Source organism: Mastigoproctus giganteus, chromosome 6 (assembly GCF_048544385.1).
Source record: "Mastigoproctus giganteus isolate SK-2022 chromosome 6, ASM4854438v1, whole genome shotgun sequence".
In the NCBI taxonomy this organism is placed as follows: Eukaryota; Metazoa; Arthropoda; class Arachnida; order Uropygi; family Thelyphonidae; genus Mastigoproctus; species Mastigoproctus giganteus.
This window is the reverse complement of record NC_143580.1, coordinates 173,123,455-173,195,543: the sequence shown is the minus strand read 5'-3', so window position 1 is coordinate 173,195,543 and position 72,089 is coordinate 173,123,455. Positions and strand designations below refer to the sequence as shown.

At 38.1% G+C, this 72,089-nt stretch overlaps 1 protein-coding gene across 2 annotated transcripts; it reads right to left on the bottom strand.

Moving 5' to 3' along the window:
* Nucleotides 1–49,721: 49,721 nt before the first annotated feature.
* On the bottom strand, nt 49,722–71,864 carry Grx5 (Glutaredoxin 5). Of its 2 annotated transcripts, XR_016547115.1 has the most exons (3): nt 71,435–71,864; nt 63,461–63,975; nt 49,835–49,944 (listed from the first exon to the last, which is right to left on the bottom strand). XR_016547115.1 is itself a non-coding variant. In XM_090376593.1 (2 exons), the coding sequence occupies exons 1-2, from the start codon at nt 71,709–71,711 to the stop codon at nt 49,751–49,753; spliced, it is 471 nt and encodes a 156-aa protein (XP_090232719.1). In that variant the 5' UTR covers nt 71,712–71,864; the 3' UTR covers nt 49,722–49,750. The 2 variants fall into 2 exon arrangements, 1 of the variants encoding a protein (XP_090232719.1); XM_090376593.1 differs by lacking the exon at nt 63,461–63,975 and having other exon boundaries at nt 49,722–49,944.
* Between the last annotated feature and the right edge of the window lie 225 nt (nt 71,865–72,089).

The following is a 72,089-nucleotide window of genomic DNA, read 5'->3' as shown; positions in this document are numbered from 1 at the left end:
TGGCCATTTAGCCGCTGGACCCTGTTGGGATCCAACGTTGCCCCACTTACGCCCCGTGGAGGCAGGCCAGCAACTCCGTAGACTTAGTTTACTCTGGCAGGTCCTGCCACTTAGTTTCCTGAGATTTCGGCGGCTAGGACCCAAAAAAAAAAACTTTGGGTGGCATATTCCAATGGTCATCAAGAAAATAAAATAAAGTGATTTTTATTATTTGCATTGACGTGGGGATATTATCGCTTTAATTTTTTAGGCCGAATGCTGGGCGTATGGCGATTTTGATGTATTAATTTTGATGTGTGGGACTTTCGCTAGCGTGAAGATAGAGGGGAGGGAGGCAGAAGACTGGGGGAAAAGGCAGAAGTATATGGAGACAATAGAGAAGGCAGCCCCAGTTTCAGTGGGGCATGCCCATGCTCCACCAGAGAGGAAACGGGGGATGGCGAAAAGGGGGGACTGTGTGGCCGTCCCCTCCTCCCGGGGAGTTAGGAATTATAGGTGAAGGGGGCTAGAGTGCCCTCTTCAGGTCTCCAATATGGCCTTTGTCTCACGTCTGTTTCTCTTCATTGTCACTCATGGGGCAAGCTGCATCCTTGTGTTCTTCTTTCTTTGGTTCAGCATCCTTCTCTGATTGTGTGATAGCTTTTTTTACTTCCCTATCAGGTGGGTTCTGTTATCTTAAATGGGTGGCGTTCCGTTCTCAACTTTGGGTGGCATATTCCAATGGTCATCAATCATTGGTTGATATTCCCGTCCTTAGTTTCTCGTATTCCTTGGTGTCCATATTTGGTTTCATTACTCCTGTTGGCCTTGGTGGATGGCTATTTGTAGTTTTCTTCTGGAGAAGACATTCTGGGCAAAGTGACTAAAGGCCACAAATTCTTCTGGTGTGTCCAGGAGATGGTGTTCCTGGGTGTTAGGGATGTATTTAATTCTCGTGATCATTTGACATCTGATGTCTTCGTATATTTCACACTGATGCATAATGTGATGCCATGTTTCTAGTTCGCCGCAGAGATAGTGTGATTCTTCGATTATGCCCATGGCATTTAATTTGGCCTTGAAAGGCCCGTGGCCTATGAGTAGAAAAGTAGTGTTTAGGCCTAAGTACAGCCATGCGGGAGCCTTGGGATACAGCTTGGTTACTTGGGGAATAAATTTTTTTGTTATCGCTCCTTTTCCCACATCGGTCCATCTTCTCTGCCTGCGCCTCCGTAGCCAGGTGGGAAGGAGCAGCAGTGCGTAGCACACGCTTCTTGATTAGACCGGGGTTCGAGCCCGTCACCACCAAATACGGATGTGGAAAGGTAGGGAATGACCACCGCATATCCCGGAGCAATATGGCTTTAGTTGCTAATGCTCCTAAAAACCAAATAACAAACAAACAAACAAACAATCTTCTCTGCCAAATTTGTACAAGGTAGTCCACTATTTTTGTTTCTTGTTTTTCCTGTTATTGGTGATGTCAATGGTAAGACCATTGTAGGTGGTTTGGGTTCCTTTGGCTAGTAGATACCTAAGTCCACAGCGGGTTACCTCTAAATCCAAGGGTAAGGTCCCTGCAAGGACCTGTAGGGCACTTGTACTAACCGTGTTACATGCTCTTGTTATTGTTAATAATATGTTGTGTTGGATTGTGTCCAGTATCCTTTTATTCACTGCTGTTCCTGCTTTCTTGTACCATATGGGAGATCCATATGTTATTATCAGGATGAAGATGGCTTTGTAATACAGGGACAGGGTTCTCCTGTTTAGCCCCCAGTCCCTGCATGTAACTCTGGCAATGAGTGCTGTGTATTTCTGCAGTTTCTCTTTTAGATAGATTAGGTGCGGTTTAAATGATAAGTTCTGATCGATGATCAGTCCCAGATATTTAATTTGCGTTGACAGTTTGAATGATTGTTTGTCCTGCGAGCTTGATTAGTGGTGGTCTTCTAAGGTTTAACCTCCCTCTCAGTAGTACTGAGTCCATCTTCGTTGGCGAGATTGTTGAGGTGTGTAGTTTTGCCCAACGCTTGTTGATGACAGCGGTCAGAGGAGGATGGCTAGGATTGTGCAAGCAAACAGACTAGCCACAATCTCACACATCACGTCAGAATACAACCTTGGTGTGCAGAACAAAATATCGCAACAGACCACTACTCACACTTTGTCGCAAATGGGCTACAACAGCCAATGGCCACATCGTATACCTTTGTTATCAATGAAGAACAAAAGAGCACACCTCCTGTGGGCACAGCAACACCAGCACTGGACTATCAAGAATTGGAAAACAGTTGCTTGGTCAGATGAGTCGAAATTCCTGGTGCATCATGTTGATGGAAGGCTCAATATTTGGCGAAAACAACATGAATCTATGGCCCCGTCATGTCTGACAACTACTGTGCAAGGTGGTGAGGGCAGTATTATGGTGTGGGGAATGTTTTCTTGGCATACGTTGGGTCCATTGATACCTACCCATAGATTCACGTCTGAATGCCACATTGTACCTAAACATCGTTGCTGACCAAGTGCATCCGTTCATGTTGACAGTTTATCCTCAGTCAGATGGTTGCTTCCAGCAGGATAATGCACCAGTGCACAAAGCCCAAATCACTATGGAATGGTTCCGGGAACATGACAATGACTTTTCTTTGCTGCAGTGGCCCGCTCAGTTCCAGGATCTCAATCCTATTAAACATCTTTGGGATGAGCTGAAAAGGGCTATTCACTGCAGGCCTACACCTCCGTCAAATCTGAAAGAACTGCGTAACACACTCATGTCTGTATGGTACTCCATTCCCGCACAACGTTTTTAGCATCTTGTTCAATCCATGCCTAGATGAATTCAGGCTGTTTAGAAGGCTAAAGGAGGCTCAGAACGCTACTAGGTAGGTGTACCTAATAAAGTGGCAGCACAGTGTAGCAAGTTTTCTGTTCCTAGAAGTCTCTCAATTTCGTAATACATTTCTTCAACCTCTTCATCATCATGGCTCAATGTTGGTGCATATATCATTATAATCTTTAGTTTGTACGTCTTAGAAATCCTGAGTAGTAATCTTGACACCCTTGGTTATTTACTTTTCAATTACAAAATGTTGTTTTTTATATCTTTATGGACTAAAAAGCCAATTCCACCTTCACTCTTTTCACTGTTTCCATTGGTGTATAGCAGATTTCCACTTGACAATCTTATAAGTGATTCATTTCTTCTTGTTTTAGCCAAGCTGATGATATTTCAATTCATATTTTCTAATTTCTTTTCCAGCTCTAATATCCTCTCTTCACCAATGAGCAATCTTACACTGTAACAGGCCAAGTTCAGTTTCAGTGCATGGCAGCCTGGTCGTACCCAGAGATTCTTAGCACCCTCTGCTTCCACTTTGATCCTCTCGCTGCAGTAAGAGGGAGAGTGAAAGCCACTGGGGACTTAGGGACATTTTTTTGTTGTGTTGTCATAAAGTACCGGAGGCTTTAGTCTTTTTCCTCTTCACTGTGACCTTGAAGAGAACCACTCTACACGTTCGTTGCCACCAAAGTGACATAACATGACTTACCAACGTGAAGACGTGCATGAGTGGATTTTAGGGAGGCAGGCCAACTGGACTTCTCCTAAATCTTCTAAAATAGAAAGATATTGGATCCAGTGTAAGGGTAACTAAGAGTAAGAAGAGATGCATGTACACCAAAGCCAGGAGTATAGTAAATAAATTTGATGAATTTGAAGTGCTGGTGAGGACATCAAAAGTGGATATTATTGGGAAATCAAGATATGGTATCACAGATGCAAGGAATACAGAATTTGAATTTGGGAAAATGTTTACGGAAAGGACAGACAGGATAGGAAGGGGAGAGGGGTTATGCTGTTAGTTAAGCAACACATAAAATCTAAGGTAGTGAATCCAATTGACACGGATCGAAAGTGCAATGTTGTCAGTTGGGTGTGACATAAATACTGGGTAAGCAAAAATTAGGGTAAGATTGTGTTATAAGCCTAATGACTCTGATCAGTACAACAAACTGTACAGAGAAATAGTGAGCCAGCAATTCAGAATGTCTTAAAATGGGAGATTTTAACTTCCTAGATATTAACTGGAATTTGTAGGTTAGTCACTGTACACTACCAAGGCTTTGTGGATTTATTGGAGGATTGTTTTCTACAGCAACATGTTCGAGGGGCAACCAGAGGGAGTAATACTCTTTATCAGCAGTGATTATTCATGCATTAAGAATCTGCAGATAAAGGAACCACTAGACAACACTGATCACAATGTACTGATATGGAATTTACATATTCCATACCATTACCCCAATGGAAACGTAACTACCATCGGGGTAAAGGGAAGGGTTTTTTCTTTCGTAAAGGTGATTACAGTAGTCAAAGACAGTTTTTAAATTCTATACAGTGGGACCAACTGATGATGTTACCAACAGCAAATTCTAAATGGGAAGCATTCAAGGAATTAATCTAGGAAGCTATTAGGCCTTTCACACCAACTAAAAAACACTGTTTAGGCCTAAATGGATGTCAGATGAACTAACGAGACTCATGACATAGAAAATAAAAATGCATGGGATGAATATAAAGTATCAGGTGACACAGAGGACTATGGTAGTTGTAAGCTAGCCTGTAATCGTCACAAACGAGGTTAGACGAGCGAAGGCAGACTACGAGAAATCTTTGACAAAGGATGCAAAGAAAAACAACACAGACATCTTTATCTATGTAAACACTAGAAGGAGGGGGATGAATCAGATTGGTCCACTTGATATTGATGTTGATGATCCTGCTCATGTAGCTGAATGCGTATTTTGCATCTACATTCACACAAGAGAAGTTATTTAGGGAGGGGGATGCCAAAAGTTTATCAAACTCTAACAAGGAGCTGAAGGATTTTGTAATAACATAAGAAAGGCCGCTGTGGTGGATGGAATCCATCTAATTATATTAAAGAAAGTAGCAAAAGAAGTAAGCAAATCCTTAGCAATAATTATGAGAGTACCCTTGGAATCAACGAGGCCCCCAATCAGGAGATCATTCATTGACAAGACACCATGGGCTTTCCTCGCTGCCTGTTTACACTGCTCAGAAGCCTTCAAAATGTCTGACCATTTTGATTGCTTACTATGATGTGGTCACAAAGGAACTGAATGCCAAAAATAATTTTGATATCATCATAATTTTGATAAAATTTTGATAAAACCAAAAAACAACAACAACAGCATTATTAATCATTACTTCTAAGATTTTCACTACAACTGAAGTCAGATTAATCAGTCTGTAGTTACCAACTTGGCTCTTAGAACTGCCTTTATATATATTGGTAATACGTTGGTGCTTCTCCAATCCAAAGGATGCCCTCATAACTTCAATACATTATCTGGTAGCCTCCCTGAAAATTATTCAATTCATCTGCAACATTTAGCCGGGTTGTCTAACACTTCCCCACATCCAGTGCACAAGGGTCTAGTCTGATTCTCTTTCTTCTTCTTCTTTGTATTCACTTACTTGAAAAGTTCCTTGTCTCCATTCTTTGCTGTCTTAGCCAGTGCTTTTTCATACTCAGCCTTGTCCTCTCTAACCTTATCTGTGGTAATATTACAAATCAACTTTTAGCTATTGTAGGCTTCAGTACTTTTCATTGCACTGTAACTGTCCCATGCTATCTTTTTCTGCTCTATTTGACTGGCCAGCTTTGCATTCATCCATTTCGGCATCCTTCTCCTGTAATATTTTCTTAATGATGTATATGCATTCGTGGCATCTGCTTTAAAGGTATTTCAGAATTAAAGTGTATTCACAATCATTCTACAATCTGTCCAATTAATAGATGCCATATAGTACCTTAAACTGTCAAAGTTCCCTCTTCTGAAATTAAAACCTGTGTCTTTACCTTTAACTACTGCAACATCTTTCTTAATCTTATATAAAATGCAAAATACATAAAATGTTTACAATAGGTATTATAGATAATGTTAGGCATTAATAACATTAATCCGAAGTAGATAATGCTCCCACTCGGCTATTGCTTTATCCATAGCAGTAATTTGCCCTTAATTCCACACTGTTCCAATTTGTATGGCAGTCGTTTATGTGCAACAATATCAAAAGCTTTTCTGAAATCTATGTACAGCAGACTCTCTCTTATCCTGTCTCGCTTTAACCAGCCATATTTTCGTCTTTAGACTTTTCTGTGAATCAGATTTCTGATGTGATGGGCCCAGCAGGAAAACAAAATTAAAAGATTCTGGGAACGAGTAAAGTGCACTGGAATGATCCTATAACTTTTTTCACTTCAGTTAGTCTTTGCTATATGTGCCGTTTGGATTGCAGTCACTCTGTGTATACATATTTTCGTCGTTAATTTTTGTTTTTTAAATTATGTTAACTTGAAATGATAGGCCCGAACATGTGTAAACTGAATGCGTTAACTACTGAAACAAAACTAAAAGTGTTGGAACGTATTGATAATGGAGAACTTGTAAAATGGATATGTAATGAACTGGGTGTAGGAAAAAGTACGGTGAATGATTGGCGGAGAAACCGTAAATCCTTTCAAGACTTCAGTATGTAAATAGAATCAGAAAAAGTGCTCTCAGACAGGTGCACTATGAAGAAGCTAAAAAATGAAGTCATTGACGATGCATGATGGAAAAAGAGCCATGGAATTCATTATCTAGGTGTTTGCGGCGAGAAATTTGTCAGCAGATCAAAATGCTGCAAGTGAATTTCCCAAAAATTTTTAGACATTATACAGAAGGAAAATCTTACTCCTGAACAAGTCTACGATTTGGATGAAATAGGCATAAATTTTAAGCTTCTTTTGACGAAAATGCTAGCAGCACCACAAGAAACATTCGCTACTGGTTTCAAAATGAATAAACAGAGAATCACTGTGGCCCTTTGTACAAATGCTGCTGGAACTCACAAACTGCCCCTTTTCATTGTAGGAAAGTCAGCCAAACCAAGAGCATTTAAAAATGTAAATTTCAATGCTCTACCAGCTTACTACAAAGCCCAAAGGTTAGCTTGGATGGAGTCTTTTCTATTTGAAGAATGGTTTTCAACTGAATTCATTCTAAAAGTTAAGGCACTTTTGACACCTTTTAAATTACCACTAAAGGCTGTTCTTGTCCTTGACGATGCTCCAGCGCATCCCATCGACCTATCTTCTGATGACATCAAGGTGGTGTTTTTACCACCTGGCATTACATCTTTGGTGCAACCTATGGATCAAGGTGTGATAGTTATTCTGAAAAGGCATTACAGAAGAAAACTTCTTTCAGAAATTCTTGAGGACATTGCCAGTGAAGAAACGGAACTCACTAAGGCCCTTAAAAAAATTAACATCAAGGATGTGATTTACATGTCAGCATCTGCTTTTGAGGAAATGTTGTCATCAACGTTTGTGAGGTCAAGGAGAAAACTATGGTCTGATGTCAAAAAATTAACTGCAAACTCCAAGCCGGACAAAGAACCGTGCGCTGAGGATCTGACAGACCACGACAACATTGCTCTGCTTAACGATTTGGAACAATTATCACAGTTCCAAGACCTGGAAGAAAGAGACATCAATAAATGACTTGTAGGTGATAACATTCTAGAGAATGAAATGTTAACAGAGGATAAAATTATCGAAGCAGTTAGTCAAGGAGAAATAGCAGAAGATCAAGAACCAGAGAGCCCAGAAGCTATGAGTGGAGATAAAAAATAACAAAAGAATAAGTCGTTCGGAAGGAAAGAAAGCACTTGGAACTGCAATAAAATATATCGAACAGAAAGGTAATTCATCTGCCATTGATATAATTCTTATGAAAAAGTGGCATGATTTTGCTTCAAAAAATGAATTTAAATCAAAAAGACAAATGAATATTACTGATTTTTTATCTAAGTAAATGTTTAATAAACATTTATATAGAACATACTGTATACAGTATATATTTTTTTATTTAATTTACAATCTATAAATGGTATTTTACATGTGTTTTCGGATTAACCGGCCATCCGTTTATCAGGCCTGAGGTCTGGTCCCATAGGGGCCGGTTAATCGGGAGTCTACTGTATATGAATTAAAGTCATTTTTTGCATCCAATTCCTATGTTATTTTACCATAATGGGGCAATTGTTAAGGTGCAGTGAGATCCCCTTAACAATTCCATGCTGTGACTGCAGTATAACTGCATTCCTGTCCAGATAGTCCTGTGTTACTTCTTTAACCACAGGTGCCATTATTTTCCCTGGAACAGAAGTTAAGCTAAGAGGCTATAATTTCTGATGTCACCTTTTTATCCCCCTTTGTAAACTAGAGGTACATTTGCACACCTCCAGTCCACAAGGATCTCCCCTGAATCCGAGGATGTTCTCCTTATTACGGTTAAAGACTTGCTTACCTGTTTTGCTGCCTCCTTTAATATAATTGGATTGATTCCATACACCCCATATGCCATTTTTACATTTAGCTTCAACAATTCTTCTTCCACTTTCTCTCAGTTCTCACAAAATCATTTAGCTGCCACTTATAACTCTCTGTACTTCTGGCATCCTCATCCCTAAAAAATTTGTGTAGATATAGATGCAAAATATCCACATATTCAGTTTGTCAACAATGTGAGAAGGATGATCAACAGTTAAACTAAAATATATATAGCGTTATAACTGTGTTGGGATACAAGTTTAGGGTTATAATTTTGTACTGAAATTCAATTGAAATCATGACTCAGACCAGAGCAGCAAAGCAAAAGGCTCAGGCTAATGGGAATGCTGTGGCTCAGAGGAGAACTGAGGGGGGGGGGGGGCAGTTGCCCTCTGAATCACAGCCTTTTAAAATGCACTGATTGCATGATGTTTGTGGAGCAATCGGATACGGGACATGACATTGCCATGGGGGATGTCTTTGGGTGTGCGCGATGCAAAGAGTGTAACGAAATCAGGCAACAACTCAGCGTTGTTATGAGCCTATATGAGAGCTTGAAGGACAGGGTGGATGCCCTCGAAGGATCTAAATTGAGGGGCCCATCAAGCTCTCAGCTGCCCACATCAACGCCAGAGCTTGCACTTGGTCATCACGCAACACAGCAGCAACCCCCCAAGGCACAATGCGCTGGTCCCACAGGAACTAGTAGTTGTTGGTGACTCTATTGTCAGGGAAACAGGGAACATGCTTTGTAAAAAGGACAGGTGGAACAGGACCAGGGTATGTCTGCCAGGGGCAAAGGTTGATGATGTTGTAGAGCAGATATCATCTTTTAAGGGCAGAAAAGGTGATATAGTTGTACACGTTGGAACTAATAATATTAAGAGTAGGAGACTGCAGAATTACTTAACAAGTACAGGTCACTGTTGAAAAAAAAGTGGTGAATTAGGGTTGAATTTGAAAGTGTCTGCAATTCTGTCCAGACACGATAGGAGGGAGTATATATGATGAGAGCCTTGTCGATCAATTCGGCCCTGGAAAGATTGTGCAAGGCTCAAGGGGTAGAATTTTTTTCAGCCTGGTCTGTACTTGTTAGCAGGAGAGAGTACTTCTACAGGGATGGGATACACTTAAATAGAAAGGGTGCAAGAATATTTGCTGATACTATCGAGGCAGTGGGTCTGAACACTGTTAGCTTGAGGGGATACAAGGACTAATAGATTAACAGTAGCCACTGGCAGAGGTGAAAATGATTCTTGCACTGCTTCTATTGGAATGAACAGAAGCCTGGAAAACAAGATGCAGGATATTTCAGAGACTGCCGGGAGTCATTGGGGTACAAGTAAACACATGGGTTGTGTTAGGGTAGCTAAGAAAAAGAACAGGTGCATGTATACTTGCGTGTACACCAATGCTAGGAGTTTGGTAAATAAATTTGATGAATTTGCGGTATTGCTCAAAGCATCAAAGGCGGATACTGTTGGGATATCAGAGACGTGGTGTCACACAGATATAAGGAATGCAGAACTGGAATTTGGGGAGTACAACATCTACAGAAAGGATAGGAAGGGAGGAGGGGTTATGCTATTAGTTAAGAAACACATAAAATCCAAGGAAGTGAAGCCAGTCGACATTGCTGGACAGTGCAGTGTCGAGTCAGTTTGGTGTGACATAAGCATTGGGAGATGAAAATTGAGAGTAGGAGTGTGCTATAGGCCTAATTACTCTGATGAGTATAATAAGAAATTGTACAGGGAAATAGAGTGGGTCAGTAAATCAGAGAGTCTTATAATGGGGGATTTTAATTTCCCAGATATTGACTGGAATTTGTGGGTTGGTCAATCACACACTAGCAAGGATTTATTGGATGATTGTTTTCTACATCAGCATGTTCGGGAGGCAACTAGAGGGAGTAATACTCTTGATTTGATTATCAGTAGTGATTCTTCATTTCATGCATTAAGAATCTGCAGATAAAGGAACCACTAGGTGGCAGTGATCACAGTGTGCTGAAGTGGGATTTACTCAAAGAGGTAACTACCATCAGGGGAGGCGCGATATGGCCAAAGTAGCTCTTGCGCCAAAAAAACCCAACAACAACAACCATCAGGGGTAAAGGGAAGGGTTATTGCTTTCTTAAAGGTGACTATGATGGTCTGAGACAGTATTTAAATTCTATACAGTGGGACCAACTGATGATGTTACCAACAGCAAATTCAAAATGGGAAGCATTCAAAGAACTTGTCTTGGAAGCTACTAGGCTTTACATACCAACTAAGAAATATTGTTCAAGGTTTAGGCCTAAATGGATGTCAGATGAACTAATGAGACATATGGCAGAGAAGAAAAATGCATGGGATACATATAAATTAACACGTGACACTGAAGCCTATGATAGATATAAGTTAATCTGTAATCAAGTTACAAAGGAAGTTAGGCAGGCAAAGGCAGAATACGAAAAATCTTTGGCAAGGGATGCAAAGAAAAACAGCAAAGAGTTCTTTACTTATGTAAACTCTAGAAGGAAGGGAATGAATCAGATTGGTCCACTTGATATCGATGGTTCAACTGTTGATGATCCTGCTCAGGTAGCTAACAAACTAAATGAATATTTTGCATCAACATTCACACATGAGGAGTTATTCAGCAAGGGGAATGCCAGAGGTGTATTCAACTCTGGCAATAAGGTAGATAATCTTGTAATAACTGAGAGTAAAGTGGAGGAGAAATTGTTGAAGATAAACACAAGAAAGGCACCTGGGGTGGATGGGATCTATCCAGTTATATTAAAGAAGGCAGCAAAGGAAGTAAGCAAACCCTTAGCCATAATTATGAGAGCTTTCTTGGACTCGGGGGAGGTACCCATAGATAGGAGATATGCAAATGTGACCCCAATTCACAAAGGAGGAGGATCAAAGGCTGACACAAGTAATTATAGACCTGTGAGTTTAACTTCTGTTCCAGGAAAATTAATGGAAGCACTAGTTAAAGAAGCACTGCAGGATCATTTAGACAAGACTTCAGTTATAGCTCGGACACAGCATGGTTTTGTTAAGGGGAAGTCTTGCCTGACCAATCTGATTGGATACTATGATGCAGTCACAAAGGAACTGGATGCAGGGAATAACTTTGATATTATATACTTGGATCTTAGAAAGGCTTTTGATACTGTTGCACATGGAAGACTGCTGCACAAATTGGAGCAGTGTGACATTGGAGGCAAATTGCTGCTGTGGATAAAGGGGTGGCTGAGGGGGAGAAGACAGAGAGTGGTAATCAATGGACACTGCTCGTCGTGGACTAATGTTATTAGTGGAGTCCGTCAGGGTTCATTGTTGGGTCCATTATTGTTTTCTGTATTTATAAATAATATTGATGATGTTATATCAAGCTTAATGTCCAAGTTTGCAGACAATACAAAGGTTGGCAGGGTTGTTCAGGACACTACTGATGCTATGCTGCTGCAACAGGATCTGGAAAGGTTGAGAAGATGGGCTGAGAGGTGGCAAATGAAGTTTAACATTGACAAATGTAAAGTACTACAAATGGGAAACAGCAACCCCAGAGCAACATATCAACTCTGTGGTACTACACTGACAGTGGTAAGAATGAAAAGGACCTGGGGGTAATTGTGCAGGCAGATATGAAGTTCTCTGAGCAGTGCAGACGGGCTGCAAGAGTAGCTCATGGTGTCTTGTCAATGATATACAGGAATTTTTCTAGCAGGGATAAGGAGGTGATTATTCCATTGTATAAGGCAATGGTCAGGCCACACCTTGAATACTGTATACAGGTCTAGAGGCCTCATTTCAAGAAGGATGTAGAGCTGCTGGAACGAATACAGAGAAGTGCAACAAGATTAGTGAATGGAACAAAGGATTGCTGTTACAAAGAAAGGCTTAAGTTTTGCAAATTACAGTGTCTGGAGACTAGGCACCGGCGAGGTGAGGTGATAGAGGTGTATAAAGCCTTGAATGGTTTGAGCATGCTCAATGCTGATGGGATTCTTCCCCTTGCTCAGAATAATCACCTGAGAGTGCATAAATTCAAATTGAGGAAAGATAGATGTGCGGAAATTTGCCTTTAGCCAGTAGGTAGTTGGTTGGTGGAACAGACTTCCATCCCTTGTTGTGGAAGTTGATAGCCTAAATAAATTCAAGGCTCAGCTGCACAGGTATTTTGAACGAACGGAGGAGTGAAGTGGAAGGGTTTTTTTTTTTTTTTTTTTGGCTGATGCTGCATAAGCTTGCTTTCTTGCATCATATGCCTCTGCTAATATATGGTGTACCAGACATTAGCATTAGTAGATTTTTTGTATACAGTAAACCCCCGCTATTCGCGGTATCTGTATCCACGGTTGCTGATTTAATATAAAATGAAACCTAAAAAATGTGAATTTTAAAGTGCAGTGAACATTTTCCGCCATAAAAATACATGGCGGTGGCTAAAATTATCTTTCACGGTCAAAACGCAATCAGTGGGTGGGGTGAGAGGGGTGACAAAATCGCGAGCGTGGATGTTTCTCGCTAATCCTTGTTCATTATGTGTTATGCGCTTGTCACGGAAGGTTTCGTCATTTGCTTTTAATTTATATGCTTATAAATTGAATAAATTTATCAATTTATAAATTGATATGCGTACAAAAGTGATAAATCTACCGTTTTGCAGTGTAAAACAGACTTTTTTCGAGTGTGTTAACGGAAGAAAGTGACTTTATTGGACAAGTTCTTTCTAACCCGTACAAAAATATGGCTACGAATAACAAGGGAAATGTGTAAAGTTCAAAGAAGGTGATAACATTAACGAATAAAATTGAGTTATTAGACAAAATGTCTAATGGTGAAAGCGTCTCCTCAGTGGCAAAACATTATAAAATCAATGAATCAACGGTACGATCAATCAAGAAATCGGAAGAAAAAATGTGCCATAGTGTCCGAGAAAACGCGCTACTTGCTTCAAAAATTTGCTCTGTATCTTGTGAAGTTAAATTAGAAAAAATGGAAAAAGCTTTAAATCTGTGGATAGAAGACCGAACTCAAAATAAAATTCCGTTAGGTTCAGTCATCATTCGTGAAAAGGCAAAACTCCTTTATCAACACTTTCGCGAAACTCGTGATAGCATTGGCGGGATAAGTTTTTTAGCTAGCAAAGACGCTGGTTTGAAAGATTTGTTTGAAATTTCTAATAAATATTACATTTAATATTAAATTGTTTCTTATTTTCATTTCGATGCCATATGCTTGCATTTCACTATATACTGTCTATGTACATAGTCATATTATGAAGGTACATATAATACATACATAGACAAAATTTTAGACTAGTTTTTCTTATATATTTCATACTTTGGAAAGGAACCCCTTTATTACTATGGGAGCCATAACTCAGTTCCCATTTCTCAGGAATGTAACCCCCGCTATTCGCGGGGGTTTACTGTACTTTGTCAGAGACTTCATAATTTGCCTTAGCTTGCCAAACCTCCTTTCTCGCTTGATTTCAGACTAGTTTATATCACCTGATAATTTATATGCATCCCATGCATTTTTCATCTCTGCCACAGGGTATGGTCAGCAGGTACATTGTACCCCCTGATGCCAAAATCTGGTATTGTGCCGCTTTTTAGCATTAGGCACCTTTTTTTTTTGTGAATGTACCTGCTGACAAAAATCTTGGCTATGCTACTGCTCCTATGATTATTTTCCTGAATCCTACCTGTATAGAATTTGCAGTTGCTAATATCAACAGTTGGTCCCACTGAATAGAATTTAAAAATTGGCTACAGCCACTGTAGTTGCTTTTACAAAAGCAAAATCCCTTCCCTTTATCCCAACAGTAGTTACACCTTGGAGCAGCTCCCACATCAATATATTATGATCACAGTCACCTGGTTCCTTTATTCACTGCTGACATTCAAATCAAGAATACTGCTTTCTTTCATTGCCTGTCTAACATGCTGGTGTAAAGAACAGTCATCTAATAAATGTGCTGAAATCTTGCTACTGTGTGAGCATGTTCCAGTCTACATCTGGAAAGTTAAAATCCTCCATTACAAGACATTAAGACAATCTGAGTTTCTGTCTCATTGTTTTTTGTGTACAGTTGTTTGTTATACTCATCAGGCCTGTAACACATTCCTACTCTCATATTTGTTTTCCTAGTGCGTGCTTTTGTCACATGTTGACTCAACATTGGCCTGCCCACCCATGTCAATATGGCCATTGGTGTTGTCCACTTTCTTGCATGTAGCCATTATACTATCAACTATTGTTGTTCTATTTTGGCTTTCAAAAGCCAAAATTCTTGAATTCACCTCTTAATTTCACTCAAATATTGGACTGTCAGATCAAAATAACAACAGATTAATTATTTAAAAGCATTTATACACAAAGCATTCATTTTTATGAGTTTTCAAAATTTAAAGGGGAGAAACTCACTCCTTAGGGGTCTTGATGTTTAAATTTCACTTCTGAAAGGGTTAAAATAAGTGTGAATATGCATTCTGTCTTAGGGCTTTTATTTGTCTGGCTCAAGAGCTTTTCTAGTAAACAATAAAAAATATCAACAATATATAAATTAGATGTAATTTACACATCACTGATTTTACAATATTCAGGTTCATTAGCACAATTTCTCTTTGTTCTGAAAGGGTTTTTATCTGTAATGACTGATATGAAGTGCCAGTTCTGTTTATCAGTCATGTTGACTGGATTGTCAGTGACCTTCCCACAATCATTGTATAAGAGTTTCTTCTGATTTGCTCTTTTGTTCTTTGTATTGAAATTTGTCAAACTCCTTGTCTACCTTTGCTTTTTCAGCTGATAATTTCTCATAGTCTGCCAACCTAACCATTTCCAACTCTTATATAAAGGTACTGATACTCTCAACCATTAGGTATCACACAGATAAAGAACATAATACATTATGCTCTTTGTCTGGGTGGTACCTAAGGATTCCCTCAAAAATTATGTCTTTGTGTTGCTTCTTTGCAAAGACGATGTATGCTGTGAAAGAACTGTTATTTACATTGTTTTGTATTATTTATATTGTTGTTGTTATTTGGTTTTTAGGGCCATTAGCAACTAAGGCTATATTGCTTCGGGGATATGCGGTGGTCATTCCCTGACCTTTCCGCATCCTCCGTATTTGGTGGTCATGGGTTCAAACCCCGGTCTAATCAAGAAGTGTGTGCTACGCAATAATGCTCCTGCCCACCTGGCTACGGAGGCGCCCTATTTATATTGTATGACTTACCAATCAGGAAGCTGCAATCAGTTGGAAAGCAGCTTCCTGGCCTTCAACCTTGGCATGTGAAGCTAAACCACCTACTGTAGTTCTCAATCTTAGTTACCTTCCTTCCATTCATTGGAATGGCAGGAATAACAGCCCTCATTTGGAAGAAATGACATGGATAGTAAGAGACAAAAATAAGTGAGTTAATGGATGAGTGGTAATAGGTATTTGCCAGTGAAAAGTATTTGAAAGAAAAGTGTACATGGTGAGAGCTGGAAAGAACACAAGGAAAAAAAAAAGTAGGGAAAGAAGTGGAAAGCATCTACCTATGTGGTAATGCTGAACCAACCATCCAGATAAGTAGATGGAGGGGGTTGCATGGAAAAAGAGTGAGGGTATAAATTCCAGAGTAAGTAGAGAATTGGTGTGTGTGTGGGGGAGGGGAGATCTTTAGAGGAATGGAGTAAAAGGCTTCTAAAGTTTATGAAAAATGAAGGGATTTTTCACAAAATAGGAGGAGAGAAAAGGAGGGGTGTCTCATAAACCTAACTATCTAGTTTAGATGGGGGAACAGTATCAGTGCATTTTATGCTGTATGCACTTAAAAGATTACTAAATGCTCTATCAGTAGCCTGCACTGCAAAAATTTAGTATAATTGTGGGGGGGGGGCTGTAGTTGGCTCCATCAGCTGTCAACAATTTTACCGCCTGCCTGCCCCATCCCTTTGTGGTGGGGCCAAAAGCATTAACCTGCTATTGGCCCCAGTGGAGATTACTGCCTAGCCAGCCGGGCCAGTCCACCACTGAGTATAATCCTTATGTTATACAAGAGTACTTGCAATTGTGACTGCCTCATCAATTTTAGTGACAAACCTTCAACCCTGCTGAACTCTCTTTATACTAAAGATAAAGACTGTTTCGAAATTTATTTTTACCAAATACTTGAATATAAAAATAAATTATTCTGCCAGACAATGAAAAAAAAGTACTGAACTGGATGAATTTTTTGATGTGGTGAATTTTTCATCCTTTTTTTTTTTATTAGATTTTAATTTTCTGTTTTCTATATTTAGACAACTAGTTCTCATGAAGTAAAACAAATAATAAGTGGCAAACTATGGGAAATGGCAACTGCTAATTTTCAGTTAAGGCATTTTGGAGAGGAAGCCACAGAAAATGATCATGAGGTCCCAGACATAAAATTTCAAAATAGAAGTCCATCCCAAAAGTGTGGCAGTATGACTGACATATTAGCTTCTTGTTCACAGGATATATTATCTCACAAGACTGGTAATTTTCAAATGGTAAGACACTAACCATTATAATCCAATTACAGAAGTGCAATGCTGATTTAAATTCTATATTTATAAGAATACTGTAATGATAAATTTAAAATTTATCATAATAGGATTCTTATAAAAAGCAATTTTGCATTTTAGAAATAGAAGGCATTAAGATGAAACACTAAATACAAGGGCAAGTTAATAATAATGCACAATTACTCACACGTGTCATGTGTTTTTAGATATAAAGATAGATATGGATGGACAAAGTGACAGCCATATTTCAGGCAATGTGATGGAGTTCATATTCAAATCGGATGATCATTTGGTATCTGTTGAAAACTGGCAGTCTATGGAGACCAGACAACTAATCGAAGTAATGTTAAGAGGTGGCTCCAGTGATTTTGGGAAGGTGATTTCGAGATCAAGGACAAACCAAGAGCTGGAAGACTATCTGTCACAAACAGTGAAAACAAATAACTCACTGACCAGCTCATTTGAAATGACAGGTACATACCACCAGACAAGAGATGAATGCTGCAAAAATGTCAAAGGGAAGTGTTTTGACCATCTTCAACAAACTGGGGTAAAATCAGTTCTTGGTGGGTGCCTAAACTGTTCATATGAGAGATGATAGCTGCGAGTAATAAAAGATCTGTGAAGATCTTCTGGAGAAGTTTGTTGCTGATGGTCCCGGGTGCTTTAAAGAGGTCATCGCGTGATGAAACATGGCTTTTCCATTATGACTCACAAACCAAAATGACCATTGATGAAATGGGCACACCCAGCACCACCTGTAAACAAAAAGCCAAAATTTTCCAAATCATCAAAAAATAATTTTGATATCAAATACTTGGGATTTCAGGAAAGCTTTTGATACTGTTGCACATGGAAGACTGCTGTACAAATTGGAGCGGTATGGACAAGTTACTGCAATGACAAGTTATTGACAAGTTACTGCAATGGATAAAGGGATGATTGAGTGGGAGACAGCAGAGAGTGGTAATCAATAGACACTGCTCTACGTGGACTTTTTACCTTGAATTACTGAATATGTTATTAGCGGAGTCCCACAGGGTTTGGTGCTGGGCCCATTGTTGTTTTGTGTATTTATCAATGTGATATTGATGAAGGTATATCGGGCTTAATGTCCAAGTTTGCAGACGATACAAAGGTTGGCAGGGTTGTTAAATATTATTATTAGCTATATGGTGCAAGGAAGCCTGAGGCTTATGCTGCACCAGCCAAAAAAAAAAATTTCTGAATTACCCTGAGAGAGAGAACAAGAGTCAGAAATAGAATGGAATCACCAAGAAGAGAGAAGAATGATGATATCCAGCTCAGGACTCTGGTTGTGCCAAGCCCATGCACACCAAGATGTGAGTCCCAATATGCTACTGCACCAGGATCTAGAAAAGTTAGGCAGATGGGCTGAGAAGTGGCAACTGAAGTTTAACCTTGACAAATGCAAAGTACTGCACACGGGTAGCAGTAACCCAAGAGAAACATACCAACTCTGTGGTACTACACTCAGAGAGGTGGAGAATGAAAAGACCTGGGGGTAATTGTGCAGTTAGATATGAAGTTCTCTGAGCAGTGCAGACGGGCTGACAGAGCAGGTCATGGAGTTTTGTCAATGACATATAGGAATTTTGCTTGCAGAGACAAGGAGGTGATTATCGCTTTGTATAAGGCAATGGTCAGGCCACACCTTGAGTACTGTATACAGGTCTGGACGCCTCATTTTAAGAAGGATGTAGAATTTCTAGAAAGAGATACAGAGAAGGGCAACAAACTGTACTTGTTGACAGGAGAGACTGCTTCTGCAGGGATGGGATACACTTAAATAGAAAGGGTGCAAGAATATTTGCTGATGCTATCTAGGCAGTGTTAGGTGGGTCGGAAAACTGCTAGTGTGGGGGAGAAACACAGACTAAAAGGTTAACAGTGGCCACAGGCAGAGACAAAAGTGATTCTTACACTGCTTCTATTAGAATGGGCAGCAGACTGGAAAGCAAGGTAATGGAGATTTCCAGGACTGCTGGGAGTCATAGTGGAACAAGTAAATACATGGGCTGTGTTAGGGAGGCCAGGAGCAGGAACAGGTGCATGTATACTTGCATGTACACCAATGCTAGGAGTATAGTTAATAAATTTGATGAGCTTGAAGTGCTAGTCAAGACATCAAAAGCAGATATTGTTGGGATATCAGAGATGTGGTGTCACACAGATGTAGGCAGTGCAGAGTTGGAATTTGGGGAGTACAATGTGTATAGGAGGGATTATGAAACAAATAAAATCTAAGGAAGTGCATCCAATTGATGTTGGTGGACAATGCAGCATTGAGTCTGGTGTGAAATAAGCACTGGGAAAAGAAAAACAAGAGTAGGTGTGTGTGTGTTATAGGCTTAATGATTCTGATGAGTATAATGAGCAATTATGCAGAGAAATAGAGTGAGCCAGTAAATCAGAATGTCTTATAATGGGAGATTTTAACTTTCCAGATATTGACTGGAACTTGTGGTTTGGTCACTCGCACACTAGCAAGACTTTTGTGGATTTATTGGATGACTGTTTTCTACAGCAACATGTTCAAGAGGCAACCAGAGAGAGTAATACTCTTGATCTGATTATCAGCAGTGATTCTTCATGCATTAAGAATCTGCAGATAAAGGAACCACTGGCGACAGTGATCAAAATATATTGATGTGGGAATTATTTAAAGATGAAACTACCATCAAGGCTAATGGGAAGGGCTTTTGCTTTCATAAAGGTGACTACAGAGGTCTCAGACATTACTTAAATTCTGTACAGTGGGATCAACTGATGATGTTACAAACAGTGAATTCTAAATGGGAAGCCTTCAGGGACTTAATTTTGGAGGCTACTAGGCTTTTCATTCCAAGTAATATACTGTTCAAAGTTTAGGCCTAAATAGATGTCAGATGAATTAATGAAAATAGTGGCAGAGAAGAAGAATGTATGGGATGCATATAAAGTATCAGGCGATACAGAAACCTATGGCAGGTATAAACTAGTCTGTAATAAAGTCACAACGGAGGTTAGGCAGGCGAAGGCAGATTATGAGAAATCTTTGGCAAAGGACACAAAGAAAAACAGCAAGCAAAGAGTTCTTCACTTATGTAAACTCTAGAAGGAAGGTGATTAATTAGATTGGTCCACTTAACATAGATGGTTCGACTATTGAAGATCCTGCTGAAGTAGCTGATAAACTGAATGAGTATTTGCATCTACATTCACACATAAGGAGTTATTCAATGAGGGCAGTGCCAGAAGTTTATCAAACACTAACAGAGAGCTAAGTGGTTTTGTAATAACTGAGAGCAAAGTGGAGGAGAAATTGTTGAAGTTAAACATAAGGAAGGCACCTGGGGTGGATGGGATCAATCTAGTTATATTAAAGAAGGCAGCAAAGGAAGTAAGCAAACCCTTAGCCATAATTATGAGCTTCCTTGGATTCAGGGGAGGTCCCCATGGACTGGAAGTGTGCAAATGTATTAACAATTCACAAAGGAGTTTCAAAAGGTGACACAAGTAACTACAGACCTGTTAGTTTAACTTGTGTTCCGGGGAAAATAATGGAATCACTGGTTAAAGAAGCATTGTAGGATCATCTAGAGAAGACTACAGTAATAGTTAAGACACAGCATGGGTTTGTCAAAGGCAGGTCTTGTCTGACCAACTTGATTGCTTACTATGATGTGGTTACAAAGGAACTGAATGACAAAAATAATTTTGATATCATATACTTAGATTTCAGGAAAGCTTTTGATACTGTTGCACATGGAAGACTGCTGTACAAATTGGAGAGGTATGGCATCAAGGGTAAGCTGCTATGATGGATAAATGGATGGGTGAATGGGAGACAACAGAGAGAGCGGTAATCAATGGACACTGCTCGTCGTAGGCAAATGTTATTAGTGGAGTTCCCCAGAGTTTGGTGTTGAGCCCATTGCTGTTTTGTATATTCATCAATGATATTGATGAAGGTATATCAGGTATAATGTCCAAGTTTGCAGATGATACAAAGGTTGGCAGAGTTGTTAATGACAGTAATGACAGTATGCTACTCCAACTGGATCTAGATAAGTTGGGAAAATGGGCTGAGAAGTGGCAACTGGAGTTTAACATTGACAAATGCAAAGTACTGCATATGGGTAGCAATAACCATAGAGAAATGTACCAACTGGGTGGTACTACACTCAGGGAAGTGGAAAGTGAAAACGACCTCGGCGTAATTGTGCAGCCAAATATGAAGTTCGCTGAACAGTGCGGATGGGCTGCCAGGGCAGATGAAATAGGTTTTTTTTTTTTTTTTTCTTTTTGGCTGATGCTGCATAAGCTTGCTTTCTTGCATCGTATGCCTCTACTAATGCTAAAGATTGGTGAGAGGAACAAAGGGGTGCACTTATGAAGAAAGGCTTAAGGTCTGCAAGTTGCAGTATCTGGAGACTAGGCACCTGCGAGGTGATCTGATCAAGGTGTATAAGGCTTTGAATGGTTTGAGCAGGCTCAATGCTAACAGGATACTTCTGCTTGCTCAGACTAAGAACCTGAGGGGGCATAGATTCAAATTGAGGAAAGACAGTTGTAGAATAGATGTGTAGAAGTTTGCCTTTAGCCAACGGGTAATTGATTGCTGGAACAGACTTCCAACTGTAGTTGTGGAGGTTGATAGCTTAAATAAATTTAAGGCTGAACTAGAAAAACATTTGGAGTGACCAGATGGGTGAAATGGGAAGGGTTTTTTTTTTTTTGGCTGATGCTGTATAGGCTTGCTTTCTTGCATCATATGCCTCAACTAATGCTAATGCTTATGGTCACTTTCTTCTGGGATTAACATGGCATCATTTTTTGTCAGTTTCTTGGAAAGTATAACAACCATCAACAAAGAAAGATACAGTTTGTCCCTAGAAAAGCTTAATCAGGCTCTAAAAATCAAAACCTGAACTGAATGGACAGACATCGTTTCATCAAGATAATGCAAGGCCACACACAGCACAGAATACTGTCAAGGACTGCCTAGCTGTGGTGGAGTATAATGCCTCACCCACCCTACAACCCTATCAGATTTTTTTTTGCTTGATAGACTAAAGGCATACCTATGTGAGGCGTTTGAGTGATATGGAACTCATTTTTGACATTAAACAGAACCCATTTCTGACATTAAACATGGTGCAAATGTCAACCTCCTGATTTTTACCAAAGTGCATTCCCTGCCTGGAAATAACACTGGAGAAATTTCAGTGAATGTGGCAGTTATGTTGAGTGATATTTTTACAAGGTTAAAAGACTGTTTTATGTATGCAAAGTGTGGCTACAATATCTCAGATAACAAAGATGTTACAGCTTATGGTGCATTACTTATTGACCTGCCCTTTTACTGTTTATTTTAAAAACTTGAATAAATTCTGCAGTTAACACCACAGTGATTAACTGTTTTATTTTTATTTTTTTTTGCTTAGATTATTAGTAAATTACTGAATCAAATAATAATATATATTAATCAGGACAGTACTCAGTAATTGAAAATAAATGCACTGTGAGGAAACCTTTACCTGTTTAGTAATCTAGTGGATTTTTTTTAATAAGGTATCCTTCATTAGCTACAGTGTCACTACTCATTCTTTCAGGTGTTTTCAAATGCTTCCTGTAGACCACTTCTGAAAATTCTTGTTTATAAAAGTTATTGCTTCAGTGATTCCTCTAAGCCAGTGGTGGCCAACCTCTTCCTTCAGTGGTATCCCACATTACGTTGGAAATGTCTTGTGTGCTACCTAGGGATGGACACCATAAAAAGCCTTAAAAAAAAATCTCATTCAAAAAACTTTCAGTTCAGACATTTCCAGGAAATTGACCCCGGCCCATACCAACTGATCTATTCCTGGAACAATATGATATTTTTCCTTTAAATTCTTTAATGGAATTTTTATGCTAAGTACTTGAAATAAGAGTAAAAAAGAATTACATTGGAACATTGTAATTATTCCAATGTAATTCTTTTTTATAGATTAACAGTAGTGGCAGGCAGAGGTCAAAATTATTCCTGGCACGATATGATATTTTACCTTTAAATTCCTTAATGGAATTTTTATGCTAATACTTGAAATAACAGTAAAAAAGAATTGCATTGGAACAATGTAATTATTCCAATGTAATTCTTTTTTACAGATTAACAGTAGCGGCAGGCAGAGGTGAAAATGATTCTTGCACAGCCTATATTGACATGTATTGGCCTGGAAAGCAAGGTGTTGGGATTACAGCTACTACTGTGGGTTATCATGAGACAAGCATGAGATATTATATGGGTTGTGTTAGGGCAGAAACAGGTGCATGTATACTGAAAGGACAGAATTCATAGGATCTCTAGGCAACGCAACATTGTCACCCCTCTCGTTAGTGGACGAACCCACCGCTCGGCAAGTATCCAGGTACACTGCATTCAAGTAGACAGTAATTCAATGTCAATATGGATTAACGTCGTGAGTTAACCAACTTTGAAAGAGCGATGATAGTGGTTGCCCAACACATGGGTCACTCTATCGCGGCAGTGTTACAGAAATTGCACTATCCCCGTTCAACAGTATCAGGAATACGGTATTTCCGGAATAACATCTCACTGTGGACAGTGCCGTGGGCAGAGAAAGGTGATGAATGAATATGGCTGTCGACGTCTGTCTCGCATTGTTTCAGCTAACCGGAGAGTGACTGTAACACAAATCATCACCAACTTCAACGAGGGAGGTGCCAGAATCAGGTGATCATTAGCTACAATAGGTTACAGGAGCCGCCGACCCACCAGAGTCCCATTGCTAACACCACAACACAGGACTCTACGCCTCAACTGGGCGAAAGAACATCGGCACTGGACTTTGGATGACTGGAGACAGGTCACCTGGTCCAATGAGTCCCATTTCCAGTTATTTCGAGTGGAAGGAAGGGTGTGTATCTAGCGGAAACTGCACAAAGCTATGCACCTGTCATGTCAACAAGGAACTATTCAAGCAGGTGGGCGGTCAGTATTGGTCTGGGGCATGTTCAACTGGCACAAGTTGGGACATCTGGTACGTCTGGATGCATCTCTGAACAGTCCAGGTAATGTGTCCATCCTTGCAGACCTTCACAGTCATCGTGCCCCCACAGGGCAATGGACTCCTCCAGCAAGACAATGTCTCCCCACAGAGCCGTGGTCCGAACAGCATTCTGCAGATTTTAGCACCATGGAATGGCCTCCTCGTTCATTGGACATGAAACCTGTGGAGCATCTTTGAGATGCTGTGGAAAGGTCTGTTCGAGCTTTGGATCCTCCACCCAGGAATGCGATGGAATTATGGACAGCGGGTGCAGGAAACATGGATGGAAATACCTGCAGAATATGTTCGTGAACTAGTGGACTGAATGTCATGCCATGTGACTGCCCTCATCCAGGTGAAAAGTGGGCATACCCGTTACTAGGTAGATATCTCATGATTTATGTCCCCTCAAAACATTATGACAACTTGCCGAATAGTGGGTATGTCCTCCTCTTGTTGCCAGTACTGCCACCACACAGTGATGCATTAACTCTTTTAAGGCCTCAGAATGAGGAGGTATGTTATACCATGTCACCATGATTTTGTTGTGTAGAGCTGTGGAAGTCCGTGGTGGAGGACCCAAATGCTGGATTTGTCAATCCATATAGTCAAAGAGATGTTCTATTGGATTCATATTCAGCAAACTATTTTCAAACAATACTGGCAAGGTGACAAATTGCATTATCCTGCTGGAACAAACCTGTGCCATTTGGGAAGACAGCCACAATGGATAGGATGTTTTTAGCATACAGAGTGCAGTCTAGGAGTATGAAGGCTCCAAGAGGTTCACAAGAAAATATCCCATATACCAAAAGAGTGCCATCACCTGCCTGTTTATGTTGAACAAGGGCATTGGAGTGATTCTTCTCTGCAGTTTGTTGCTGTACTCACCATCTACCATCATCACAAGGCATAGCAGGAAATGTGATTCATTAGAAAAGGCAACTTTTTTCCAGTCATCAATGGTTCAGTGATGCCATTCAGATACAAACATTAGATGTTGTTGGCAATGGGTGGCCCATAAGCATGGGTAGTTTGATCAGGCATCCACTTTAAGGGCCCATATGGAGGAGGGTTTGTTGGCTTGTGGTCTTGGAAACACTACTGGTCATCCCACGTTTGAAGTCTGTGGTCAGTCATTCCACTGTTTTCTGCCTATCAGTCTGCACAAGATGGACAACTTACATTTACCATGACCATTGATGAGGCGTGGGCACCTGTTGTTGGCGTGGCAACTGCTGCTCTGTCCACTATCCATTCACCCTTGGGACGCCTTAACTGCAGCATTCCACACACAGTCCACAAGACTTGCAGTTTCCATAATATTGTTACCCTTCAACCAGTTCTCAACAATAATCTTTTTTTTCAAAGTCCATCAGATCATGTTCATATGGACTGTATGCCACTAACCTATAGTATCGCATTTACCGGTTCTCACTGTGATATGTTCCCCCAGAGGAACTGGTGATTGCTAAAAGACAGTAGTTAAAACGGTAGAATTATACTTGTATGTACAATGTAATACCAGAATTATAACAAAAAAAAAAAAAAAAATTAAGTACTGGTTAGGTCATCAAATCCAGACATTAGAGTAGGGTTATTAGAGAGATGGTGCCGCTCAAATATAAGAAATGCTGAATTTGAATATGGTGTGTACAGAAATAATGTTGGGGGGGGGATTAAACTCTCAGTTCAGTTAAGACACACTTATTAGTCTAAGGCAGTGCATCCAGTTGATGCAAGTGATCAGTGTAGTGTTCAGTTGGGTTTAGTGTGATGTGGACACTGGAAAGACAAAAACGAGAGTAAGTGTATTACAGGAAAAATGACCATGATGAGTATAATAAACAACCATGTAGACAAAAGAGTGAGCCAGTAAATCAGTGTCGTATAATTGGGGATTTTAACTTCCCATGCAAGATTTTATAGACTAATTGGATGACTGTTTTCTACACCAGCATATTAGAGTGGCAACAAAACAGAGCTCTTGATTTGATTATCAGCAGTGATCATAATATATTGATGTGGAAGCTGCTTCAAGATAACTATTATCAAGGTAACATCTTGTTATATGATACCAACTTCAAATTCTATCCAGGATTCATTCAGGAAAATAATCAATAAAACTACCAAGTTTTTTATATCAACTAAGATATTGTTTAAGGCTTAGACTTATATGGATATCAGATGAACTGATGAGAATCATAGCAGGGAAGAAGAATGCATGGATTAAATATAAATTACCAGGTGATACAGAAACCTGCAGGAGACACAAACTTGTCTGCAAGCAAGTCAGAAAGGAGATCAGGCCAGCTAAGGCAGATTACAAGAAATCTCCGGCCGAAAATGCAAAGAAACACAACAAAGAATTCTGTTTATGTTAACACTAGACAGAAAGGAATGAACCACATTGGCCCACTAGATATGAATGGCATAACTACTAATGTTCCTGTTCAGGTTGGTGACAAACTGATTAAATATTTTGCATATACATTTATATGTGAAGAAGTTTTTAGGGATGAGAATACCAGAAGTATATGAGTTATAATTGGGAGCTAAATTTTGTGATAATTGAGAATAAAGTGGAAGAGAAATTGTTGGAGCTAAACATAAAAAAGGCACCTGCGCTGATTGGAACTATCCAATTATATTAAAAGCAGCAGCAAAAGAGGTGAGCAAACCCTTAGCTATAATTATGAGAACATCCTTGAATTTACGGAAGTTCCCTATGGATTGGAGATGTGCAAATGTATTCTCAATTCACAGGGAGAGTCAACAGGCATCAGGCGTAATTAGACTTGTTAGCTTTACTTCTGTTCCAGGGTAAATAATGGAGTCACTGGTTAAAGAAGTAATAATGCTGGACCATTTAGACAGGAATGCAATTATATTGCAGTCACAGCATGGATTTCTTAAGGGACCTTCTCTGACCAATCTGATTGGATACTATGATGCAGCAACAAGTCTAATAATTTTTCTATCAAAAAATAATTTTGGTATCATTTACTAAAATTTCGGGAAAGCACATGAAATACTGCTGTATAAATTGGAGCAGTGTGACATTAGGTGCAAAGTACTGCTGTAAATAAAGGGATGGTTGAGTGGGAGAAGATAACAGTTGTCAATGGGCACTACTCTTCTTGAAATAATGTTATTAGTAGAATCCCCCAAGGTTCAGTGCTGAGTCCATTATTGTTTTCAGTATTTATCAATGATATTGATGATGATATATCAAGCTTAATGTCTAAGTTTAAAGATGATACAGAGGTTGCCGGGGGGGGGGGGTTAATTACAGTAATCAGGATAAAAAAACAAAGGTAAACTGCAGCCATTATCAACCCACTGCAGGATAGAAGTCTCCTCAACAATTCATGTTGAGGGAAATGGACCATAATCTGCCACGCCAGTCCAGTGCGGGTTGGCAGATCAACCATATTTAGCAGTAAGGGCTTTGAACCCCGGTCTACTCAAGGAGCGTGTACTATTGCACTCCTGCTCCTGACCACTCGGCTATGGAGGCCTTGCAGTAAATTAAAAGCAATATTAATTACTTTAGGTTGACTATATATGGATAGTGGTAATCATTTCTAAACAGCATATGCCCAAGCTTTGTCACCATCACTGGAGAGGGACTACAGCAATTCTCGTAGATTTGACATTGCTGAATTTAAATATGGCAACCATATCGATATAACACCCAGCAATTTTAAGGGAGAAGGGATTAAATTCAAAAGCTAAATTTCTAATAAAAAGATTTCATATATTTTAAGAAAATGTTACATACAGTACTAAATATTGAACAATGGGTCTGTTAACCTTATTTTATTTACAAAAACGTTTATCTGATAACAAAACACTTATTTGTCGTCTTTTGCCTTTTATAATCATCCATTGGTGTCTCCTGGACGAGATTCCAATCCTGCCAACATACAGTATTTGGACTCCATTTTCCCTGGTATCTTTTTCCATTTGAAAAATATCCTGGTTAAACCTTTCACTATGTTCATCGGAGACCACTCCCAAGTTTTCAAAAAAAAAAATCTAAATGGGAATGTAGGAAATGAAGCTTTGATGACATGTTGCATTCCAACTCTCTGTATGCTAAAATTAGGTCATCCACATCATCATCAGCCATTTTCAATCCACTGCAGGATGAAGGCCTCTCCAGCAACTTTCCAGTTCCTTCTGTTTTTGAGCACTGGCCATCCATTTACTACCCACAAACTCATGAATTTCATCTATCCATCTCCGCCTTTGTCTTCCAGGTTTTCTTCTAGCTCCTCTTGGGTACCATTCTGTTATTTTCTTAGTCCATCTGTCATCATGTCTTCAAGCTATGTGTCCTGCCCAAGACCATTTTAGTTCTTTAGTTTTGATAAGAATGTCCTTTACTTGAGTCTGCTGCCTAATCAGTGTGTTTCTCTAACAGTCTGATTCCCAATATAATTCATTCTATTCTTCGCTGTGTAGTTCTCAGCTTCTCTTCCATTCTTTTGGTGAGTGCCCAAGTTTCACTTCCATTAGTCATGGTGGGGAGTATACATTGGTTCATTATTTTACATTTCAGACAAACTGGGATATTGCTCTTCAGTATGTGACTATATTTCCTGAATGCTATCCATTCAAAATTTATTCTTCTCTTGACTTTCAGCCATTTATCATTATTACAGCTAATAACTTGTCCTAGATAAATATATGACTCCACCTTTTCAATTACTGCTCCTTCAATCATTATTTCCCTTTCTGTGGCATACTTGTTCATCATTACTTTTGTTTTAGCCATATTCATCCTTAGTCCAAAATCCTTACTAACTGTGCATAACTGATTAAGATTTTCCTTTAATTCTTTGGGATCGTGGCTTATGACCACAATGTCATCTGCAAATCGTAAATGGTTTAGGTACTCTCTATTCACATTGACTCCTTTCTGCGACCAGTCTAATCTTCTGAAAGCTTCCTCAAGGGCAGCAGTAAACAGCTTCGGAGATATTGTCTCCTTGTGAAACTATTTTCTCGATTTTAAATTTCCTACTGTCTTTGTCTAGTCTAATAAAGGAGGTAGCATTCTCATATATTTTCTTCAAAATCATAGTATGTGGGGTGTCTATGCCTTGTCTTTCCAGTGCCCGAAACATTGCCTTATGCTATATGGAGTCAAATGCCTTTTCATAATCCACAAATGCCAGGCATAATGGTGTTTTATATTCATTTGCTTTCTCCATTAGCTGTGATATTACATGAAGGTGATCCATAGTTTAGAATCCTATCCTAAAGCCAGCTTGCACTTCCGGTTGATTCTCATCAAGTATTCTTTCTAATCTGTTAGTAATGACCCTTGTGAACAACTTGTAGATGTGGGATAACAAGCTAATTGGTCTATAATTTCCAATTTCTGATTTATCTCCTTTTTTATGCAGCAAAACTATGATTGCATTATTCCACTACTTAGGCGTCACACCTTTTCTAATGCACTTTGTGAAGAGCCTTGCCAGTTTTTGTGTTGTCTCTCTTCCTCCCAATTTTAAGAACTCTACAGTAACTTCATCTTCCCCCAGGGCTTTCTGATTCTTCATTTTCTTCAATGCATGTTCTACCTCATCAGGAAGAATATTGGGTATGTTATATGTGTTGCTAATTTGCAATCCATCTTCCCCACTGCTGGCATCATTCCCTCGCTCCTTGTATAATTCTCTATAGTAGTCTTCTGCTATTTGAATTATGCCTTCTCTGCTGTTTATAAGTACACTATCGCTATTCTTCAGTTTCAGTATTACTTGTCTTTCTGTTTTACTGCTCATGGCTGCTGATTTAAATCCTTTGTTTTCCCTTAATGCTTGTGTTAAATCTTCTTATGTCTTCTCTGAGTCTCTTTCTAATGGCTTTGCATAACTCAGTATACTCAATTTTCTCGTTGTCAGTGTTTATCTTGTTCTTCATTTTTCGCCTTCGGTTCATCATAACAACAAGTGTTTCTTGACTAATTTTTTCTTCTTTGGATTTCTTTTTCCTTATAGGTTTCTTGAGCTTTATCACTTTCAGAAAGTTGTAATATTCCTCGTTGATATCTTGGTCCTGAGCAGTCTGCAGAAGCTCAAAAGTGTTCTTAAGTTCCAGTACATACTGCTTTTTCTCCTCTTCTGTTATCTCAAAGACCTTTGTATTATTTACTCGAGTCAGTTTTTTCCTTTCCTTTCCTACATCTATATCAAGTGTACATCTTACCATTCTGTGATCACTTCCAACATTTACCTTATTCAGGACGGTAACATCATTCACAATATATCTTCTGTTAGTGAGGATGAAGTCGATTTCATTAGTTGTTAATCCATTTGGACTTTTCCATGTCCACTTTCTGTTCACCCTTTTCTTGAAAAAAGTGTTCATTACTGACATTCCTTGAGATTCTGCAAATTCCACAAGTCTTTCACCTCTTTTATTTCTTTCACCAATTCCAGAATTTTCTATAGTTCCTCTTTCTGCGCTGTTTTGCCTTTTTCCAACCTTAGCATTGAAGTCCCCCATAATAATAGTGTAGTGGGTTTTCTGCTCATCTAGAAGACTCTCAATTTCAGTGTACATTTCTTCAACCTCTTCATCATCATGGCTCGATGTTGGTGCATAAATCATTATAATCTTTAGCTTGTACCTCTTAGAAATCTTGAGTATTAGTCTTGACACCCTTGGTGATGTACTTTTGAATTCCAAAATGTTGTTTTTAAAATCTTTATGGACCAGAAACCCAACTCCACCTTCACCCCTTTCACTGTTTCCATTGGTGTACAGCAGATTTCGACTTGATAAACTTATAAGTGATTCATTTCTTCTTCTTGTTTCAGCCAAACTGATGATATGCCAATTTACATTTTCTAATTCCTTTTCCAGCTCTAATATCCTGTCTTCACTGATGAGTGATCTTACGTTGTAACAGGCCAAGTTCAGTTTCCATGCATGGCAGCCTGGTCGTACCCAGAGATTCTTAGCACCCTCTGCTTCCACTCTGATCCTCTTGCTGCCGTAAGAGGGGGAGTGAAAGCTGCTGGGGACTGAGGGCCATTTGTTTTGTTGTGCTGTCATATGCTGGAGGGTTTGGTCTTTTCCTCTTCATGCTGACCAGGCGTCTTGAAGAGAACCACTCTACATGTTCATTGCCACCTAAGTGACGTAACAGGGCTTACCATCGTAACAGAGCTCATCCACAATTTCACTGTAATTTTGTGATTTTTCATTGCCTAAAAAGTTCTGGTAAACGTTTTCGAATGCCTTCCAGGCTCTTATTTCTGTAGCATTTAATTTTTTAGTGAATTCCTCATCTTGAAATAGCAGTTTGATTTGAGGACCCACAAAAATTCCCTCTCTTATCTTGGCCTCACTGATTAAAGGAAACTTTACTTTTACCTGAAACAGGAAAATCCTTCTCCTTTTTTGTCCATTGCTTCCACAAATATTTTTACCAAACCTAGCTTTATGTGCAATGGAGGCAAATAGTTTTTTGACTTATCCACCAAAGGAGGGAGGATGTGCTACATTTTTATGGTCTGGCCATTTTTTTACTCTGTAGTGGCAATCCTTCACTTGGCTGTCACATAAAAAGCACCAGTATTTAGTGTATCCACCTTGCAACCCAGTCAGCAAAGATACCACTTTTAGGTCAGCACAGATATTCCATTTGTATTCTAGATAGCATGTTTTTGCAAAAGAGCGTGTAGGTTCTCGTACATTTCCTTCATGTGAACTGCATGTGCCAGTGGTATAGATGGATACTTATTTCTATTATGGAGTAAAACTTCTTTCAAACTGACCTTGGATGAATCGAAGAAAAGTCTTCACTGCTCAAGGACGTGCTACAGATGTAACTCTTCCATTAATTCCTGGGCACAGTTTCATGGACAATAAACCAAAGCACCATCTCCATGGAGTAATAGGTTGTTATGTTACATCCTCTTCCTATAAAAAGACACCATTTTCAAGAAGATTCCACTGCTGAAGTTGTCATCCTAGTAACTGAGCCTTGGTTTTGGAGAGGTCCAAATTATTCAATTCGGCCTGAGTGATTAGATGCAGTTTTGCAGTATCAAGAGTCAAAGCATCTGGATCTATACACATTCTGGGTTATGCATCTTTTGGAGGCTCCTTTTCCAATCCTGAATCAGTCATAAGTTTCTGGTGGTTTTGGTACTGGCATTTTATCAACATAAGGAACTGGCCTTAGAGCAAAAAGTATGTTGAGATACTCTACTTTATGCTTGGATTTCCCAGAAAAACCAAAAATATTAGTCATGCAAAAGCAAAAATCATTTACGTGGTCTCGAGGTCCAAGTCATATCACTGGAACAGCAAAAGGCATCAATTTGTGACTACCTCTACCTCTGTTAATGTCTTTGAACACAAGCTATGGGAAACCTTTGGAGCCCATACTTTATCTTGATCTCCAACCTTACATCCAAAATTGAGTTCAAAGGCTTTTCTCACAAGCTGTGACAGTGGCTTCCACTGCAGTTTTAATATGATTGAAATACCACTTCTCCCAAATGTAGCAAAAGCTATCAGGCTTATTTTGGCAAGAAAGCAACATAGATCACGTATAGTTGAGGTATGCACACATAAAAACACAATTAAGAAATTGTAGATTTTTATTTCTAATTTAAACACAGTTCAAGATTTACACTAATGCACGCAACACTTCTTCACCACTCACTCTCTGAAACACATACAGTTTTTGAAATACAAAAATGATTATTTGGTGCAGAATGCACTTGTGCACGCACGCACGCGCACGCGCGCGCACACACACACACACACACACACACAGGTAGAGAAGTTTTGCAATGTTTCTAGAAACTCCATCAAAAGTTCTATAACCTTCCAGAAACATCAAGATCTTTCTTCTACATGTAAAAAATATTCTGTAATGTTCCAGGACATTCTCGAATGCTGTAGAAATCTCTCGAATGTTCTGGGGAAAAAAAAACAAATAAATAGATGGAAAAGATGATTAAACCAAGTAGAGGCCTTGGTTCTCGGTCATTAACCAACAATATTTGAAAGCGGTGATGAGAACTTTTTAAACACATATCCGAGTTTTTGAATATACAGTAGACTCTCAATTTTCTGGGATAGAAATTTTCCAGGTAAAAAACAAATCCCGGATAATCGATTTTCCGGTTAATCCAAAAATACAGGTCACCAAGATACGTTCCAGGACTTCTTACTTCACCGAGTTTTACATAACTCAGAAACGCCTAATAATATGTTGCTACTATATTATTATTGACAATATCTAAATTCAGCACGATACTTGTTAATGTTTGACCATTTTCATACATTCTTATTAGTTTAATTTTCTGATCCAAATCAATCGCTTTCCTTTTCTTGGCAGATTTACTAGTACCACTGTCACTTATCCTCTTAGTTGGCACCATGATAATGGTCAAAACGAAATTTTCTATAAAGAACTTCACAGGGTTTAGTCGAAAACTCACTATTATCACCCCATGCGAGCTCACATTTTTCTAAAGCACATTTCTGGAGGTCACTACCTCCAGAAATGTGCTTTAGCAAAAAACAATAAAAACAATTTGCACTTTCCGTGTTATTGGGCATTTCTATTCGTGCATCTAATTATAAAAGAGTAGTAAACTCGATCTTATTGCGTTTGCAAAAATACCGATAGCTGGAATTCTGTAGGTTTTTATGTTATTATGGTGAAATGTGTGTCCCCCTTCACTGAAATCTTCAGTCATATAAAAAAAAACTATAAATAAATTGTAAGAATCTTCTCTTCTTTATTTTTTTGCTTGTTACTCCATATCTCACTTGTGCAATTTGTGCATACCGTGATTGTCGTTATTGCTTGCTTATTTTATTTTATTTTTTGTTTGTTTTAAATTTTACAATACTAAAAAAAAAAAATTTTTGAGTGAAAAAAAATTTACGTAAATCCATAATTGTGTAAGTCAGGGAATTGCTGTATCAAAAAATGTTCAGCAACCTACTTAAAAAAATATGGCGATAGATAAAAAATGAAAAAACTTACCACCTACTCCTCGGGTGTCCAATACGATGCGTCCCTTGATTTTTTGCAATGTCGATTTTAAGTGTATAGCTTTCCTATATTTTTTTACGATGTTGCATATGGTTTGGTCACCAACATTATAATGTTCATTAGAGATTGAATGGATGCACCGTTTTCAAACTTTTGAATAATTCCAAGTTTTTGTTTAACTGAAAGCGCAACTCCTTTGCATTTACCCATCATTTTTGCGATTTCTAAACAAAAAAATTTACTATATAAAAAAATTTCGACATCCCTGACATAAATAACGAAACAAAATTTGTCTTTTTGCAGTGCAACTGAACACAACAATCGACGCAGCACACTACAACAAACTAAATATTTGTACTCGTTTTTTATTTGAGCAGCAGCAGGTGTGAAGACAGCGGGGGTTGCAAGATAGGTACACTAATCTCCCAATGACTATAATGCCACTTGTCGCTTATTTATGATTTGCAAAACATCTGTTTATACCTATTCTATTTATTACTTGAATTTTATGATTTCTGGATATTATTATTATTATTATTATTTTTTTTTTTTTTTAATTGGGAATCTTGTAGTGTCCCGGTAAATCAAGAGTCTGCTGTATTTCCAATAAGAATCTGTTGAAATTACTTCAGGGAGGAAATTGATGCCAACTAGTGTAATTATCAATCCTTAAATTATCCTAATGCAATTCTCCAATGCATCACAGCCTAAAAAATGAGCAACTTGAATGTTAGCAGACTTTTCTGGAACAGGACAAGATCCAGATAAGGAAGACATTTTTGTGTGCTAGTTGCAGAGGTTACGAAAAAATTAGGCACTAACTTAGCATTCTGATCAGCATTTATGAGAGTTTGAATTAGAATGGGGGGGCATGAAGTTCTCAGCTGCCCAACTCAATGCCAGAGCTCACTCTTGTGCATCAGACAACAAAGTGACAATCTTCAAGGCAGAATGCAATGGTCCCACAGGAGCTAGTTATTGTCAGTGACTCTATTATCAGGGAAACAGGAAATATGTTATGCAAGAAGGATATATCTGCCAGGGGCAAAAGTAGATGATGTTGTATAGCAGTTATCTTTTAAAGGCATAAAAGGTGATGTTGTACATGTTGACACTAATGATATTAAGAGTAGAAGATCAGATGACTTACGTATCAAGTACAGGGCAATGTTGGGAAAATTTGAGTTAGGATTGAATTTGAAAGTGTCTGCAATTCTGCCCAGACAGGATAAAAGGGAGTACGTGTTTAGAGCCTTGTCAATCAACTCAGCCCTGGAGAGAATGTGCAAGGCTCATGGGGTAAAATTTTTCTCAGGTGTTATGTGCTTGTTAACAGGAGAAACTGTTTTAAAAGGGATGGGATACATGTGAATACAAGGAGTGCAAGAATCTTTCCTGAGGCTATCAAAGCAGTGATAGATAAATCGGAAAACTGCTAGCATGGGGGTGGGGATATACAGACTAATAGTTTAACCCTTTCATGGATTATCCTGAGATATCTCGTTTTTAGTTTTAAAAGTTATTTGGAACTATATGAAATATCTCGGGATATATAAATACCTGAAGCAAACAATACCTTCAAATTTTGGACTGAAACGTATTTTCTCTGGCATTTACCTGGCTAATTTTGCATTAGGCAGGTAAATCCCGTTTTCTCCAGGATTTTCTTACGCATGGCAGGAAAGGACTGGCTTTCGTTTTGCTTATATTGTACAGCAATGTCAGAACAGTAGCGCGCATTCCTGTGCCACCAGTAAGCAAAATATAATTTGCCATCCTAAATGCAGAATACTGAACCCACAAAAATAATTCACAAAAACAATATCGAAAAATATTTCGGCGCTCTCTTGAACTGCCACCGTAAGCGATGCTTAACTTGCCGCTACACTTGTGGTGGCTGTGTAATTTATTAAAAAAATCTGTATAATTTGCACACTTTTTAGCATACATGAGATAACTTGGGATAGTCCAAATGGGTTAATTATTCCTATGTATTTTCTACGAAAAAAATTAATAAAAAACAAAAAACTATACAAGTATTTGCATAATGCATACTTTTAAACTGTAAAATAAAAAAAGTCGATCCGTTACAGCATATTTTACAGAAAAAAATGTTCCGTGAAGGGGTTAACTAGAGCCGTAGGTAGAGGTGAAAGTGAGGTGTCTGGGATTTCAGGCCCTGCTGTGGGTCACCATAGAACAAATGAAGAAAATGTGCATGTACACTAATGCTAGGAGTATTGTAAATGAATTTGAATTACTGATCATGTCATAAAATGCAGACATTGTTGAAATAGTGGAGACATGGTGTCACTCAGACATGAGTGATGCTGAATTTGAATATGGGGAGTGCAATATATACAGGAAGGGCAGACAGGAAAGGTGGATGGGTTATGCTCTTAATTAAGAACAATATTAAATCTAAGGCAGTGCATCCAGTTGACCTGGGTGCAGTGTTGGTTCAGTTTGGTGTGACATAAGCACCAGGAAAACAAAATTGAGAGTGGTATTGTCTTATAGGCCTAATGACTGTAATGAATATACCACACAGCCATGTGGAAATTGAATTTGCCAGCATATTGGAATGTCTCGTAATGTGCTATTTTAACTTTCCAGATGTTGACTGGAATTTGTGGGTTGTTCACCCCCACAGTAGCAAGATTTTCATGGATTACTTGGATGACTGTTTTCTGGCTTGCCTAACCTTCTTCCAAGAAGGTTAGGCAAGCTAAGGCAGATTATGAGAAGTCTCTGGCAAAGAAAAGCAGCAAAGACTTCTGTGCTTATATTAAGATTAGAAGGAAGGGGTTGAATCATATTGGAGCATTATATCTTTGGTATCTTTGGGTTAACTGTTGATGACCATTCTCAGGTTGCAGACAAATTTTAAATTGAATAGGTATTTTGCATCACACGAGGAATTTTTTAGGGAAGGGATGCCTGAAGTTTTAAAAACTGTAACGAGGAGCTAAATGACTGTGATAACTGAAAGGAAAGTGGAGGAGAAATTTTTGAGGATGAACAAAAAAAGACACCTGCGGCAAATGGAATCTATCCAATTATATTACGGGAGGCAGCAAATCAGGCAAGCAAACCCTTAGCCATAATGATGAGAGCATCCTTGGATTCAGGGGAGGTTCCTATCAACTGGAGAAGTGAGAATATATCCTCAATTCATAAAGGGGGATCAACAGGTGACATGAATAATTACAAACCTGTTCCAGGGAAAATAATGAAATCACTGGATAAAGAGATAATGCATGCAATTATATTGCAATCAGTATGGATTTGCAATAGGGGCAGTCTCGTCTAACCAATCCGATAGGTTACTATGATGCAGTGACTAAGGAGCTGGATGCAAAAAATAATTTTGACATTGTATACTTGGATTTCAGGAGGGCTTTTGATACTGTTGCACATAAAAGGCTGCTGTACAAACTGGATCAATGTGGCATTAAGGGCAAGTTACTGCTATGGATAAAGGGATGGTCGAGTGGAAGAAGACAGAGTGGTTATCAGTGGACACTGTGCTTCATGGACTGACGTTATTAGAGGAGTTCCTCAGGGTTTAGTGCTGGGTTCATAGTTATTTTCAATATTTATCAATGATATTGATGAAGGTATATCAGGCTTAATGTCAAAGGTGGCAGAGTGGTTGATAACAGTAATGATGGTATGTTACTGCAACAAGGTTTAGAAAAATTACGTTGATGGGCTGAGAAATGGAAGTTGAATTTTAACATTAAACTTAATTTTAAATTGAACATATGGGTTTTGTCAATGATATACAAAACTTTGCTAGCAGGGATAAGGAGGTAATTATCCCTTTGTATAAGGCCATGGTTAGGCCACATCTTGAGTTCTGTATACAGGTCTGGAGGTTGTCACTTTAAGAAGGATGTAGATCTGCTGGAATGGGTGCAGCAAAGGGCACAAAATGGAGCTCTTACCTAGAAAGAGCTTCGGTTCTGGAAATTGCAGCATCTCCAGTCTAGGCACCTTTGGGAAGATCTGATCGAGGTGTTTAAAGCCTTGAATGGATTGAATAAGCTGAATGTTAATGGTATTCTTCCACTTGCTGAGGCTACACACAAGGGGGCATAAATTCAAGTTGAGGAAGTATGGTTGCAGGATAGATGTGTGGAAGTATACCTTCAGCCAGTGGTTGTTGGGGCTTCCTTCTTTTGTTGTGGAAGTGGATGGGTTGAAGAAATTCAAGAGAAACTAGACAAATTCTTGGAGGGTACGGATGTTGGTGAATTGTGTTTTTTTTTGTTGGTTGATGCTATATAGGCTTAATTTCTTGCATCATTTGCCATTACTACTACTAATTCTCCTCAACAAAGAGCTTCTCATGCACATAGTTTGTCAGCAACGTGAGCAGACCATCGCCGAGTGGACCAATCTGATTCAACCCTCTTGTTCTACTGATATAAATAAAGAAATTTCACTGCCTCTCTTGGCACTCTTTGTTAGAGACTTCTCAGAATCTGCCTTAGCTTGCCTAACCCCCTCTATGACTTGATTACAGACTAATTTTTATCAACCATAGGATTCTGTATCCCCAGATATTTTATGCATCCCATGCATTTTAATTCTGAACCACAAGTCTCATCAGTTCATCTAACATCCATCAGGTCTAAGCCTGAAATAGTATTTCTTAGTTGGTGTGAATAGCCTTGTAGCTTCTATGATTACTTCCCTGAATGCTTCACATTTAGCATTTGCTGCTGGCAAATATTACTTGGGAAGCATTCGGGTCAACTTCATCAGAGTCCCACTGTATGGAATTCAAAAACTGAGACCACTGTAATCACTCTTCCCTTTATCCTTAACAGTAATTGTGTCTCACATCAGCACACCTTGATCACTGCCACCCAGATGGTCTTTTACCTGCAGGTTCTTAATGTATGAATTGTCTCTGCTGATAATCAGATCAAGAGTATTGCTTCCTTCTCTAATATGCTGCTGTAGAAAACAGTCATCCAAATCCAAAGGTCTTGCTAGTGTGTGTGAGTGACCAATCCACAAGTTTCAGTCAATATCTGGAAAGTTAAAACCCAGCATCATCATTCTGATATACTGGCCTCCTCTATTTCTTTGTATAATTGTTTGTTATACTCATCGCTGTCATTAGGCCTATAACACACTCCTACTCTCATTTTTGTTTTACCAGGAATTTCACACCAAACTAACTCAACATTACACTGGCCATCCATATCAACTAGATGCACTGCCTTAGATTTAATATGCTTCTTAACTATGTGTATGACCATATTCCCCGTTTAAAACACTGTCCTTTCTATACACATTGTACATCCCATATTCAAATTCTGCATCCCTCACGTGTGTGACACCACATATCTGATATCCGTACAATGTCTGATGTAATATTTGATGACTTAATCAATACTTAAAATTCATCAAATTTCTTTAGTATGCTTCTAGCATTAGTGTACATGCAAATATACATGCACCTTTTCTTCCTCTTAGCTACCTTAACAGAGCCAAAGTACTGCTTGTCTCATGACCCACAGCAGGGCTCGAAATCCTCAACATCTTGCTTTCCAGACTGCTGGATGTTCCAACAGAAGCAGTGCAAGAACCACTTAGACCTCTATCAGCAACTCTAGTTAGTAGTTTTCCGACCCACCTAGAACTGGTTCGATAGCATTGACAAATATTCCTGTACCCCTTCTATTTAAGTGTGTCCCATCCCTGTAAAATCATTCTCTTCAGTTAACAAGCACAGACCACACTGAGAAAAATTCTGCCTCATGAGCCTTGCACAGTCTCTCCAGGGCCAAATTGTTTGAGAAGGCTCAACATGTACTCTCTCCTATCGATTCTGAGCAGAACTGCAAACACTTCCAAATTTAATCCTAAATTCACAAATTTTTTCCAGCATTGCTCTGTATTTGTTAATTAAATCCTCAGATCTACTCTTAATACCATTAGTGCTCATGTGTACAAGAATATCATCTGCCCTTAAAAGATATCTGCTCAACATCATCTACTTTTGCCAGTGACAACCATACCCTGGTCCTATTCCATCTATCCTTCTTGCAAAACATAATTCCCATTTCTGACAATTACTATCTCCCTTGAGATCAGTGCATTCTGCCTGGGGAATTGCTGCCGTGTTGCCTGATGCACACTTGAAGGCACTGATATTGAGTTGGGCATCTGCTGCCCCCATTTTAAGTGCTTCAAGGGCACCCGCCCTTTTCTTCAAGCTCTCATAAATGCCCATCAGAACACTGAGGTCACGCCTAATTTCCCTGTTTTCACAAACATTGCACAAGTAGCACATTCTGTAAGCCTACAATATATCATTCATACATAATTTAATATATAAATAAAAGTTAACCATGTAAAGAATTTTAAAAACTTCATGTTCACAGAGTTTAATAATCAACAGATGATTAATGGCAATGATATTTCCAGTTTCATAGTAGGTAGTTGGCACTATATGATATTACAGTAGACTGTCAAAATAACGGCATCCCCAAATAATGGAACATTTGAGCTAACAGCACATTGAGATTGGATGTTGATATACAGCATAGATGTCTTGCAGTGCCAAAAAAGGAAAACAGCAGAGTCATGTGGTTACTGTACCTGTTTATGTTTGCCATTTTGAAAGTGAATTCTGTACTGATATCATGGATTATACCACTGTTTTATATTTATTTTAAATTAAAAACCCCTCACTATGGCTACTAAAGTTAATAAATCATACTTTTTTTTTTTTGTTGTTGTTGTTGGCGCATCGGCTTCTGTGGCCATAATGCACCTCCCAAAGTTTTTGCATTCTACTCTGATCCAAGCCTGAGGCGGAATTCAAACCCGCGACCTTTAGGTTGCCAGGCAGGCATTTTACCCACCTGGCTAGCCCGGTCGGCAAAACCTCATACAGAGAAGAAAAGAATAACAACATTAAAGCTTAGTGACAAACTTGATATAATCCAAACTATTACATTAGGCTCACCCAGAAAGTTAATTCGTATACCCATGTGTATTGTGTCTGTAAATCACATTTGTTCTCTGGTCGATTTGCCTGTTTTGCTGGATGGAAAACCTCATTTTTCCGGTGGGGGGAACCTTTCTATCTACGCCTGAGACTGACTAACTCAGCCACATAGTGAAAAAAAGCCTATAAAAGTTCCTCACATCATCAACAGGATTCAAACCTGGACAGGCTAAGCTTGATATAATAAAGAAAATAGAACTGGGTGTAAGTAGGAGTGGCAGAATATAACATTGGATCATCAACATGTTTATGTTTTTTTATGTGCAGTTAACAAAATTGCATTCTCTCTCTCTCTCTCTCTCTCTCTCTCTTATTTAGCCTCATTATTTCTGCATTAAATATATTAAAAATAGAACTTTCTAGATAACAGAAAAATCAAAATAACAGCACCTTGAATCCCTGAAGGTACAGGTATTCTGAGAGTCTACTGTAATACTACCAATCAAGGGAAACACTGGTATCATTTCATCATGTGACTTGAGTTTACTGCATAATGGCCACTTCAGACTTTTTTTTACCCTGGTATGCCTTCCAATGCTGATAATAGTGTATCACAAATAAATAATTTAATATATAGATAAATTTTAAAAACTTAAAATGTTTACAGAGTTTAATCATCACTACATTTCCCAACAATGTTAAGTTGATTGATATTGGTGGCTTTGAGAAGTTGGCATTATATGAATTTAATTCTATCAAGCAAGATAAACACCAGTATTTTCATTTCATCGCTTGACCCAACTTTCCTCTTTAATGGCTGTTCCAAAAGAATCCCCAAGTATACCTCCTCCCCCAGTTATTGGTAACATAGACCTTAAATAAATGCAGATCTTTCAGTGAACACATACACAAGTTATAAAGGCTATATGAAATATGCTACTTGCATGATCACATATATTATGATTGTAGTTGATGTGCCACAAAACCCAAAGCAATCAACTTAAGCAGAACCTGTTATACTAGCAGTTCTGTAAATAAAAAACTATATTTTAATAAATAAAGAGAAATATTATATGTATCTCAGTGTTTTTATTTTTAGGAAGTTTGAATAATTTTTAAAATAGTTGCTGACTTATGGCAGAAAAAAATGCCCGAAGTGATTAGCAGATTAAATATTAAGATAAACTGTTATATTTGAGTGTCATCTCATATTAGAAACCAATTAAATAATATAAAGTGTTATTACAGAAAAGGTTTTTTAATTCAGGTAAATCATACAGCTGTGGAAAGTTTTCATAATGATCAGTCATTATACGACATAGATTTTTATGCTGAAATATTTTATGATACTAACATGGAATTTCTCAGTTGTAATACAGAAAATAGTTCTTGTTCTTGGAATAATGCGATGATAATATCCAATGATGGTAATGCAAATGAAGTAAGTTTTTTTACCTCTCATATCGATCAAAAGAAATTGCTATTTAAAATTAGTTCTTTACTAAGAAAATATTCACTTCACACATGTGAACATTTTCATAGTGATGTCTAAACATTAGTCATGATAAACAGAAAAATAAAGTTGTTGTTATTTGGTTTTTAGGAGCATTAGCAACTAAGGCCATATTGCTCCGGAGATATGTGGTGGTCACTTCTTGACCTCCAAATCCTCCGTATTTGGTGGTCATGGGCTCGAACCCTGGTCTAATCAAGAAGCATGTGCTACGCACTGCTGCTCCTGACTACGGAGGCGCCAGAAAAATAAAGTCTGTTAGTCTTATACAGTGATGTCTAAATGTTAGTCATTAAAAAAATAAACTGAAAGTCATAATGATGCAAGGAATACATTCCCAATATGTGATGTTAATCAAAACAGCAAAATTTTGAAATATTTGTGTGACCTAGCCAAAATTACAAAAAGCACAAAGATCTCCTTATCTTGTCTTGTTTTTTGGCCAGAAAATTTTTTTATTTCAATATTGTTGCACAAGCCTTGACAATTCATTGCATTATATCATGCATTACTTAGTTTTAGACTTGGATGTTTGATTTCACTCTTTGAGGAGGTAAACTTTTGTTGTTCCTGTTTTGGATTGTCCTCCTTTGGGAATATAGGGCACCATCATCCATATTATTTTCTATGTGTAGCATCAGTATTGCATCATTATCTTCTGTTTGAACACATTTCCAGGTTAGTGAAATTCAATTGTTTTATTCCTGTAGAAACAGTGTGCTTTGATTTGGTAGGTTCCTGTAGGGGCTGGCTCTTTGCCAGTTGCTGTAGTGAGTTGAGTGTTAGTTATCTAATTGGCTGCGTCTGAGCATGTATGTTTTGATTCTGTGAGAATACTGATTGAACCCAGGTGGCCAGTGATATGTTTGGGGAACAAGACATCTGTTACTGTTTTGTAACCTTTGACAGTTGCGGCATATGAGTGTGCAGGCATACTTTCTAAGAACTGCTTTCGTGCTTTTAAATAAGTTACTTTGTTTTCTAACTTGTATTTTCAGATTTTTTCTCACGTTTCCACAGTTCACAAGTCTTAGAAAAGGCTGGATGATTTCCTTTGCAGTTTGGGCATAGAAGAGAAGAAACAGTGCATCTGATTATCTGCATTCTTTTGATCCATAAACAGAACAGACTGTATTGCCTCGACGTGTTGCCAGAGAATGGCTGTATTTTTGGCATTTGTAGCATCTTATGGGGGTTTGGTATGTAAAGATGAATTTTACATAACAGATAACCAGCTTTAACTGTTTGTGACAAAATGGAAGTACTGAAGTACGATGCTCCATGTGGGTATTAGAAATGGAAGTATTAAAATGTTGGTATTAAAATGGAAGTGTGATGCTGAATGTGGGTATTAAATTTCCATTATTTTTGGTCATAATTCTTCTTATGTGTGTAATCCTCTGATCTTTAAGCTCAACTATATCCTCCTCTGAGATGGTCAACAAGTCCCGCTCCATTATAACTCCCCTGGTGCTATTTATGGTAGCATGGTAGTGACTGAAACTCGAAATCCAAGTTTTTTGCTTTAGTAACTGCTCTGAGTGTGGTGGTTGAGATGTTTCTATTAAAAGACTCAGACTGAAGTCTCTTAACCATTCTTGGAGTGCTAGCTACTGCCTCAATACTTTTCTGTACAAGATTTGGGTTATGGTCCTTTTTCATTTATTATACCTTGGTTAGAGCACATTGGCTCTATTGGTGGATGTCATGAAATCCATGGATGTTGTCTTTACACCCACATTTCTGGCACCGCTATGTGGAGGTAGGAGTGGTGCCTCCAGTGACCAAGCAGCTGTTAAAGTTAGTTTAGTTAGTAAGGAAATTAATAAATATAATAAGAAAAATAAGGTTGGATTTCCTCCTTGGGTTCTTACTCAAAACTTTTTAAGTACAAAACCATTTGCAATAAACTGAGGAGAGAAAGGCGCTAGAAACAAAACAGAACTGAATCAATTTGAAAGAGCACTCTATATATCACACTAGAAAATTACCTGGTGTTCAGGGCCAACAATTTTCATAGGTTTAAGATTTACACAGATTCTTTAAATAGTATGAATTAGAGCTGTAATACTCAATACGTTCTACGTTGATATTAATATTTGTAAAATAATAAGAGGAGTTTACCTCAATATAGTACGTAGAACACTTTCTGAATGTTAGTTTGACACCACTTCTGCTGGATCCAAATTACATTTGGGATCAGGGGTAATAGTGATGCTCTGGCAAATTCTGCTGCCAGATTAGCACAACTCCAGAGTAGTCACAGCATGTTAATCTCCTAACAGAGACTACAGGCAGATAATACATACTGATATAATTGAATACTGGCAGTCTAGTCTATGCAAGAACCTTAGGAAGACAGCTGTTTTTGCTTGCCTGTGCAAAGGACACAGTCATTATAGCCTCTTGCTGATGTGCTGCTAAAACATAAACCACCAACAACTGGGAAGTGCTATTTGGCATAATTCAAGAGAAATCAATGCTCTTTACAGTTATTGATAAACAACTTTTGTTAACAGAGTAAGTAAGTAGTGGCTGTACTTGTGTTTTGATTTTCAAAAAGTTACTTTTAATTGTCATTTTAAAGTACATTTTTGAAAAAAATTCTTAAGACAATGATAGAAATAAAATTACTAATTATACAACTGCACTCTATAGTTTAAATATAAACTATAGAATATATATAAAACTATATTTATATAATTAAACTACAAATTTTGTTTATTAACAAACACAAAATGCTAGTTTCAGTACCAACTCAGCCAACTGACAAGCCTAAATTAAGTGAAAATTAACCCTGAAAGCCATATCATAATAAACAGAGTTGTCAACTTAAAGAAAGAACTCCAACAGTAAAATTCATTATAGAAAACTAAATTATAGAACAAATTAAAACAGAATGAAGCAGTCATCATGAATATTCAAATTTAAAGGAGAGTGTGTGGGGGTGGAGGGGAGTAACAAAGGAAAATTAACAGACCATGTTGCATGGTCTGTTATCATACATATGTATTATACATAACTTTACTATTAAAACAAATGTGGTTATGCCACCACGCCTATGATAGAAATAAAAACACTTATTATACCACAAAGTTAAATACATCAAATGCATGCGATATTAGGTTATATTTGGCAAGGTTGCAGTTTTTCTACCCAATTTCTAAGACAACTAAAAACTAACACAGTGACACTTGTCTTCAGCAGTGCAAACACACAACTCCCCATCCAAGGATAACCTCACATCTGCAAAAGGACAAGTGTCAGTTCCACAATAAACAAACTAAAATAAAGATAGGGAATCTATAACCATCATTTCTTCAGGGATCAACAAATGTGGATTACAAAATGATTGCATTTCAGTCATTGAATGCTATCCAGACAAACAAATGTCTTGTATTTGTTTGAATTAGATTTAGAATTTAATAACGTCATTGCCGACCGGCTAGCCGGGTGGGCTGTTTGTTTGTTATTTGGTTTTCAGGAGCATTAGCAACTAAGGCCACATTGCTCCGGGATATGCGGTGATCATTCCCTGACCTTTCCGCATCCTCCGTATTTGGTGGTGACGGGATCTAACCCCGGTCTAATCAAGAAGCGTGTGCTACGCACTGCTGCTCCTTCCCACCTGGCTACGGAGGCGCCGCCGGGTGGGCAAAGTGCCTGCCTGGCAACCCAAAGGTCGCGGGTTCGAATCCGCCTTAGGCTTGGATCAAAGTACTGCAAAAACCTTGGGAGGTGCATTATGGCCACAGAAGCCGATGCGCCAACAACTACAAAAAAAAAAAAAAAAATAAATAAATAAATAAATAATAATAATATCATTTACACTGCCAAAGATAAGTGTTACCTTTCTTCTTTTAAATTGAATATTACCTAACCTAATGTCACATATATACATTTGATGTATTCATGCTTTGAGGTATAATTAGTGTTTTTATTTCTAGTATAGTCTTGGAGGTATAACGATATTTGTTTACGTAGTAAAGCCGATATTTGTTTACGTAGTAAAGCAAAAAGCAAACGTTTTTTTTTTCTTTCCCGCAAAGGAAAGGTACAACCAAATGCAGTGTCTAAAAGGCATTCATTGAAGTAATGAGTTGCAAACACTCTGTAACCCATCATAATTATATTAGATCTGATTATGTCATATGCCTGGATACTTGCACCAGTGTGAAAATATCTTCTTCTTCTTTGGTCCTTAGCTGGCAGCTGGGGAGGCGGTTGGCCACGCAACCAGTATGCTGCTGTAGGTGCCGCAGGGTTTCGGACTTGCTCTGTGATGTTCATACCTTACGATCCATGGCTTCAGTCCTGGCCTGGTTAAGGTCGAGACGTCGGCTCTTCAAGTCATCTTCCACTTGCTTGGCCCACGTTTTCCTAGGCGCGGTCGTTGGATGCTCCATTGGTGGGTCGTTGTCTCCAAAGGAGTGTGGATGGTATTCTGGTTCGTGCCCATTCTACATACGTGGCCAAACCATCTGAGCCTTCGCTCTGGATTTGGTCGGCAATGGTTGGTTGCTGTTGGCATCTGGCGCGGATGGTATCATTAGTGATGCGGGGATCTGCCGCAGAGAGATGCCCTAGGATCTGCGCAGGCATCGCATTTGATCAATTCTAACTATGACGGACAAATCCATGTTCCGATCCGTAAAGAAGAATGGGCAGGATCAAAGTCGACGGAAGGATTTTAGTCTTGTGGAATTGTTGTCTTCTGTGAAATGACACCCATTTGAGTGAGGCGAACGCAGTCGCCTGTCCAATTCTGCTGTGGATTTCCATGGTGGATACAACTTTCTTCTCCTGGACCAGCGACCCAAGGTATTTAAAGTCCTGCACTTGCTCGATCTGGACGCCTTCGAGATAGATGGTGGCTTGCGACCCATCTGTTGTCAGGGCCTTTGTCTTACCAGCATTGATCTTCAAACCGTATGGCCGGGCAATGTCGTAGAGGATGTCCGTGGCTTCAGCGTCGTTACCGGCAAGGATAGCACTATCATCAGCAAACATCAGGTCAGTCACATAGTGATCCTTGTCATATTGTATGCCCTGTCTGTTTCTGAATGCTTGCCTCATAATGGCGTCGACCACGATGTTGAAAAGCAACGGGGAGGCTACATTCCCTTGGCGGACTCCAGTTTGGATGGTAAATTCCTCAGATAAATCGTTCTGGATGCGCACCTGGCTGGTTAAACCGTTGTATGCAGTTTGGAGGAGTGTGATGACTTTTCGAGGTACATGTTCAACCTCTAGTAGTTTCCATAAGGCAGGCCGGTGGACACAGTCGAAAGCAGACTTAAAGTCAATGAAAACAATGACGGTTCGCTGTCCACACCGGATCCTCTCCTCCATCAGCTGACGAATGGCAAAGATTTGATCACGCATCCTCGCCCGGGTCTAAATCCTGCCTGTTCTTCTCGACTGGTTTGCTCGCGATGTTTTTGCAGTCTTGACTGGATGATCTTCATAAAGACCTTTCCGATGATGGAAAGGAGGCTGATGCCACAGTAGTTCTTGCAGTCCCGGTTATCACCTTTCTTGTGGATCGGTACAATAACGGCTTTCCTCCATGTTAACGGAATTTGTTCAGTGCACCAGATGGTTTTGAGGAGTGAGTGTAGTCGGCGAAGCAGTACATCTCCCCCGGCTTTGATCGCTTCTGTGGTGACTTGGTCCACTCCTGGTGCCCTGCCATTCTTCAGGGATTGTATGGCTGCTTTCAGTTCTTCTACTGTAGGCTCAACATCGACCATGGAGACCTCAGGGGGGTCGATCGAGAGTGCTGTTGCTGGCGGTCCCTGAGGTGGGTCGTGATTATACAAAGCTTTGAAGAATTCACTCCACCGTTGCAGGCGTTCGGATGGTGATCGCACGAAGGTCCCATCAGCATTCTTGATGTTGGGACCTATGTTTCACTTATGTTTAGTGAAAATATCACTAAACATAAGTTGTCATACTTGGTGCTGGCTGATTGTAACTGTTTCCTACTAACAGTGCAAGATTACAAAATTACATTATTGCATGTCCCGTTAGCATAGTGTAATTTTTTTATATATATATATATATATATATATAAAATTTAATTCCTACTATAACAGGACACATGCAATAATGTAATTTTGTTTCCTACTAACAGTGCAAGATTACAAAATTACATTATTGCATGTCCCGTTAGCATAGTGTAATTTTTTTTTTTATATATATATATATAAAAAAAATTTAATTCCTACTATAACAGGACACATGCAATAATGTAATTTTGTAACCTTGCACTGTTAGTAGGGAAACAGTTACAATCAGCCAGCATACCAAGTACAACAACCTACGTTTTGCTGCAGTAACCACAAGTTTAACCAGAAATCAGGGCTACCTGAAATCAATTATTAGTTATTAGCTTTTACAGAGAAAGAAATTTCATGTTTTGTGGCTTGTGATCTGTAGACAATTAAATTGGGTCCATAGTTAAACAAGTGCTGAATATAAAGAAATAAATTGTATGAATTTAAGTATTACTCAATTATCAGTTATATCACTATATATATATATATATATATATATATGTATAGTGAAAATTTGGTGACATTCTATGGGACATAATGCAATGCCCACACTGAAAGTTTCTAGGCTACCTACTACAACCAAAAAAACAAAAAAATTACAATGCTATGATAATTGTGATATGAGAAATCATAATGTATATAGGTAACGAGAAATAAAAAAAGAAAATATCAAAAAATAAAAAATAAATTTAAAAATAAAAACTCGTGTCCCTCTAAAGAACAAATGTAGATTCACATTTATTCTTTTTTTAAAGATCTATTCATATAATTATTGTTACAGATGGTGTAAATAAAAGAGTGGTCTAAATGAAAACAATATAATCAGAATTTTTGGTACTTGCTGTTTCAAATATTCTCTTTCAGGTATCCTCTCCTGTTCCTTTAGCATGCGATTGGTTTACAGAAGTTTTGAATGAAGAATAGACTGAATAATGATTTATAAGTGTACTTATCTCAAAAGGGATCAAATTTATTTTTTTCCAATCTGTTTTATTGAATTAGTGTAGTTTTGCAACTATATATATATATATTTTAATAAAGCTTTCTCTAAACTTTCTTTTTTTTTTTTATCAATGCACACTTTTTAAAATGCAAATATTTAACAGAAACTACTATATAACTAATATTAAGGTTCAATCAGCAAAGTTCCAATAACTTTAATTTTATCATGTATTTTTATCTGTTTTCGAGTCTTCAGGCATTTCTTTGTCTAAGAGAGCTGAAGAAATACCAACTTTTTTCAGTTCCTCAATTAATTCTCCATTCTGATGCATCTGTAGTAAAATATCACAACCACCAATAAACTGCCCATCAATGAATACTTGTGGGATTGTTGGCCACTTTGTAAATTCCTTGATGCCTACAATAAAAAGTAAGTATTAGCAAACTCTTTGGGTATAATATACAGACAAATCATTTAATTCTTTACATGCAGGGAATACAATATGGGGCTAGTAATATTCTGCAAGTTTACTGATAGCTTGTTGAATTATATATTTATAATAATAATAAAAGGGGCATGATTAGCCCAGTGGTTACAACACTGGACCACCAATATCATGGACCCAGGTTCAAATCCTGCTGCAAAAGAAAATAAGACACAGGGGAGGGAGGGAAGGAGGGAGGGAGGGGGGGATGACAAAGTTGCTTCATAAGACCTACCTACCCCAAGGTCAAAGTGACAGCTGAGGCAGAGAATGGCATCATCTGGTGTCACTACCATAACTAACCACTGGATGCAAAAAGCCAAAACTAAAGTGGTCTAGCTCCATAGCTGGATGTAGATGAGGATGTAGAAATATTGAACATAGCACATCAAGTATGGCACAGAATAAAGTCATTTGTGTTCAGGCCTTGGGCAAGAGGGATTGATTTGAAAAGACACAGTCTCTTGCTAACAATAGTGGAGTGAGTGAAAACAGTCTCCCATATGGCTACTACCACAACTGAAGGGCAACACCCACCCAGTCCAACCAATTGGAAGTGCTTCCTGCACAACTGCACTAGTGACCACCCAGGAAGTAAGTCAACCCGAGAAGTGGAGCATCAAAATGAATACATTCATCATGCAAGCATACTAAAAAGTAACAAATCTAGAGACAGACACAATTATGTACAGGATGAAACTACACACCAAATGGTTGGAGCAGTTCTGACTGTTAAGGTCACCAAACAGTGAATAGCACACCAGAGATGGGAAATCATCACGAAGGACATGATAGAGCTTGCAATCTTGGGAAAATAGAATATGTGAGCAACCACCAGAACTGAAGGAGGAACAGCAAGTATAAGAACTACGACTTAGAACAGCCAAAGTTGAAACAGACAAGGCTGCGATATCCAGAATAGAAGAGTGAAAGTAAGCCCAAGTAGATGAGGGAATGGACCCATAAAGACCCACGCCATACCGAAACAGAGACCCAACAGAATCCTGTGGTAAGTCACAAACCACCTTAATAGGTGAATAATACTGGATTATTTCGTAACACTAGACACCATCCGCACAGCCATTTATTGTACTGCTGTAGGAGCCACCAGGATGAACAGAAGAGAAAACAGAGACCAACAGAACACAAAATGCAAAGACAAGAAACCACCAGCATGGGAAAGAAGGCTACAGCAGAAGAGATAAGAGTGAAGATAGGCCAACTGGCCCAGTACCAACAGGGTAATAGAAGTAAGAAGCTGATCACAATAGTGAAGGCCATCCTCAAGAAAAACAACATCCACAGCAAACACAAGATCTATAATCAGAGGACTGAAAAATACTTGGACACCCTCAAGCAGAAACTCCTAGCACTTAGCAAGAAACTTCGGCATTGCAGGGAGAGTGCTCAGGGGAAAACAGATAACAGAATATTTGATGAAAATCAGAGAGCCTTCTACAGGAAAATTGGACAAGAGGAGAAGGAAGGCAACGTACTCCCTAACCAGATCACACTCAAGAAGTTCTGGAGCAACCTGTGGAGGAGCGAAGTTAGCGATAACAGCCATTCCCCCCTGGATATATCGAGAAGGTAAGAAAACCAAGAACATACAACATATGACAGAATGGGAGATTCAGGTGGAGGAAGAGGAAGTACAACAGACCATGAAGTCTCACAACTAGCAAACCTCAGGGCTAGATAATATTTGATGAAAATCAGAGAGATTGGTGCTATACTTATACCACAACTATTGGTACAAGACATTTAGCTGCACACACAGGCACACAACAGAACACTTCACCAATATGATAAGGCACCTTGTACAATCACAAAGTCTCTTACTCAAGAAATCACCTATCAGAAGGCTAAGGACAAAGATCTCACAAACCCAGTTAAGCACAAACCAGTCACCTGTCTCTTAACAATGTACAAAATCCTGATCAGCTGCATAAACAAGATGACCACTTGGAGAACCAGAACATGATGGCCAAGTACAAGGGTTGTAAGCAGATAAGCAAAGGATGTAAGGAGCAATTGCCCATTAACTAAACAGTTATAGAGCAAACCTACAAGAAGCACCACAACCAGTACACCACTTACATCAACTACTGCAAGGCCTTTTGAGTTTGTGCCCCATAGCTGGCTGTTAGAGACACTGAAGATCTATAAAGTCAACACGATACTGACACACTTCCTAAAAGCAACCATGGTGAAATGGAGGACCACCATCAAGGACAAGAACATCATGGCTAGACCAATCACCATGAAAAGAGGAATCTTCCAGGGAGATGCTCTGAGCCCATTATGGTTCTGTCCAGCACTAACCCACTGTCTACCATGCTCGATAACAGCAAGTATGGATATACCCTAAAAGAAGGGAGGCAAAACCTGTACTCCCCCTCTCTCATGTGATGTACATGAATGACACAAAACTCCATACCACAACCAAGATTCAACTCCAACAGCTACCCCAAATCAACAAAGATTTCAGCAGACATCAGGATGCAATTTGACCTAGACAAATGCAAGATCGATGGATTGGATCAAGGACATCTAGACAGTTGTTGTTATTTGGTTTTTAGGAGCATTAGCAACTAAGGCCATATTGCTCCGGGGATATGCGGTGGTCATCCCTTGACCTTTCCGCATCCTCTGTATTTGGTGGTCACGGGCTCGAACCCCAGTCTAATCAAGAAGCATGTGCTATGCACTGCTGCTCCTCCCCACCTGGCTCCGGAGGAACCGACATCTAGACAGATGAAACTACCAGCTGAAGACCGGTAAAGAGATTGAAGCCATGACAGAGGGAGAGACCTACAAATATCTGGGGATAATGCAGGCTCACCAGACAAAACACAAGATCAAGGCCTGCCTGACTGAGAAATAAATACCATCACAGATTGAGAAGTTTGCTAAAATCAAGGCTGAATGGTGGGAATATGGTTACAGTCATAAACAAATTACATATTCCTTCAGGATCATAGATTGGACCAATGCTGAGCTGGAGGGCATTACGAGATCAGCCAGGATCATGATGACCAAGGACTACCAATACCACCCAAAGTTGGCCATCGAGAAATTGACCATAACCCGTAAAGGTGGGAGGGGATCGACACAGCACCAGTCTACCATGCCATAAGAAAGACAAATGACACACAACACTCAGCCTGAACAAGGAGACCACACTCACAAAGACAGAAGAAACAAAGACAAAAAGATGGGCGAAGAAGCTACTATAGTGTAACCTCCATCAAGGCTACACAGATAAGATGGCTTCCAACACTTAGCTCATGAACAGAAGGATTCATGCTTGCCATTCAAGATTAGGTAATCAACACCAAGAACTACAGGAAATACAACACCAAAGACCTCAGAGTAACAGATGATATATCAATGATGCCACCTGGTCCCAGAAACAATCCACATCACTGCAAGATGAAGTGTGAACACCCAGATGGACACTCACAGATGCAACCAGGTCACCAATATCGGAAGCTAGCATAAAAATACCAGCTGATCAAAGAAAGTTTACCGTATAACAAGTACAAGCCTCAGGCCGTACTAAAGACCCCTACTCACAGACTACTGGGACTGTGCCATAATAATAGATGAGACAATCTGCAACAGACCAGACATAACCCTCATCTACAAGAAGAAAATGGCTGGCTACCAACCTATCTGATCGACATAGCAGTGCCCAATACCAGCAACCTGCAAGGAAAAGATCGGGAAGTAGCATGTGACATACATGCCTATCACCCCATATCAACCAGTGGCATGGTGCCAAAGAGCCTTCATAAGAACCTAGCAGAAATAGGCCTCCCAGAGAACACTTACATGGAACTCCAGAAAGCAGCAATCCTGAACAGCTGTAGGATAGTAACAGAGTTCCTTGACCAAAGTAACAGTAACCAGACACAACCAACCACCCCATGCACTTGGCACCAGTACCTGTCACAGAGGCAGAAAAAAATCCCATAAAGGAGAAAAAGTATATAATAATAATAACACCAGGCTACCAAGTCATAAGAATGACAGACAAATGGCACACAACATTCAACCTTAGAAAGAGACACCACTCACACAGAAACAAAGACAGAGATGGGCAAAGAAGGCACTACGTTGCAAACATTACAATGACCTCCATCAAGACTACATAAGTTGGCTTCCAACGGATGGCTCACAAACAGGTCCCCAACATCAACAACCTCCAGAAAATCAGTGAGGAAAAGATCAGGAAGCAGAGGGTGGCCATAAATAAAGTATCCCTATTCAGCAACTCTCTGTAGCACTAAGTAATAAGCAGAATGCCACCAAAATTAGTAAGTAAACTATTCAAGGCATGGGGAGAAGGATACTGCAGGAAAAAAAAAAAAAAAGTTCCAAAATCATAGGGGATAATATGGTGCTGTACAAGAGGAAAGACATGACAAAGTACCAACAAATAAATAACTAAGACAAACCTTAATGAAATTACAAAATTTTGTGCTCTTTGCAAAAAAAAAAACAGAAAGAAACTGAATTACACTAAAGTTTTAAATCCAAACTAAAAAATAAGACACCTAAGAGAGCAGAAAATTTGCATAAATCTGAGTTAATTTAATTTTCCCAGCAACAGAGCGCTATAAAGACACAACGCCAATATTGCAAACGTAATGCATCTCACTCTGCCTGATTGTGCTTTAATTGCAAAGTTCTACATTAATGGATGAAATGTAGCAGCTGCTCTGCGTGAATTTAGATGGTGTAAGAACTTACGTCAAGGTCCTTTATCAGCTGCAGCAGTTAGAAGGATGATTAACAAATTTGAGAAAACTGGGTCTTTTGTTGTTAAGCAGGCTTCCTTCCTGGAAGAGGAAGGAAATCTGTTTCACCTCAGGTAGCAGAGGAAGTTGCAACAGCTATAGTCGACTGATCCATGGACACAGCTGCTGGAACTAGTAGCAGTGCACGGGGAGTAGCGAGGCAACTTGATGTCCCATATTCCACTGTGTGGACAATTCTTCGAAACTAATCCACTATTATCCATACAAGATATCAGTTGTCAGCAGCAGATGCAAAGAGATGATCCTGAAAAACGAATGGCATTTGCTCTAACATTTTAGGCCAGAATGGAAGTGGACGATGCCTGGCCATGGAACATTCTTTGGGGAGATGAGGCCCATTTTTATCTTGTTATCTTGATGGGACTGTCAACCTCAAAACTGCCAAATATGGGCTTCAGAAGCACCACATGCTATTCAGCAAATCCAATTGCATTCGGCAAAAATCACCATCTGGTGTGGTGCGACTTCAAATTTCATCCTAGGGCCATACTTTTTCAAGGAATTTCACCCAGCAGGAGCAGCCACCTGTTCCGTTACAGCACAAAGATATCTTCACATGCTGAGCAGTTTCATTATGCCTCAAATGCAGTAAAGAGGATGCCTGGATGAGACAATTTTTATGCAAGGCGGGACTCCAACTCGTATTACACGACCAGTACAGCAGCTTCTGTGGCATCACTTTATGCAGAAAGAGTCATTAGTTGTTTGTTTCCCATTGTGGCCACCACATTCATCTGACTTTACACCGTGTGATTTTTGGACGTGGGGTCACCTCAAGGCCAATGTCTCTATCGAGGAAGTGTCCCTAACATGGTTACGTTGTCTTAAAGGACAACGTAACACAGCGTGTGCGGAACATTACTACAGAGATGTTGCTTTCTGCAGTCGAGCACACTGTGCATCGAATGAAATTACTGGTCCAGAATAATGGTAATCACATCGAAAACCAACTCCACCATCAGCGACATCATTGACCATCAGAAGTAAACTGTGAGTGAGTTTGTAGCTGTGAAACCATTTCCTCTGGCAGTTTAATTCAGTTTATTTCTGTTTTTTTGTAATAAAAATTTGTAATTTCATTAAGGTTTGTCTTATTTATTTGTTGGTACCCTGTCATGTCTTTCCTCTTGTACAGCACCATATTATCCCCTATCGGCCATTTTTTGAACTTTATTTTTTTCACGGGATCCTTCTCCCCATGCGTTGAGTAGTTTACTTACTAATTTTGGTGGCATTCCACTTATTACTTAGAGCTACAGAAAGCTCGGAATAGGGATACTTTAATTACAGCCACCCTGTACACTGAACTTGGAGAGGAGGTCAGAGAGATGTGGCAGGGAACAAGTAATGACCACCTTTATAACTGTGTCAACGTGGTATGGTGGCAAAGAGCCTCCATAAGCATCTAGCAGCAGTACGCCTCCTAGAGTACGTGGAATTCCAGAAAACTATGATCCTGAACCCGTAAGACACTAAGAAAGCTCCTTGACCAAAAGTAATAATAAACAGACACAATGAACCACTCCATCCACCTGGTACCAGTACATATTATGGGAAGAAAAAAGCCCCATAAAAATTTTTTCTCCTTTATGGGAGATAACTTTTTTTTATTACAATACCAGTACCTAATCATGGGGCGGAAAAAATTCTAAAAAGATCCCAAAAAATCCCATAAAATTTTTTTCTCCTTTGACAGAAAAAAAAAAAAAAAAAAAAAAAATTATGGGATTTTCCCCACCCTGCGATGTGTACTGGTTGTTGTTTGTTTGTTTGGGGATTTATTAGGTGCATCTGTGGCCATAGTGCATCAAATGAGTACTGGTACCAGGTGGATGGAATAGTTGGTTGTGTCCAGTTATTATTATTATTATTACTGTTGGTGGAGTTATTATCACTGTTTCTCCCAAAAAGGAAGAAAAAATTTATAACAGTAATAATCATTGATTATAGCACACTTTTATAGCAGTCTATTTGTGAGATAATCATAACCTGGGAGAGCATCTTCACCACAGTTAGTAAAGATGCTCTCTCGGAAATTCCCGACTTTAACAGTATTATACACAGATACTTTTTTTTTTTTCTTGCCCGTCTATAAATGCACTGAAATTTTATTTAAGCAATCATAAATGCACACATTTTTGAGAGACAATATAACAGGAGAGATTACTTCTACAGAGATGGGATACAGAAATAGAAAGGATGCAAGAATACTTGCTGATGCTATAGCGGCAGTGCGTGTTAGGTGGATTCACAGACTAATAGATTAACAGTAGCCACAGGCAGAGGTGGAAGTGATTCTTGTATTGCTTCTATTGGAATGAGCAGCAGCCTGGAACACAAGTTGCTGGAGATTTCAGGAACAAGTAAATACATGGGCTGTGTTAGAGTAACTAAGAGTAGGAACAGGTGCAAGTATACTTGCATGTACACCAATGCTAGGAGTATAATAAATAAATTTGATGAATTTGAAATGCTGGTCAAGACATCAAAGGTAGATATCGTTGGGATATCAGAGATGTGGTGTCACACAGATATAAGGAATGCAGAATTGGAATTTGGGGAGTACAATGTGTATATAAAGGATAGATAGGATAGGAAGGGAGGAGAGGTTGTGCTGTTAGTTAAGAAACACATAAAATATAAGGAAGTCATCAAGTTGACATAGATGGACAGTGCAATGTTAAGTCAGTTTGCTGAGCCATGAGCACTGGGAAAGCAAAAATGAGGGTAGGAGTTTGTTATAGGCCTAATGACTCTGATGAGTACAATGAACAACAATACAGAGAAATAGGGTATGCCAGTAAATCAGAGTGTCTTATAATGGGGGATTTTAATTTCCCAGATAATGACTGGAACTTTCGGATTGGTCACTTGTGGATTTATTGTATGATTGTTTTCTACAGCAGCATGTTCTAAAGGCAATAAGAGGGAGTAATACTCTTGATATGATCACTGGTAGTGATTCTTCCTGCATTAAGAATCTACAGATAAAGAAGCCACTGGGTGGCAGTGATCACAGTGTGCTGATGTGGGATTTACACAAGGAGGTAACTACCATTAGGGATAAAGGGAAGGGTTTTTGCTTTCGTAAAGGTGACTACAGTGGTCTCAGAGATTTTTTAAATCCTATACAGTGGGACAAATTGATATTATCAACAGCCAATTCTAAATGGAAAGCATTCAAGGAATTAATCTTGAAAGCTACTAGGCTTTTCTAGGCTACTAAGAAACATTGTTCTAAGTTTAGGCTCAAATGGATGTCATATAAACTAATGAGACTCATGGCAGGGAAGAAAAATGCATGGGATACATATAAATTATCAGGTGACACAGAAGCCTATGGTACATATAAGATAGTCTGTAATCAATTCACAAAGGAGGTTAGGCAAGCAAATGCAGTTTATGAGAAATCTTAGGCAAAGGATGCAAAGACTTTACTTATATAAACTCTAAAAGGAAGGGGATGAATCGGATTGATCTACTTAATATTGATGGTTTGACTGTAGATGATCTTGCTCAGATTGCCAAACTGAATGAGTATTTTGCTTCTACATTCACACATGAGAAGTTATTCAGGGAGGGGAATGCCAGAAGTTTATCAAACTTCTGGCATGTCTCGTCCACATAATTGATTTGGTTTTTTTTGGTTTTTTTAGGAGCATTAGCAACTAAGGCCATATTGCTCCGGGATATGCGGTGGTCATTCTCTGACCTTTCCGCATCCTCCGTATTTGGTGGTGACGAGCACGAACCTCGGTCTAATCAAGAAGCGTGTGCTACGCACTGCTGCTCCCTCCCACCTGGCTACGGAGGCGCCTTATCGTCCGCATAAACGACGGCTCAAGGATTGTCTGGGGGAGCATGCAAATGCTATAAAAACTGCTGATTACAATAAGTCTGTTGTGGCCAAACATTTTCGGGAGAAGCAGCATCAAATCAAATCAGAGGATGCGGTTATTGTGGATTGGGCGCATGGGTTCTGGAACTGTAAATGGCTCGAGAGCCTACGAATCTGTTCATCCGACCACAATATTATGAATAGGGACAGAGGTATGCGTATGCATCCTCTGTTTGAAACTATCATCCTAAGTACGGATGAACGGTTTTGCTTGACACGTTCCCGAGCTGTTTCCGCTTCCAGTTCAGACCATGCGCTGACTGCACCACGTGTATAAGTACCGTGAGCCTGTTATATATGGACGTGCTGCAGGAAGTTTTGTTATTGCTGAGGAAGGAAGCCGATGCTTCCGAAAGCTCCAGATTTTTATCGCTTTTAATCCGGTTTATTTTAGTGTATTTTATCGCAAGGATCTCATCACAGTTTTAATGTTTTTCACATGTACATAATTTAATTTAATATAATAGCAGTTTTTGCAAATATTTATTTTATTTTTAATTTGTAAATATTTTAGTTACAGTAAAATACTTATTCTTATGGTTGGCGTATGAGCTGATTTATTGCTAAAATATGAATTTGCCAACCTCAGAGGCCTTTTTCAGGATATTGAAAGCTGTGAAAGTGTATCTGTATAGATATCTACAAACCTTGTATATTTGTACAGATCTCAACCTTTGCTGATGTTTTGCTGGGATTTCTGACAAGGGTGTCCTACTACCATTCTGAGCACTAACAGTGAGTAACAGTCCAGGACCTTATGGCTGAAATTTTCAAGTCAGCTTATTAAATAAATGTCTGGAAAGTCATTCAGCTTAGATAACCTGGGAATCAACAGCACAAAGAGAGCCCAGTACAAAAGACTGGAGCATTAATATAATTTTAAACAATAATATTTTTGCATGAAATTACAACATGTAATTTCATACCATCAAAATCAGTTTCTTACAGTGAACATACTCTTTCAAATGAGTAGTTGTTTGCAGAAAAATCAATTTACAGTTTTTTAAATGCAGCAAAACCTCAAAAATCCAGCAAAAAGTGCTGGATTTTTTTTGAAAAGTGCTCAGTAAACACAAAAAAATTAGTGTTTACTGAGCTAAACACTAATTTTTTTGTTTATATATTTCTAGACCATATGTCAATTGTTACCATGTATTTCCAATGTATAAACTCATTCATTTTGTGAAATGATAGTTCTTTTTGTTTTTAAGGTTTGATTGCCAAAATCACATCCCACAATTTATACTTCTTTTTATAAAAATACTGGAAGCAACATTTGAACCAATGACCTTTATTTCTTAGGCAAGTACATTATCCACTGGACAAATCTGGCAGTGCAGGTTCATGTTTTGGTTTAATGTTGGCAAGTATTGTTCTGTAGCAATTATAGAGTTTGAGCTACTGTATTATTTAATAAAAATATCTGGTATGTGCTGAGGTTCTACTGCATTTAATCATTGCAGATAAATTTCATTTTAATATAATTTAACTTTCTTCCCTAAATTTCAAGACAATGTATGTCATTACCTATTTTATTTTTCATTTATTTTTTTAAATTTATTTCTTTGTATAATCTAAATTCATTTATTTTTCAATCCTCTTAAACCTCTGGCTACTAGCTGTGTGCCTACTGCAAGGCAGTGCCATAGCTTCTGCAATAAAGATTATACAAAAATATACATTACTATACACAAGTACAGTTGGATCCAGACTGCTTGTCTTGGGGAGGGAATATAACAATGATGCCATTTGTAGTAAATGAATTAATTTTTCCAATTTAATCTGGTTGGAGGTTGGGAGCGAAGAAATCTTCCCAAATCCCCCCCATCCCCCCATTGGATCCACATAAACAGGCAAGAATCAACTCAGCTGCACAAATTTCTCATGTTAGCCTGTAACAAGAGTGATGTAATTTGGTTGTCTTTGTCTGCAGTTTTCGGTTTTGATTTCCACAAGCTTTGTAAAGGAATACAGAAACTTCACTGAGCTTTTTTCTTTCTTTCAGTAAAACGTTAACATATTTAGTACTGCTGTACTATGTGCATGTTAAGTGGCAAAGCAGCTATGGTCATGGGGCATAAGTATATTGCATCTGTATCTCCATATGTTATTCAGCTGGTTTGCCTATTTTTAGATTAAAACCAGTTCCGGGGGGGGGGGGACTTTCCATCAGACTGATGAATTTGTAATTTGACCACAGTCTTAAAAACTCCATAAGAACTTCTCCCACCTTGACAGGATTTGAACCTAGGTGTTTTCCCACATGGTGTGGAAGAATTGTGATCATAACCAGAGCAACGTAATCAACTTGTATTTGTTTGGTCTGAGGACTTAAAGGGTAGAGAAGAGAATCTTTTGATGATAAAAATTTTAACAAAAATGAAATGCTGACAGACCATACTTAATTATGGTCTGTCAGCAATAACATGGGATGCATTTTTTTTTATTAATTTCAATTTTTTTTAATGTGATCTGCCATTGTGGAATCAAATTCAGCAATCACCTGAAGTAACTGTAAAAAGTTCCCATTATTGTTTCAAATAATTTTGGATTCGTGCCCCTTAAAGCCAAATTTTGTTTTGCTAAATATTGCATACACAAAACAATTCTTTTTAATACTGCATGCCATCGTAGTTTTACTTGCTGCACTCATGTTTGTTATCTATCATATTTCCAAACTATAAAATTGTATTCAAATAAATTAATTTTTTGGTGCACTCAGCATAAGCCAAACTTTTTTTGTGAATAAAGAGATGTCTGGACAAATATTGCCAATCTTGGAATATTATTATTAGAAGAAAACAGTTTGCAATTACAGTAAAGAATCGGAAATCCGAACAAGTCAGCATTTATTTTTTTTATGCTGGTGCCATAAAATAATTACAGAAGTGCCAGTTATTGTGATTATGTTTGTGAATTGAATTTTGATTCTATTAAATGACAATTGTAATAAGCGGAGGAATATGATCCACAGGCTTTCAAAATGAAGATATGAAGCACAAATTTATACCTATATTTTATCTTACCAATCAATAAAATTAAATGACATATTTAATTAATATACATACAGTACTAACTAAACATAACACCGTGTAATCTGATATTTATGTTCACTGACATTTGGGGGGGGAGGTTGTAAAATCTAAAACAATAAAAAAAAAAAGATAAGGTCAATCAATAACAAAGAACAGGGCATGCAGATATCTCAACACGATACGTGCAAGCGAGATACAGAGTAAAACGTTTATGAAGTTTAGTTTGTTTGTTTGTTTGTTTGGTTGAGTTTTATTGGCGCATCAGCATCTATGGCTATAATGCGCCAAAGCCTGGTCATAAAAAGTAAAAAATTTTCAGTGACCTACTGAATTAGGTCACTACGTCAGGTTATAAAAACAAGTATATAACTGTAACAGACAAATATCAGTAAACAAGTAACAATAAAAAATCTTAAAATAATATTGTTTAAATATAATTAAAAAGGTTTACTGATTTTAGGAAATTAAAAATAAGAGACACATGGTCATTGTCGGATAAAATCTGACTGAGTGTATACGGCTCAGTCAGATGGTTAAAAGCGGTAAAACGAGCATTTCTAAAACTGGTACAGTCAACTAAAATGTGTCTGATTGTTAAAATAGTACCACAGGACTCACACATAGGAGGGTCATCAGCCCTCATATGAAGTTTAGATATCGGAATGAAGAGATTCTGAACATTTACAGTTTTATTTTATCATACTGTAGTAAAATATGGCAGTGTTCTTTGTCTTTTAAAAGGAAGCAGAAATTTTAATAAATCGAAGATAGGGATTTTAAATAGACTTTCAAAGGATGAAAGCGGGTCTTCATTAGCAAAATTTTACTTAGTTGGAAGATCAACCATAACAGAAATTACAAACAACAAGGAAAAAATTTTAAAGTTTGCATCAAAACTTGATTCAAATGATGATGCTTGTTTGTTTGTTATTTGGTTTTTAGGAGCATTAGCAACTAAGGCCATATTGCTCCGGGGATATGCAGTGGTCATTCCCTGACCTTTCCGCATCCTCCGTATTTGGTGGTCACAGGCTCGAACCCCAGTCTAATCAAGAAGCGTGTGCTACGCACTGCTGCTCCTGCCCACCTGGCTACGGAGGTGCCAAATGATGGTGCAAAAAGAAAAGAAAACTGTGAGAACAGCTAATGACCCATCCTACAAAGATGCTGTTTGTTGTTGTAGTAGTAGTTTGTTTTGGGAGCATCAGCAACTAAGACCATATTGCTCTGTGCATATGGTCTGTAAATTGAGTGTGTTCTCTAGTTGATTTTCTGGTTTACTGGACAAAATAACCAGAGTTTCTGGGAGAAAAACCCATGCTGCCTTTGCCTGAGAACAACTAATTCAGCCACGTTTTGAAAAAAGCCCGTAAAAATTCCTCACATCATCGACGACTCGAACTCAGGTCTTTTCCACCCGGTGTGGGGAGGACGGTGATTCTACCAACTGTGTCACCCATGAGCTAGGTATGAGCAACAAACTGAATCCTGTCCAACTCAACTATTATTGCTGAAAAAAGTGAGAGAGCAAAGAAACAAAGTTCAAAAATGTTGCAGCAGAAAATAAGTAATTATTTTCATTAAAGGCCTATAAATGTGTTATTGTGGCTGAAAGTTCCATTTGTTTTGCTACCTATGAATAAAAATACATAAATGAAACTCTTATGTTTTTATTTCTAAACTTACTAACCTTCTTTTTAAGTCTCCAGAACAGTACTTTTGATAAGTTCGAAAATCCGAACAAATCGGAAGTCCGAACTACTCTGGGTCCTAACTAGTTTAGGTTGTCGACGCTCTACCGTATAACAGAATACTGCATTTTGTGATATTGAATAGAGTAATGAATTTCAGGAGGTTATTTGGAAATTTTTTTTCGTAATAATCTTGAGGAAAAAAATCTTCCATGATCAACTTTTGAAAAAACAATATTCTTTACTTGTTCTGGTTTATTTTCAATAAACTTGATTTTAACTTTGTCACAATATTTCTCGGCATTTGCCAGGATCACTAATAGAAACTGATTCGTCTTTTATATAATCATTTATAATTTCTTGAGTTATTTCATCTTGCACAATATTTATTTTAGCACTAGCACTTATCTCGCTCAAATTTGACATTTCCACCTCACTCATTTGTATAATTTCTTCTAAATTCATGCTGTTATTAGGTACTGAGTCACTACCATCGGTTGGGTCAGGGAGTATCCTGGAAGACAATTAGAAATTGAATAATTGCAGTTGTTATTGTTTCTGTTGTCTCTGTTTTAGGTATTGACTACCGGAAAAATTGTCCATGAGACATCCATAAAAGTACATTTAAAGAATTTTTTTTTTAATTGGAAAATTAGGAAATACTCTTTTAAAGTCAAATACAGTATAGTGAAACTTTGTTATAGCTCATCAAAGAGAACGCAATATTTTTGATATTATAACTGACTGTAACTGTAACAGAGGTCGACTTTTTTGTGAATTACATTAAAATTATTAGAAAACTGATAATAAAACCTGATTGACAGATATAAAATGCTTATATATCACACAGTTATGAATCAAGTTATACTTAATGTTTCACTTTCATAGGCATTGTGCATGTGTGCTCCATACATACATTAAATCAATTTGCTCAAACAGTGGAAAATTTCACAATTCCAAATATTTTGACAAAATGTTCTACTTTAATCAGTAAACATAGATTAATTACCTTAATCATTTTTTTCTCTGAATTCCATATTGTGAAGTTCAATTCATGAGCAACAACATTTCTTACCATTTTCTATTTCTCCAATAATTTTCATTTTATCCTGAACAAGCACTTAAAAAAGTTTTTGCTTTTCACAGCATGTTAAACATTCTGTTCAACACGTGTTAAACAGAATGATGCCAATAGGCTATAACTGAAAAATTCTCTCCTGTAGAGCGTAATTGCATATGCGTGTGGATGATATTAAATTCTCTGTCAGAGAAACCAATTTGCAGTGCAGTGTTAAACAGACTACAAGGAATTGCTTGGTTTACATAATCAAAGCCTCCCATTTACCTGAATAACATCAATAAGAGGGTAGTCACACATTGTTACATATGCTTTTTGGTTTAATGGTGCCAATGAAACTATGGCTTTAGCGTGCCAAGGACGGACAAACGCCCTTAATCCTGTAAGTTTCAGTTTTGAAACCAAGTACATAAGGAAGCTTCATACACTACCACTGCCTTCACAGTTTACTGTGTGTGTGTGTGTGTGTAATAAAATGTCACAATATGAACTTTTATCACAATATGTAATAAAATGTCACAATATGAACATTGAATAGAGCAAAAATAATTGAATTTAAAAGTATAGAGTGGTTCTTAATACAACTTTTACTCACTACACAAAATGTGAAAGGTAACCGTAAAAAAAAAAAAAAAATAAATAAATACATAAAATGAGGATCAACTTATACAGCGAGTACATACTGCTGGTCGGTTTGCTGGAAAACTTGACATTAATGGTCAAGGTATGCAGTTTTAGAATGTTGTAATCAAAGTAAAATGACCCAACATATAGCACATGTAATGCAGTAGGGCCACATGTCCAAAATTACATATTTTACATAGCAATTTGAATATGATTGTTCATGATAATAAATTATGTAATTAAGTTACAGTTCCACGTTTGGTGACCATATTTCATTGAAATCTAAGTTTTAAAACATGAGTACTAAAATTATTGTAGATTATTTCTATTTTCGAAAAATTTGAGATAAGGCTGTACTGCACTGATTGTTTTATTTTGCGTATTCATCTATGGCCATAATATGCCTTAAATTTAAGAATGATAATAATTATCATTCTTAAATTTAAGGCATTATGGCCATAGATATTATTTTATATATAACAGGGCACTTTAGGATTAAAAGATGTTAGACAGTTATAAAAATATTTATTACATCTAGGTACAATAAGAAAATACAAATAATTCAAATACAAAAATCTGAAATCCATTCGCTATCATCATTGAACAGCAGCCGTTACAGAATCTTCTGAACTTTGGAGACTTTTGAAAAATGCATGGTGTACAATAGGTATTGCATTAGTTCTACAAAGTTCTAGCAGATCTTTCAGTTTTTGAGCACTTAACTTTGGAGGAGCTTGGTAGGCCTTTATCAGATCAGGCATCGTTTTTAGTCGGCCACGTTGTCTTCTGCGAATATCAATACATTTATACTCCTCATTATAATTATTCTTGTAGTAAATAGTGTTTGGAGAATCTTTGCGAACATGCAATACCTTAATATCGTTCTATAACACCTTTTCATTTTCTTTGTTCACCATGTAATTAGTACCCATTTGCTTTGACAGATCTTTAAAGTCACTTATATATCCTCAGTAGCTAATTCTTTTACGACATAGGGAGTTCCTCCTTTTCGTGCCATTTGTATTACAGGTGTCCACTGAGCAGGTGTATAAATTGGATCAGATTTTAAAAGTCGCTTTTTTTTTGACTTTCAATAGTTGCATGCATTGCATCTCCCTCATTCTGTGTATGACCAACTGTTAAATATAAGTTATAGAAGGTATTTCAAACATAGTGACCACATATAAATAAAGACAAGCCACTGCCTTATTTTTATTTTGTCCAACACAATTGTCAGAATAAAAGAGTGTCTTTAGTAAGGCAGTGGTTTTGCAAGTACAGGAAAACGCAAGAACTGATTTTGTTTACTCCTCTATTTGCAATGCCCTTGTGCCAAAAGTAACAAAATCCCTCTTTTGTGATGCAAAATCCCTCTTTTACCTACAAAAGAGATAATTTTACCTCTTTTGTAGGTAAAATTAAAGCAATTTAATTTCTGCTTATAATAAAATATTGCAACATCTCCACAAGGCACCTGTAATACTGCCTGAAGATCAAAACACGATACAATTTTATTTTCCTTGTCTTTCCCTTCATTAATATCCTTGCATTTTTCCTCTCGGCTTCAAATCTTGTTATTAATATGTGACTCATATTTCAATTGCAAGGCCTCTTTCTGTTCTGGACTACTATTTTCATACATTTGGCACAAAGAGCATTGATCTTTTTTCGGTGTAAAAAACAAAAGATTAAATTCAAAATTGAATACTTTCTCATAACTGCATCTCTTTGCAAAGTCAAGTCCTTTCTCTTTTCTTTCTTTCGCCTACATTCTATGCATTTCGGAAAGGGTTAGACTGCCATCCAAATATTGTTTTGAAGTTTGTGCCCTGAGATAGTGTGAATCAATTAATGGGAAACTGTTAATGTGTTCCTTTATAGAATTTTTTAACTCCTCCGATAATTTCGGTTTATTTGCATTCATTCCTTGCTTTTCCTTCTCTAAAATTCCACATTCGTCTACTGTCTTCCATGTATTCCAGATTAATTTGTCTCCAATATCCAGTGTTTTCATAACGAAACATTTACATACTCTAACCTTTATTTCCTCATTTAAAAAGTAGTAGGCAATATTATTACCTCTAGTTGATCCTTCCGTATGTTGTCGATACTTTGGAGTCACTATAGAGGAATTATTTAAAATAACGTTTCATTGCAAACTATACTAAGTTACAGCACAGAGATACTGTTCAGGCTCATCTGAACAGTATCTCTGTGCTGTTCCCACTTATACTTGGTTATTAGACGAGCTAATCAGACTGGTAGCAAAGAATAAAAATGCACGAGAAATTGAAAATTATCAGGGGACACAAACATCTATGTGCAAACCAAAATCGGTCTGCAATCAAATTACTAAAAGTGTTAGGAAAGCTACAGCAGAATAAGAGAAGTCTGGATAAGAATGTAAAGTATTAAAGAATTCTTTACATAATATTAACACTAAAAGGAAAGGGATACATAACATTGGCCCACTTAGATATGAATGGCAAAACTACTGATACTTCTGTTCAGGTAAATAATATTTTGCATCTACATTTTCCAGTGAAGAAGATTTTAGGAATGGGAATACCAGAAGTAAACCAAGTATAAGTAGGAGCAAAATCATTTTGTGATAACTGAGAAGTAAAGTAAAAGAAATTGTTGAAGTTAAAAGTAAACATGGCATCTGTGGGCTGATAGAATCTATCCAATCTATCCTATTCTTCCTCTTGCTCAGAATCCTTTCCTCAATTTGAATTTATGCCCTCACCTGAGAGGGCATAAATTCAAATTGAGGAAAGACAGATGTAGGATAGATGTGCAGAAATTTGCCTTTGGCCAGCGGGTAATTGGTTGGTGGAACAGACTTCCATCCCTTGTTGTGGAAGTTGATAGCCTAAATAAATTTAAGGCTCAGCTGGACAGGTATTTCGAATGAACGGAGGGGTGAAATGGGAGTGGTTTTTTTTTTTTTTGGCTGATGCTGCATAAGCTTGCATCATATGCCTCTACTAATGCTAATTTTATTAAAAAGGAGCAGCAAAAGAAGCAGGCTTTTGGCCATAATTCGGCCATGAGAGCATCCTTGGATTCACGAGCAGTTCCTATAGATTGTAGATGTGCCAGTGTCTCTCCTACTCGCAAAAAGAACCAAAGTGTGTGATGATAGACCTGTTAGCTTGATTGGCTCCATTAGTTACCATCTGTTCAGGGGTGAATAATGTAGTCAAGTGTTAAAGAACATTGCAGCACTATAGTTATACAGAAATCAGAGCATGGATTTGTTAAAAGGAGACCTTGTCTGAAGATTTCAATAAAGCTTTTGATACTGCTCCATGTGAAAGACAGCTGTATAAAGTAAGGCAGTGTAGCATTAGGGGCAGGTTACTGCTATGGATAAAGGATGGCTAAATGGTAGAAGGCAGAGCGTAGTTATAATTGAACACTGCTCTTCTTGGACTAATGTTATTAGTGATATCCTTCAGGATTTGGTGCTGAGCCCCCTTACTGTTAATATTATTTATTAATGTTACTGATGAAGGTATATCAAGCTTACTGTCTAAATGCGCAATATAGCCTTAGTTGCTAATGCACCAATAAAACCCAACCAACTGTCTTAAGTTTGCTGATTATGCAAAGTCTGGCATGGCAGTTAATATCTAGAATAACAGTGTACTGCTGCAACAAGATCTAGAGTAAATGGGCTGAAGAAATTAATGGGATTTAACATTGATAAATGCAAGGTACTGCATATAACCATAAGTAATCTGAGAACAACATACAAATTGGGTGTTCCACACTCAAAAGGTGACAGAGAACAAAACAGATCTAGAGGTAACTGTACAAGAAATTTTCTGAGAAGTTCAGACAGACTGCTAGGACAGCTCATGGGGTTTTGTCAGTAATATATAGGAATTTTGCCAGCGGAGACAAGGAAGTTTGTTATTTTTTATTCGGTTTTTAGGAGCATTAGCAACTAAGGCCATATTGCTCCGGGGATATGCGGTGGTCATTCCCTGACCTTTCCGCATCCCCTGTATTTGGTGGTCACAGGCTCAAACCTTGGTCTAATCAAGAAGCGTGTGCTACGCACTACTGCTCCTGCCCACCTGGCTACGGAGGCGCCGAGAGACAAGGAATTGATTATCCCATTGTATAATGAGATAATCACTTCCTTGGTTATGCCACTTCTTGAGTATTGCCATCTTTAAGAAGAATGTAGATTCTCTTGGAATGAGTGTAGAGAAGAGCAACCAGATTAGTCAAGGACACAAAAAGAATACGCTTACCAAGAAAGACTGCAGTTTTGCATATTACAGTGTTTGGAAATTAGACACCTGAGAGAGAGAAGACCTGATGATGTGAAGGCTTTATATGAATAGAATAAGATTATGCTGGTGGCATTCTTACGCTTTCTCAGACAACACACAAAGGAATATAAGCTTAAACAGAAAAAGCATGGTTAAAAAAAGAATGGTTGAAAGACAGAGGTACGAAAATATGCTTTCAGCCCCAGAGAGTAACTGATTGTTGGAACAGACTACCTTCTGCTATTGTGGTGGAAGTTGATATTTTGATTGGACAGATGAGTTGGGTAGGGTAGTGGTTTTTTTTGGGGGGGGTTTTTTTGGCTGATACTGCAGCAATTTGCTTCCTTGCATCATTTGCCACTAAAAATACTGATTATGTTACTAGTCTTATCACTCTATTTGATATCCATTTAGGCCTCAATCTTCAACAGTACCTCTTTGGTATAAATAGTTCAGTAGCTTCTGTGATTACTTCCCAGAACACTTTCCATCTATCAATACTCATCTTTTGAAGATAATAAAACATTCAGAACACACATTGGTATTATTATGTTCATTTCTGAATTGGAAATATGGGCTCAAATGTTTTGTGGTATTTTCTTATCACTTCTTCAGTGACAGATGTCTCTGCATCACCATCACAAATTATCACTTTGGTCAGCAGAACTTGTTGGGTCAAATGTTTCATAGTATTTTCTTACTGCTTCTTCAGTGACAGCTATCTATGCATTATCACCGCCACAAAAAATTTACATGTTCTGGTGAACAAAGTGATCATTTGTGATGGTGATATTGCAGTCAGCTGTCACCGAAGAAGTGGTAAGAAAATACCACAAAACGTTTGACCCATTACGTACATATTTCCAATTCGGAAATAAACATAACCATACAATAAGTGCTTTATTATCTTCAAACAACACAGTTTACTTACACATCATGCTACAGAAGGTATACCCAAGCCATCATTGTAAAAGCAAAATCCCTTGCCTTTACAGTAGCAGCATAAATCTCACATCAATGCACTGTGATCCTTTGGTTCCTTTACCTGAAGGTTGTTAATGCAAGAACAAGTCAGATCAAGGGTATGCTTTTTCTTGTAGCTTCCCTAAAAAAATTGTATAAAAAACAGTTATCCAGTAAATCCATAATTTTTTTTGCTATTGTAAGCGACCAACGTCTATAAAGTTAAAATCCTCATAACCCCCAGGGGCTCACATCTAGTGGGGTATGGGCTGGTGGCATGCCACCAGCCCAGGTCCTGAGCTGGATATCATCATTCTTCTCTTTCTTGGTGATTCCCTTCTACTTCTCTCTCTCTCTCACTCACTCACTCTCAGGGTAACTCGGAAAAAAAATTTTTTTTTCTTGGCTGGTGCAGCATAAGCCTCAGGCTTCCTTGCACTATATGGCTATTAATAATAATAACATATTCGCAATTTTCTGGCCTACTCTGTGTCTGCACGCACAGACGCGCCACACACACACGTGTGGAAAGTGAAAAATTCTGTATTGACAATGCTTTCGTACGTTTCGTTAGCTTAAGATTTTAAAACTGGACTCTTTTTATTGCTGGTACAGCCCAAGCATTTTTGAAGCTACTACTACGTATCGCAAAAATGCCAAATTCCGAATAGGATCGATCCCACTATTAAGCATTTGCTGTAATAATTATTATTATTTTATTTTTATATTTTTTAACATTCTTTTACTAGAGAATCACAGTGACGCGTTTAAATTGAGGTTGTAGGTTCTGTGGAATTTTGGGGATTCTAGTAATCCAAACAGGACTCTCCAGTGGCGTGTTTAATCATCATCTGAAATTCTTATTGGGGAGGGGACTAGGCATATGCCACTCTGATACAACACTTCATTCTTAGGCATCCATTAAACGACAATTGAGCTGATAAAACAGAAAAAATGGAATGATAGTTTCCTTGATCTAACCAAGAAAGTGAGCAACTGACAAAGTAGTATGAACTTACCTTGCCTCAAGTTTTCGTCTGCGAGAACATCATGACTATCATAATTAACTCCATGCATACGCAATATCTGAACCACTGCGTTACTAAATCCACACCTTGGAGCATCTGGTACTCCTTTCATAAAGACTACAACTTTATTGTTTTTAAGGAGGCTTCCAATATTTCCTTCAGATTTAACTTCGCTCCCATATAAACACCAGCCAAATTGCGATGTTAAAAAAGAAAATCTTGATGCAACGGCATTTTTTGAAAGTGGTGACCCAAAAAATTTGGCCATCGTTCCGCCAATACTTGAAATTTCAAATCTTTGATAATTACACTATACAGCTCATCTAAAAATTCCACAGAAAACAATAACGCCAAACAGCCAGAATAAATTCATACACCATAAACCGAAGCATGGCATACACATACTATAGCGTTGCGCATCACAGGTAAAATCCGAAAAGTTAGAAAATCCAATTGTGAAAAGAAAAAATGAAACTTATTTTGAAAACATAATGGACATTATGTTGTATAATGTTAAAATATTAAATTGTATTGCTACAATATTCAAAAAGTAATAATAAACAAATAAAGTTAAAAATAAAAAAATTAACTTAAAAAGTGAGAATAAACGTTATGTGTAACTCTAAACGTAAAATTCTTGTAACAT

What these genes read in the sequence shown, in the direction of transcription:
- Grx5 (XM_090376593.1), bottom strand. Translation starts at nt 71,711, where the DNA reads ATGGCCAAATTTTTTGGGTCACCACTTTCAAAAAATGCCGTTGCATCA. An exon ending in AGACGAAAACTTGAGGCAAG is followed by an intron (nt 49,945 to 71,434) that starts GTAAGTTCATAC and finishes TTTTTATTGTAG; the next exon opens with GCATCAAGGAATTTACAAAG.